The sequence below is a fragment of the Oncorhynchus clarkii genome, chromosome 1 (genome assembly GCF_045791955.1).
Source record: "Oncorhynchus clarkii lewisi isolate Uvic-CL-2024 chromosome 1, UVic_Ocla_1.0, whole genome shotgun sequence".
In the NCBI taxonomy this organism is placed as follows: Eukaryota; Metazoa; Chordata; class Actinopteri; order Salmoniformes; family Salmonidae; genus Oncorhynchus; species Oncorhynchus clarkii.
In genome coordinates this window covers 31979161-32049928 of record NC_092147.1, presented here as the reverse complement: position 1 = coordinate 32049928, position 70768 = coordinate 31979161, and the positions used below count along the sequence as shown (strand labels likewise).

Below are 70768 nucleotides of genomic sequence, written 5' to 3'. Positions count from 1 at the left end.
ATTTAACTATCTGGACTAACTATTTAGCAGTATTATGGCTTGGGGGTAAAAGCTGTTCAGCTGACAGACATTGGGAACAAAGCACAACAAGACAAGAGAGACACCACCGCACTACATGAAGGGAGACCTACGGCAACAACACAACATGGCGCAAGCATTAAGAAGGGCAGACAACAGCACAAGGGACAAAGTAGGAAGAAACAAAGCACATTATGACGAGAAGGTATATCACAACGCTACATAATGGGAGACCCACTGCAACAATGCAAAACATGGCAGACCGCAATAACAGAGACATAGCACTACTGAACAGACAAATCAACGAGGAAGCAACAACAATAGCAGTGCAGACAGACAGAAAACAGACACCACAGTCAGAAGCCTACGTTATTGTTTCACATAACAGCTACAAAATAACTCCTACAAAATAACAGCATCGAATGTCAGTGAAAATGTCCATGACTGAGTCCTTAAAAGCTGAGAGACAGAAAAACTTTCCAGTTTAATTGTTTTTTGTACATTGTTCCAGTCTCTAGCTGCTGCGTGTGTATGTGTGTGTGTGCATCATTATTAGTATCATTAATAATAATGACAACATTATCATTATTCTCTAGCTATTATTCTCTAGCTGTTGCCATTTAGATGACATCTGATACTGCTCAGGCTTAGCAGAGTATAAAGTTGTAATATGATGTTTCTCTGATGTTGGAAATATGTTTGTAACCTCATGATTAGTGCTGTTGCGTGACCGTATTACCGCCACACAGGCGAGTAATGATGGCAGTCAAATTCCACATGACCGTTTAGTCACGGTAATTAGGCTCTGATGCTGCTGCTGGTCATTCGTAGCCTACCAAACGTGCTAACTGCCTGGCACTCAGCACTCTATTGTCCCACTAATCACTCGGACATCAATGCAAATGTATAAGAAAATCTGATCAAACACTTCATGAGAGCCCATGAGCTCGTGTTGCGCAACATTTCTATAGGCTATGTAATTGCGGGAGAAAAAAGAGTGGTGGTCTCTATTAAAAAGAGGAGGATCCCATCAGCTTTCTATTGGCTGGGCCTACTATATATTTTTCTCAACTTTCCTAATATTAAGCACATTGCTTATATTTAAAACTGGAGCATAGTCTACCTGGCTGGCAAGTAAATAAACCACGGGAAAAGCATCCTTCGTTCGCTATTTAAGTGCATAGATGACATGTATTTTTTTCCCGCTGCCTCTGTTTCAATACAGGTGTATGATAATTCTAAATCAAAACAAACGTCACACATATATTATTTAGTATATGTAAAGACAAGATTAAATCAAGAATCGTCTGATGGTTGACAATATTACTTGTGAATTACATATGCTGTTTGGGGTTTTAGGCTGGGTTTCTGTACAGAACTTTGTGACATCAGCTGATGTAAGAAGGGCTTTATAAATACATTCAATTGATTGATTGATATTATCAGCTGTGAATGATGCCCAGCATAAGAACTAAAGCCTTAAAAAAAGTTGCACACCTCATGTAGCCCAGTCCATAGGCCTATATGTTTTAATAAGGTTAGTATCACACCTCATGTAGCCCAGTCCATAGGCCTATATGTTTTAATAAGGTTAGTATCACACCTCATGTAGCCCAGTCCATAGGCCTATATGTTTTAATAAAGTTTGTATCACAACTAAAGTGACCAAATAACTTCTTATAACTGGCATATATAAACAGCGGGTGAGTTTCAAGTTTGGGTAAGGTCATTTTCACCATAAAAATGCACCTTTATAATAAAAGCGTTACATTCATGATTGCATTTGCTGTCAATTTAGATAATGGTGTTTTCCGTTCACATTCGAGCTTATACCCTACTACCATGTCCGCATTGCTGCGTGTCACGTATACTACCACTCCTCCCCTCTGGCGTTCCGGTTCTGGCATTCACCATTACGCGCACCCACGCTTCATCATTGGGCACACCTGGACTCCATCACTTCACTGACTACCTCCCCTATATCTGTCACTCCCTTAGTTCCATTCCCCAGGCAGTATTGACTATGTGTTTCATTTCTGTACGCTTATTATTAAACTAACCACTTGCTTCCCGACTCCCAAAGTCAACGTTACACTGCGCTTAGAATGTGAAGAAATAGCCTATCAACATTTTAAATTAAACGTTACAATCTGTTGCGTCATTTTAATTTAACCTTTATTTAACTAGGTAAGAGCAAATTCTTAGTTACAATGACGGCCTACCTCGGCCAAACCCAGATGACGCTGGGCCAAGTGTGTGCCGCCTCCAGGACTCCCAATCGCAGCCGGATGTGATTCAGTCTGGATTCGAACCAAGGACTGTAGTGACACCTCTTGTGCAGTGCCTTAGACCGCGGTGCCACTCGGGAGCCCCACGTTTTTTTTATGCTAGTGGTTGTATTATTTAGGTATTCTATCGCATCCCACAACTGTCCGAAACTATGTTTGGAATACTTATTTCTCGCACAGAATAGAATAGATGGACTTTTGTGCTAAAAGTCTAGTACTTTTGCTGTTCGTTAGGCCTGCTCATCTTGTTGGCTGACGAAAAGTAAATGTGGACAGTTCTTCCAATATGTTCAATATGCAGCTCAGAATTGGATTAGGGCGCGCTCAATTGAGTCCCGGATGTGTCTGACCCTTCGGACTGCACAGCACATCCAGGAAGAAGAGCACAAAGCAGCACTCCGGACCGCAAAAGGCATGGATTTGTTTTAGTGTGCATTACGGCCACAAAGGGGATGCCGCCGTGGAATTCGAGGCATTATCAAGTGCTTGTAAAATTGTGAATGAGAGACTATTGGAGTGTGTACAGCCTGCGCAAAAAACTAAGTAGAGCCCATGCTTTTCAAACGACTATTTACAAATTATCATTAGACTGTCATCATGCAGCCTTACAATGCATTGAAAATCAAAACATATAGCCCAACATTTGTAGAACAACTAAAGTTACATTACTAACTCTAAAATAAGCATATAGGAGTACCTATTTCTTTCTTAACCGCTCAACACAGATTTGCGGCATGTGCGCACTCCCTCAAATCGTTTGGAGAAAATGATTTATATTTTATTCTGCTTTGTTCAATTGTATTCTTCGTACTATTACATAATATAAAATAACTGAATTATAAACACATCTTATCTGCTAAATGAACTAGTGTAGCCCACAGGCATTTGGCACAGCCACATCAGGACTTAACATACAGCAAGGACAACTCAAGAGTAATGCTCTTATTTTCTACTCAAATAAACGATATTTTCTTCATATCATGCTTTTTTAGACTTGTCTAAAATGAATAATGGATTAATTGTGAAGGTGTAGGCTAAATTACATGGATTTATTATATTTTTTTAAATGGCTTGTAGGCTATGTATGGAAGCCAGGAAATGCCAAATGTGTTTATGATCATTAACGGTCAATTACCGTGAAACCGACAGTTATTTGTTTGACAATCACTGGCTGGCAAGATTTAGTGACCACCACAGCCCTACTCATGACCATTGATGTCATACTCCTCTAATTATAGCCCTTCACACATAGGTATGTTGATTTCATTACACATTATGTGCAGGATAAGTGTAAAGGGCAGGAAATAGGACCGCATCTCAAAAGAGACCAATCACTTGCTTCATAAATTAACCAAGAAAGAGGTCGTTAGAGAACAAGAGTGAGAGAAATGGAGGAGCTTAAGCGGTTGACAGATATTGAGTATCCATCAGCATGTGACAGCTTCTTTGGATGTTTACTTAAGGGACAGACAGAGAGGATCATGGTCCATAGAGGCAGCTGTCCTCCCAAAGGTCTGATGACACTACCTCCCACGCTGCACCTGTTAACTGGCAGAACACAATAGAGCTCTCATTACATACACACACAAATCCTAGAGCCAACTAAGTGAAAAATCTGTTGATGTGCCCTTAAGCAAGACACTTAACCCTACTTGCTCCTATAAATTGCTCTGGATAAGAGTGTCTACTAAATTACTAAAATTAAAGTGTATAATGTTCTAAATCATCATCTGTTGTGGAGGAGGTGAGTGGAATGGCCACCAGATTATTGTCCACATTTGAAATCACTTTGCTGTGAATCCTCTTCTTATCATACTCCTCAGTAGTGATCATTCAGATATCTGCCATTCAGATATCTAACGTTGGCATTCATAGTATACACCCCTTTTCATCCTCCCTCTTCCTCTACCAGCTGTCTGCAATCGATCTCTCATGAATGATCTCCTCCACGGGGGAGTGAGGAGTCTATGTGATTATACTGTAGGCAGTGTTGTTTCCCAACATTCCTTTATTTACCTAGAATCAGGACTCAGGCAAAAGTTGGCAAGGAGGTGGGTTTGGACATATTTCGATATAGGTTATCTGAAGCCTGGAAATATTTGTATATCTTTATATCTTGACATATTTGACTGTTTTCCATTCATGGCCAAACATTTCACTGTTACCCACCTAGCCTGTAACAACGAAGCTCCACTATGCTTCTTCTTAGACAAACACCTAACCCTTAGAAAAATGTCTGGGAGGGTCAGCGATAGTGTGATTGAGTATTGATGTCAGAGGTTTGTTTTACTATGCCATGTCCAGGAGTTCCTCCCAAGGTTTCCACACAGTCCAAATATTTTCACTCATGTTAATGCTGTGTCAATATCTGCCTCTGTTCAGCAACTCTTCCTGCACACACACATAAAAATGTTGAAACGCACAGAGACACGCACACATGCCCACAGACACGCACACATGTACACACACAGACACACACCACAACGCACAGCAGGAGCAGAGAGTATGTAGTGTGAATGGACCATACTCCATGCTCAGAGGTCGGGGAAGGATCAGGGTTGGCCACTACTCTCCTCCAGCAGTGTTCAGAAGCAGAGAGAATAAACTGTTCTACAGAGCCACTAGATACCAGGCCTGTTAACACAGGCGCACATCATATGCCTGCAACATGTCACTCTGCATCCCATTGCTGGCTTGCCTTTAAAGCTAAGCAGAGTTAATCCTGGTCAGTCCCTGGATGAGAGACCCGATGTTGCTGGAAATGGTGTTGGAGGGGCAGTAGGAGGCACTTTTTCTTCTGATCAAAATAATATCCCAATGTCCCAGGGCACTGATTGGGGACATTGCCCTGTGTAGGGTGCCGTCTTTCGGATGGGACGCTAAACTCTCTGTGGTCACTGAAGATCCCATGGCACTTATCGTAAGAGTAGGGGTGTTCTCGCTAAATTCCTAATCTGACCCTCATACCATCATGGCCACCTAATCATCCCCAGCTTCCAATTGGCTCATTCATCACCCTGTAACTATTCCCCAGGTCATTGCTGTAAATGTGAACGTGTTCTCAGTCAACTTCCCGGGTTAACTAAAAAATAAATAAGTAAAATGGCTGGGCACACATGCACTGTGTGATTTCTTAGTATTGCGTTGGTGTCTGTCCATGCAGATGAGCATTTTTAGGATATTACTCAATTCAAATTAGTTTTTTCAATTCCTTGGAGATGGAGGAAGTATAGTATAAATTGTTTTCCTGGTTTTAGAACTTTATTTTGTGTCCAGTTAGTGCAATTTATTTAAATGTGCCTCGCTAAATTCAGTAGCTAGCTAGCTAACGTTACCAGCAAAAGTGTGCAGTTTTCTCTGCCAGAATGGTAGAATGGCCAATGCTGCCGAAAATGTTGTGGACTTTTTGTTGAAGAACCCCTTTCATTCTCTGGGGTACACTGCGAATAACAGTGGGGGTTCACCTCTGCTGAGATCAGTTTAATGAAGAAGGATGAAAATGTGAGGGCGCTCAATACCAACTAGTATCAAAAGTATAGCTGGCTAACAAGGAGCCTTTTATCAAGCCGCCTGTGTTGCTGGCCTTAACTGCTTTTTTGAAAGTCTGAGCTTTGGTCTAAAGGTAGGTACAGTGACCTGAAGAACATTGATCGATCAGCAGGCAGCATATAAATGCCCACATCAGATTCAAGCTTCTGGGAAAAAAATCTGCATCGATCATGACGGAAGTCTGCGACACAAGAAGAAAGTTAGAAGAAACAGAGATGTTCTCAAGCAGTTAGTAAAACCCTTGCGTTTTTGGGCCTGCAAGAAGTTGCTTTTGGAGGACAATACGAGAAGGAAAGTTCCACCGACAAGGGAAACTACAATGAGCAGATAACAATGCTTTACTTACTGAACATATACAACTTGACTCATTTCATACCTTCCATCGCATCATCCATTAAAAAATATTATAGAGAGGTTGACGCAGCACATTTTTCCACATATGCTCAAGTAGACTTTCCACTTTCCTCCGGTATTTATTTAGCGAAAATGAAAACACATAATCACTCCTGACAGACACAAGCAAAAACTCTTGATATAAATGTTGCAGCAGCCTAGCCTACACCTAAACATTAGAGATCTGACATGCTGTACGGGATGAAAACTAGACACTTTTTCAGTCTGATCAACTGTAGGCTACTAATAAGAGCAGATGCATACAGCCTATGTGCACTGTCCATTTGGTCATGGTAACTGATTGGTAACGTTATGTATTTATAGTCCATTTGTGTGTCAGGTGAAAATGTGAATGTGATCAAATTTGGTTTAATTTCAAATTTGGGCTAACAAGGCTGCCAATACGTTTTCAATCCAAAATGATTAACTGGAATTAATCAATCAACATAATAATGATGACAGATGTGAGTTCATTTTTTTATAAAGCCTACAGTTGAATAGATCTGCACGATGCAAACGTTCATAAAGCAAGCTCAGCCCTGTGAGTTCTATTTTCTATCAGTTGTTTTCTCTGCATCTGGGTAGAGGGAATCCCCTTCCTAATCTAGTCTAAATATAACGAATATGAACAAGTATAAGGTTTCTGCAGTTTGACAGGGTTTTCCAGTTTTTTAAAACCACATCACCTGATAAAACCTTTTTACAACTGACTAATCACTGTCATACCTTATAGGGTCCAGAGTTTTCCTGGTTAGGTTAAAAGATAAGGACAAACTCCGGGCCCCAGGGGGTAAAGATTGCCCCCCTGCTCTGGGACCTATGGTGCCACCAGTCTGCTTGCAGTTGTCAGTTATCATCAGGTATGTGCATGATCAGGGCGTTATTCAGGAATGATTATTGGGCTACTTTGATGTGTCAAGTGGGCGAGATGTGAACTCTGTGTTTAACTTCACGAAGAAACTTGTTCAAACCTACGATGGCACAGCTGTAATGGAATGCATCTGCTATTTGTATTCCCAGATAAGTCCCCTCCTGTTCACTGATTAAGAGGCGATGACCAGTCAATCCACTCTACTACCATTGTCAACTCTGTACTGACATGAACTGAAGCCACGTCTCACGTGCCCACTCATCCACTGGCACATTGAATGTTTCCTCTTCAAGCACTGTGAGTAGCTCTATCAATCTTCTCTCATTACTCTATGCAGAGTTAATCACATACACAAACACAATTACATTATTTCACATCAATGATTTGACTCCTTGCTTGGACTAACTCATTCTTAGCTCTTTGGTCTATCTGTGTAGTGTGTTGTGTTATTGTTTTTTGTCTTCTGAACACCTACACTCTTGCCTCATACCCTCATTCAATCACTGCTGTGATCCCTTCCAAACACTGTGTAAGTAGCCCTCTCATTCCCATTCCCTATAATATTGTACTATAAATGTCTTTATTAATGCTTTAGGTTAAAATAATTACTTTTTTGAAGATTTTTGAAAAACACTTTGAGATCTCTGTGCGTTCAATGCCTATACCATGGGTCTCCCATCCGTCTTAATTGTTCAAGTCACCAGGCTCCACTTATATATATATATATATATATATATATATATATATACATTCTTCAACAATTTTTCATCCTAAAAATGTGGAATAAGCTAAAGCTTTAATTTCTGGTCAAACAGATGGAAAATGGGTCTTGGAAAACATATACCAGAAAAAGTATTCAAAAGTATTAGAATTTCATCCAAACACAATAATGTTAAAACCCCCTGCCAACTACAGTAATATCAACACTTTCATTTCGTTTGAGATTTTTTTTCTGCATTCTTTAATTTTAAGAAATATTACCCTGTGCCTTGAAATTCCATAACCAAAAACCCACATATCTTTTAATATTTTCAAATTTCTCTCCCTCATGAGGATGGAGGATAAGGAACGTTCACAGAAGTAACAAGTAAAGGTAGACCTTACCAATTAGTTATAATGTTTTTACTGATAAAATGTATTAAGTGATTAAAATTATTTAATGTATTGTACTGCACTGAACTATACTATTCTGTACTGTACTGAACTGAACTATACTCTACATTACTGTACGGTACGGAACTCTACTGTTCTGTTCTGTATTGTATTGTACTGTACTGAACTCTACTATTTTATTGAGCTCTACTGTGCTGTAATTTGATGTCCAAACTTGTGAAACATAGACGTCTATGATTGTTTCAGATTTGGTACGGCCCGGACCAACCAAATTTGGTCTTGTTTGGGTGTGGAGCTCATTAAAATAATAACCAGTGTGTAGAATAATACCCAAATATGCAAAGGAGGATATTGCATATTTATACATTTGTGTAAGTTTTTAGTATACATCACCAGGAAGAGAATGCCATTCATATCCATAATTATGCATTCATGTGTAATACAGATCCGGGACCCATGATTATATTGCTTTACCACATTTCCGTTACCAGGTGTAAATCTACTTAATTTACTATAGTTCAATAACCATCATTTTTCTTCCAGTCAATGTGTCATGTCATAGGTTCTACCCCATTCTTTCTGCAGACATCGTTGAGTCTTAAAGGGGAACGGCACATGTTGAGTTGGTCCTTGTTTTTTGGCTTGCTCCTCAAAAAATGCTGCCGGCCATGACAGAAGCCAAATGCGAGTTAGTTTGGGGTGTGGTTTGATATGGGTGTTTGTTGGGTGTGTTCATGCCACCACCAAGAGACACACCCATCTGTCAGAACCTTGCCCACAGCTGTTTCCCCCCACTCCTCACAACAAACCAAGGTTGAGTTCAATAACTACAGGCAGATGGTGTCCAGAGGCCAGAGGAAGCTTTAAATAGGTCAGTAGTCTGCAGAGTAATATGATAAGAATGCAATTGCTAAATTTATGTAGATATTCTAAACTAAGTGTTTTTCTAACTTTCAAATGTAGTAACAGGTAGAATAAAGAGCCCATAATATAATACCATAGAAGCAATGTTCTGCTAATATAAAAATGTGCACCTTTGCTTTTTCATTGTCATTCCCAGCCGATACAGATACAGATACTGTGCCTGTTGACCTTCGTGACCGACCGTCTAGATTTGGTCTTATGTAGCAAAATTTCAAATGTTTCTTTTTATATTGGATAAAAAGTAGAGACAAGGAGCTAGAAAATGGTATATCATAAACAGCAGTTGAGGAACAGTGGAAAATAATTCTGCTTTGAAAGTTCATAAACTTGTAACCTCACTCTTTAGAAACTGGCCTTGAATGTTTTGGTACACCTACTGGAGAGCTCTTCTTTGTCTACACCCATTCAGCATCGTTCACACCCTCTTAAGCCTTAGCCCCACCCACCTCTTTAAGGATTCACATGTGAGACCAGGTGGTGAACACGCACTATATCAAGTAAAATTGATTTATTTGTCACATGCTTAGGATACAAAAGGTGTAAACGGTACACTGAAATGGTTACTTGTATAGTAGCAAAAACAAAAACAAAGTGTCCAGATATTTCATAAATGTTTTACAGTTATTAGATGACGCTTACACTTGTCTAAATTGATGGGTCATGTGAAGGAAATGCTATAACCAACCTCCCAACCAACACATTTTCATGAAATACAATAGATGACTGTAATCCCCCCCAGACACACCTGACTAACTTGATGGGTCATGTAATACTCTGGCCGAAGTGGAGTCTTTTGTTTAGCTAGCTAGCTAGCTAGCTCAACTCATACTACTACCAATACAAACATTGTCATAGTTGTAGTATGAATCTGCAGGTAACTAAACCTAACAAACTAGGTTCAATGTTAGCTAGCTAACATTAGTCTATAATTAGCCATGCAAATGAATTTCTGAATCTAATAATATTACTACACAGATCACACAGATCATACACGTAACGTTAGCTAGTGAGCCAGCAAGCTAACGTTCGCTAGCTAACTAACAGTATATCTTGTAACTTGCAATAAAAACGACTGATCTATATGGCAGACCAATCTAAACTCCTCTCCCGGCATGTCCAGCCCATCCATTATCTCAGCCAATCCTGGCTAGCGGGAGGGTTCCTGTCTTTTTCCGTGGCTAAACCAACTAGGCTCGTAATTTAACAATTATATTCGTATTCACGGATGGAATACAACAATGTTCGAAAAGGCATTTCTGCCAAAAAATGCATTTTGAAAAAACATACAGTGGGGAGAACAAGTATTTGATACACTGCCGATTTTGCAGGTTTTCCTACTTACAAAGCATGTAGAGGTCTGTAATTTTTATCATAGGTACACATCAACTGTGAGAGACGGAATCTAAAACAAAAATCCAGAAAATCACATTGTATGATTTTTCATCAAAGCAACTCAAAACTGCCCCCCAGCCATAAGAAGTTTTTAAGGTGTATACCTCCCTAAATCCCACCCCCTTTCCCCTCTTTCTTACCCCTTCCCCCCTTCTCCTCTCTTCCCCCACCACATTTTCAGACATTAGATACAACTTCTCAGCAGCTAACCTGGTCAGACATTAGATAAAGCTATGGAAGCTATGTAGCCAGCATGTTTGCTCAGAGCCTGTCCTGTGCCCGGGCTCCCTGGATAGACAGTTTCCCTGTGTACGGTGCCAGTAATTGGAAAGCCAGGCCCAGTCACAGATAGTTCAGTAGAAGGCTGGGCTAGAATGATCTGTGGATTGGACTGTCAAACCTGTATTATCATCCATCATACTGACCACTCTGACATATATAGATCTGTATGTGTGTGTGTGTGCGTGTGTTTGTGTGTATGTGTGAGACATGTGGAAGTGCCCATCCAGCCTCCTGTGTATTGTCATCCATCATGCTAGGCCTGGTGACGTGTTTTATGGGTGTAAAGATGGTGTGCAGGAGAACAGAAAGGAGGAGTGGATTGAAAAACAATTTGAAAAGCTCTATGACACAGTTGACTTCATGTCTGTGGAGACCACGTCTCTCTCTCTCTCTTTCAGACTTCTGAAATGTGCTTTGGTTGAATTTGTTTATGGAGTGGTCCTGTTCTGGTTTGATTTGTAGTGCTATTATACTGACAAATTCCGCTCATAAGGGTTGGCATGACACCGGTCAATGGCTGTCATTACAACAAGCTTCAACCCCCCCACTCATTTATACGAGTTTATGACATATGACAAGGCATTGTCGTGCAGTGCAGAGTATTTAGCTATCCTCTGGGTTATACAGAGATAACTTATTATCTCTATTAAACTCTAGTGGAACAGAAGAATGTGAAATTGGATCTGAAAGAGAGAAAGAGCTGTATATGAGGGATGTTGTGAATCACTAAGACCTCTGTGGAGAGCTGTGTGTAGGGTTTGTGTGTGAGTGTGTGTGTTTGTGCGTGTGTGTGTGTGTGTGTGTGTGCTAGAATGGTGGTGTATTCAAACCGAATCAGAGAGCTGACACCCTGCTCCAGGACAGGACCACCATGAACAGAGCTACAGGGGAAACAAGGGAAATGTCCTGCCACTTTCTACCAGCCTCCATGTAGCCACAGTTACTCTGAAGTGGCATAGAGGCAATAAGACTATCCCCAAACCACAGGCACACAGTCTGCGATGGACAAGCTCACGCAAGCATACACACACACGTACATTCTAACGCAAGCACACACAAACTCAAAGACACACACACACACACAAACTCAAAGACACACACACACACACACAGTATCCCCTTCAGCAGTGATTTGTGAGTAATTGCATCCAGACGGATCCTGGTTGTGTCTCTGCTACAAATCACAGACATGCTCCCCATCAACGCCTTTTGATCATGTCAACTGGTTCCTGTGTGGAGGAGCGGGAGTTGGGTTAAGTTCCTGTTTAACTCCGTTTAGTCGTCAGCTCCAGAGAATCCTCAGGCTCAGATAAAACCGTGGTCCACCAGGACAAGTGCTTAACCTGTATGAGGTGTTGAAAGAATAGGAGAGGAACGTGAGAGGGTGTCAGAGAGGTGGGAAGCATTACTTCAGTTTAAGCCATGCTGATGTCTGAATCACTCCCAGAAGTTGAGTGTCTGATAGTATATGTTAGGGTCTGGAAATGTTGACCCCGTCCTTTAGAGATAACAGTTAATAATCTACTGTAAGACTGTTTAACAATACCATGTAGACTGCATTGTGGTGCTGTGTGTGTTTTTATTTTATTTAACCTTTATTTAACTTGGCAAGTCAGTGAAGAACAAATTCTTATTTAGTGACTGCCTACACCGTCCAAACTCAGACGACGCTGGGCCAATTGTGCGTCGCCCTATGGGACTCCAAATCATGGCTGGTTGTGATACAGTCTGGATTCAAACCAGGTTGTCTGTAGTGACTCCTCTATCTGAGATGCAGTGCCTTAGACCACTGCACCACTTAGGAGTGTGTGTGTGTGTGTGTGTGTGTGTGTGTGTGTGTGTGTGTGTGTGTGTGTGTGTGTGTGTGTTCGCTGACGCTTCTCATTACCTTGTTAAAAATCTGTGTTCAGTTTACATTTCCTTTAACTCTAATTGATAACTTTTGACCTTTTGACTCACTGCAGCGTGATTGACCTGAGTCACCTCTAAACAGAACCACAGACACCACAAGACACTGGACAGAGATGAATCACACATTGATAACCTTTATAACTCGTGACCTTGCGACTACAGTATAAGGTTATATATGCACAAAGCATAGTTCTGAGTTATTGGGAATCAACGTTTTCACATCCCACATCTCAGAACTGTTTTGTAGTGAATTATTCTTTCATAACCCATTAAGGTCCTCACCTTAAAGTACCTTAAGTGCAGGGTATCAAAATCCGGAGACATTTGTAAATCATATATTTTTAAGGGGGTGCAATCGCAGATAGAACCTTATAGTTCTGAAATGTAATTTGCTCTGCCCTTCCTATAGGCAGGAACTCCAACAGGAAGTACCCGTGCTAAGGGCTATTCAAAGCTGGTCTGACCAATCGGAATCCATGATTCAAGATTGTTTTCATCATGCGGACTGGGATATGTTCCAGGTAGTCTCTGAGAATAACATTGACGTATACACAGACACGGTGACTGAGATCATCAGGAAGTGTATAGGGGATGTTGTTTCCACTGGGACTATTAAAACCTATCCAAACCAGAAACCGTTGATAGATGGCAGCATTCGTGCAAAACTGAATGGGCAAACCACCGCATTTAACCATGGCAACGTGACTAGAAATATGGTTGAATACAAACAGTGTAGTTATTCCCTCCGTAAGGTAATCAAACAGGCAAAACGTCAGTATGGAGACAAAGTGGAGACACAATTCAACGGCTCAGACGTACCTGTACATAGACCTGGAATCACTGGCCACTTTAAAGATGGAACACTAGTCACTTTAATAATGTTTATAAACTGCTTTACTCATCTCGTAGGTATATACTGTATTCTAGTTTACTGTATTTTAGTTAATGCCACTCCAACATTGCTCGTCCTAATATTTATATACTTCTTAATTACATTATTTTACTTTTAGATATGTGTGTATTGTTGTGAATTGTTAGATATTACTGCACTTCTGGAGATAGCATTTCACTACTCCCACAATAATAATATTTGATTTGATTTGAAGAACTTAAGTTATGGCCATTCTTCTTAAAAAGTGGAAAAAATGTCAAAAGAGGACCAGAACCTATTATATGAATAATCAAGGACTTGGGACTTAGAACTTTGAATTATTATTATTTGCATTGTAGATTGAGCAACTCTATGTGAATAACTTATTTTTGACCAAAATGTCAGATAGAACCTTATAGTCCAAATGTCTTGAGCTGCTGGATCTGCTGCAGTTAATGTATTCTACAGGTAATTACTCCTGTATGGACTAACGGGTGCAAGCATCTGTGAGACCTCTAAAATAAGCGGGCCATTTATGCCCACTCGTCTTCATTAGGATTGTTGTTATTTCAAATCAAGTTTGCAGCTAGGTTGAAGACAGACACCATTGTCTGACCAGTTTACAGTAGGGTCTAGCATATCTTTGACTTTGGGACTGTTTGATAGTTTTTTTTTCTTGTGTTTTCTTTAAGTCTGTAAAACTCCAGTCATTGTTTTTCTCTGTGTTTGTCTGGCGACTAGGGCTCTGATCAGTAATTAGTCGACAGGCCGATGCAGAAAACCACTCCAACAATTATATCAAACATCCAATCTGGCTGTGTGAGTAGAGCTCTGAAAAATCATCTGGTTTTCACTCACAATTATAGTAAATGTGCTGTTTATGCCAAGTGGAAAAATATTTGTCAAAATGGAACACATTTTTTGGGGGACATGCATACATTGTACGTTTTTATGTCAGTTTGAGGTTCTGTTCTATATTTGACATACTGTATGTATTTGTGCTTTGCCTCGAAATCACCAGGTAGCCACAATAGAATGTTGTTTCTCTGTCTAGCATAACAACATTTTACAGACAGAATGACTATGCAAGTTAAAAACAAGATGGAGCTCCGTCTCCCTGTGTATTTTCTGCCGTTACTCAAACTGCACAGTGTTCTGTGTACTGTTTTTTTAATGGCTATTTCATTCTAATTCCATTTTAGCACCAGCTTTTAGTTAGCACACCTGTCTCTTTCCTGCTCTTACCCGTCTGGTTGGTAGCAGAACCCAGTTAACTGTTCCAGTAGCAGAGCCCAGTAAACTGTTCCAGTAGCAGAGCCCAGTAAACTGTTCCAGTAGCAGAGCCCAGTAAACTGTTCCAGTAGCAGAGCCCAGTAAACTGTTCCAGTAGCAGAGCCCAGTAAACTGTTCCAGTAGCAGAGCCCAGTAAACTGTTCCAGTAGCAGAGCCCAGTAAACTGTTCCAGTAGCAGAACCCAGTAAACTGTTCCAGTAGCAGAACCCAGTAAACTGTTCCAGTAGCAGAACCCAGAAAACTGTTTCTGTAGCAGAACCCAGTAAACTGTTCCAGTAGCAGAACCCAGTAAACTGTTTCTGTAGCAGAGTCCAGTAAACTGTTCCTGTAGCAGAACCCAGTTAACTGTTTCTGTAGCAGAGCCCAGTAAACTGTTCCAGTAGCAGAGCCCAGTAAACTGTTCCAGTAGCAGAGCCCAGTAAACTGTTCCAGTAGCAGAACCCAGTAAACTGTTACAGGATCAGAGCCCAGTAAACTGTTTCAGTAGCAGAACCCAGTAAACTGTTCCAGTAGCAGAGCCCAGTAAACTGTTCCAGTAGCAGAACCCAGTAAACTGTTCCACTAGCAGAGCCCAGTAAACTGTTCCAGTAGCAGAGCCCTCACTACTTTCTCATTACTTTCTATAGAATGTTGCAGTATACTGTAGAATACAGTATACAGTAAGTACTACAGTATTATCTACAAAAAAAACACTTTACTAAATACTACAGAAATGTCAGCAAAAACACTACATTGTTTATCTATTGTAAATACCAAAGTATTTAAAATGTGTATATACCCTGCACATTCCCCCATATCCCAATTTGTGCCACATGTGAGCAACCTACATGCCATGTGAGAAACCTACAGAAGCTCTGAGCTCTCCATTCAGAACCCATTCATACGTACCTATCTACCTACTTACAGGTTACGGAACATTTTCCCTTTTAGTCTTTTTTTCGTAGGTTTCCTCAAGGAGAAAGACCCCCACGTTTATGTCAAAGATAATAAAACAACAACACATTAGTAATTACTTCAGTAATGTCCCCAAAACACTGTAGTAAATACTATGGTATACAACAGTCCACAAAAAAACTACAGTAAATACTACAGTATACCGTACTGCAGTCTGCAAAAACACTACAGTAAATACTATAGTATTATACAGTTTGCAAAAACACAACAGTGATTATACAGTGCTACTCTTTTTTTACTAAAGCATGTATACTATAGTAAACTTTACATTCTACAGTATACTACAGTGAATTCTACAGTAATGTCCAAATAAAATTATTCCTACCATAGTGTACACTATGTCGGAGGCTGTCTGTCTACCTCCTCTCTTCTCGCTTTCACTTCTATCACTCTCCTCTTATTTCTTCCTACAATCACCCCGCTATCTCTCTCTCTCTCTCACACACACACACACCCCTCTCTCTTAATCTTTGTGTGCTCATAGAAAAGGTCAGACAAATGAAAGTGAGATAGAATAGACAATTTGAAAGTGTGAAATTGGGTAAAGGAGACCAAACCTCATCCGTCATTCTGGCACTCTGTCCAGCCCTAGTGGTTTACTGCCAATGTTATTTTATACTTATACACTGTCACTGCTACTACCAAGGCTAAAACACAACATCACTGCTACTGCCAAGGCTAAAACACAACATCACTGCTACTGCCAAGGATAAAACACCACTGCTACTGCCAAGTCTAAAACACAACATCACTGTTAGTGCTAATACTTAAATAGGCTACTCTCCTCCTCTCTCTTCTACCCGGACTAGTGATGTGCTGACACTCTGAGCACACTGCCAACTCAGGGGGTTCAAAATAACAGACTACGAAGGCCGCCTATTTGGAGAGCATTAGGATTGCTCCAGTCTGAGGCATTACTCTTGAGCAAGTCAATACACTGGTCTGCAGAATTCGATTTTCCAGAAAATCACTTCAGTTCTGTCACTCAATGAGAACAGACAGGGCAGAGATATAACCCTACAAGTCTTTGATGAGCGACAGATCAGACAGAAAGACAGTACCATTGCCACATTTAAGGTCTATGTGAAATAACAACGAAGTGTAGTTTTAGTAATGTGATGAATGTGCTGAGGGGTCCATCCCCAGGTAGATAAATGACAGACATGTTGAGGTTCAGGGGAGGGTGTGTGAGAAAGTAGGCACTACATCCTTTAACTTTTCTAACTTTTGATTGCAAGTAAACCTTATGACTATGCATATGGACTATGCATGGTATCTGAAGTCAACTGCAGCTGGCATCTGCATTTGTAGTGGTCCACCTAAGGGCTTAGGAATATAGATGAAGACCTCTGGGTCAATAGGTAGTCGGTGATCAGGTCAACCACCATTGTGCGCGTCCACACAGTCGTGGGTGAACAGGGAGTACAGGAGGAGACTAAGCACACACCCCTGAGGGGCTCCCGTGTTGAGGGTCAGCATGGTGGATGTGTTGTTGTCTACCCTCACCACCTGGTAGAGGCCTTCAGAAGGTCCAGGATCCAGTTTCAGAGGGAGGTGTTCAGTCCCAGGGTCCTGAGCTTAGTTATGAGCTTGGAGGGCACTATGGTGTTGAATGCTAAGATATAGTCAATGAACAACATTCTCACGAAGGTGTTCCTCTTGTCCAGGTGGGAGAGGGCGGTGTGGAGTACAATAGAGATGGCGTCATCTGTGGATCTGTAGGGGCGGTATGCAAATTGGAGTGGGTCCTGGGTGTCTGGGAGGATGGTGTTGATGTGTGCAATGACCAGCCTTTCATGGCTACTGATGAGTTGCTACGGGAAAATAGTCATTTAGACAGGTTACCTTTGCATTCTTGGGCACAGGGACTATGGTGGCTTTCAATGACAGCTAACAGAAGTTGAGTGATGCAACAGGATAACAACCCCAAAACAAAGAAGTAAATCAACAACAGAAAACATGCATTCTGGAGTGGCCCAGTCAGAGTCCTGACCTCAACCCGATTTAAAATACTGTGGCATGACCTCGAGAGCGGTTCACACCAGACATCTTAAGAATAAGGTTGAACTGAAACAGTTTTGATAAGATGAATGGTCCAAAATTCCTCCTGACCGTTATGCAGGTCTGATCCGCAACTACAGAAAACATTTGGTTGAGTTTATTGCTGCCAAAGGAGGGTTAACCAGTTATTAAATGCAAGGGTTCACATACCTTTTCCCACCCTACACTGTGAATGTGTACATGGTATATTCAATAAAAACATGAAAACGTGGAATTGTTTGTGTGTTATTAGTTTAAGCAGACTGTGTTTGTCTATTGTTGTGACTTAGATGAAGATCAGATCAAGTTTTATGACCCATTTATGCAGACATCCAGGTAGTTTCAAAAGGGTTCACATACTTTTTCTTGCAGACTGGGTTAGGGAGAGGTTGAAAATGTCAGTGAAGACACTTGCCAGCTGTGTGTACCTGTGTGTCTATGTGTGTTTGTGTGTGTGTGTGTGATTCATGCCCTTCAGTAGAACCCTATTCCCCTGAGTGAGAAAAAACCCAGTGTCTTCCCAAGGTAGCATGTGATAAATGACTGTATCTCTGTACCATTTCGCCTCCGCCACTCAGTCGCTGTAAAGGAGAGGAAGGAGAGAGAGGAGGAGGACTGTATTGGATAGGTCATAGTGACATGAGTATTTTCAATTTCTATTATTTTTGTTATATTTGGACGTTGGGAATTGATTTAGCGATTTCTTACTAAAGTGACTTTCTTAAGGAGAGGCATGTTTCATTGTGAAAGGGGAAGTGTATCTCTCTCATTTTGTCCCTCGTGTAAGGTCCTTTGGATATAGCAGTGCTTTGTGAGAGTTGTGGTGGACCCTGGTGGTGAGGGACATGAGGATAGTTGTAACTGATCCATGATGACAAATGTCTGCTCTGCCAGAGGGGGGCAGTCACGTACCACAAAACAGACAGTGATGTTTTAAAGCAAAGGCATGTCAGCTGTCAAACCATAATATCATTAACCTGCAGAGATTTCTGTTTGTTTTTTTGTTTTTATCATAGGACGAGATGATGAATCATCGAGCATGAATTATAATTTCAGTGCCTGTAATTTATAATACTTATTAAATACTGGTGGTAATTGGGCTGTGTGCTGTTAGCTAGGTCTATCTTTCGTGTATGGAATATCATTGTGTGTTTTTTACAATTTAAAATACTGCAATTGTATTACAACTATTGGCTCATGCTAACAAAAGAGAAAAACTGTAACAACAACCAAATGTCTCATCTCAATGTGTTGATATTCGAAATAGATGATTATGACCAAGCCCACTGTGGAGGTTAGTTTCTAAAGGGGACATCTGCAGTTCAAACAACAACGAAGCGGTAATCCCACCACAGTTTTAATATAAATCTGAGGGCTGCGGGTGGAGACATTCACATTCATAGACAGCTATGGATGCAAGGACTGAACAAGCGTGAGATTAATGTTATAGCTTTAACCATGGCCGATATTCAATTAGATTGGGGAATTGGAAAATGAGCTATTTAAAGGTAATTTCCTATTGAGCTGACATTTACAACATTTACGGTGAATGTTGTCACCGCGAACACAGGAACCTTGACTTTAAAACGTGTATTGCAGACAAAGCCAATCAGATTGAATCCCAGTCCAAGTTTTGAGGCAATACAGTATTTGTTCACAATTACATTATTAACAAACGATTGAGTAAAACAAGTTTATTTTGAGTTATGATGTGGTACAACAGTTGAACTAAGCTCATTAGGCATTTAGAAGTTATATTATTCTAGAATCAATGGGTATATACTGTATCATTAATTTAAAGTGCAACTATTTATGTACCAATTGCAGAGTGCCCATGACTTAGTAGCATTGTGGTAGAGTAACAGTCTGAGATATAACAAATAGCAAGACAGGGTCAGTAAAACCAGGCTTTAGGAATAGATTTTTATTAGAACAGTAGACTACATCATCATCATCATCATCATCATGCCAAACACAGTCAATACAGCAGCATCAGTTTACTTCCTCATTTACACTCAGCAGTCCTGCTAGTGGTTGAAGTTGGCTGGAGATGACCGGTACAGAGAACCAGCACCTTTTATACTGAAGAATACCGGTTCTAAAATAGGAACTCTGGTTTGGTAAAATTAAAGTCTGAGTACTTCAGTTATGCACTACTTAAGTGTTCTTCAAAGTATGTCAGTACTTCCAGTAATCGATTGTGTGCCTTATATTTCCTACTGCAAATAGAGTATTTACACCTCAGTAACAGGTTAACATGTACTGCCTCTAAGCTAAGAGCATACCATCAGAAACAACATGAAACATTACACAGTTATATAAACAAAGGTACACTAGAATGGCGTTCACATGCAATTAGCACAGTGTCATGCTGTTGGACCATAGGATTTACTCTTCAATGTGTATGTTATGTTCACAACTACATTCCAGGTTCACTGTGTCTGTCTCTGTTGAGATATTCCAAAATAAAACACATCCTGAAGTACATAGAAAACACATTTAAGGTACATAATGTAGTGATTCTGCTGAAAATACATAGACAAACAGATACACTATGCTCCTGGAAAAGAACACAATACCTGTATTTTGCTGGAAGAGTATGGTACGCTATGTAGTACATTTGCAGTCTGACATGGACATATACGGTACATTAGTGGTATGCTAACTATTGTAAGAGAAGCCTGCATGTCCCAAAAAACACCAGTGGTCTTTTTTTAATGAGTGGAAAGTATTTGCTCTGTTAGTTGGTCCTGTTTGCCAGCATGTACATGTTACATTGCATTCGGAAAGTATTCAGATCCCTTGACTTTTTCCACATTTTAGTACGCCTTATTCTAAAATGTATTAATTCGTTTTTTTCCCTCATCAATCTACACACAGTGCCCCATAATGACAAAGCTAAAACAAGGCATGAAGTCAAAGGAATTCTCCGTAGAGCTCCAAGACATGATTGTGTCGAGGCACAGATCTCAGGATGGGTACCAAAACATGTCTGCAGCATTGAAGGTCCCTAAAAACACAGTGGTCTCCATCAATCTTAAATGGAAGAAGTTTGGAACCAGCAAGACTACCTAGAGCTGGCCGTCCGGCCAAACTGAGTAATCGGGAGAGAAGAGCCTTGATCAGGGAGGTGACCATGAACCCGATGGTCACTCTGACAGAGTTCCAGAGATCCTCTGTAGAGATGGGAGAACCTTTCAGAAGGACAACCATCTCTGCAGCACTCCACCAATCAGGCCTTTATGGTAGAGTGGCCAGACGGAAGCCACTCCTCAGTAAAAGGCACATGACAGCCCGCTTCGAGCTTGTCAAAAGGCACCTAAAGAATCTCTGACCATGAGAAACAAGATTCTCTGGTCTGAAAAAAAACAAGATTGAACTATTTGGCCTAAATGTCAAGCGTCACATCTGGAGGAAACCTGGCACCATCATCCCAATGGTGAAGCATGGTGGTGGCAGCATCATGTGGGATGTGTGGGATGTTTGTCAGCAGCAGAGACTGGGAGACTAGTCAGGATCGAGGAAAAGATGAACGGAGCAAAGTACAGAGAGATCCTTAGTGAAAACCTGCTCCAGAGCGCTCAGACTGGGGCGAAGGTTCACATTCCAACAAGACAATGGCCCTAAGCACACAGCCAAGACAACGTAGGAGTGGCTTTGGGACAAGTCTCTGAATGTCCTTGAGTGGCCCAGCCAGAGCCCGGACTAACATCTCTGGAGAGAGCTGAAAATAGCTGTGCAGCGACGCTCCCCATCCAACCTGACAGAGCTTGAGAGGATCTGCAGAGAAGAATGGGAGAAACTCCCCTAAAACAGGTGTGCCAAGCTTGTAGCAGCATACCCAAGAAGACTCAAGGCTGTGATCGCTGTCAAAGGTGCTTCAACAAAGTACCAAGTAATACCAGTATTTGTTATATTTCAGTTTTTGCTATGTGATTATGGGGTATTGTGTGTAGATTGATGAGGAAAAAACACAATTGAAACAATTTTAGAATATGGCTGTAAAGTAACAGAATGTGGAAGAAGTCAAGGGGTCTGAATACTTTCCGAATGCACCCTAGATGTAGGTGTTATCATAAAGTAACAACAACAGGGTTATAATGATAGAAAACAATAAAAATAGATGTTACAAAATGTTTTCTGAAATAGATCAACTTATATAAAATATTTTTTTCACAATGTACATATATCTATGAATATGTGTGTGTTGGAAAACAAGTTTTGTATGCACATTGAGTAATTGATTCATTTGAACAACATGTGACAGAGTCGATGCAGAGACGTCAAAGTTTTAGGGTTCTATTCTATCCGAATCGAGGACGTTCAGTGTTACAGCATGATTGAAATTGAAAGCCAATGTTCCCACGTTGGCGGAGACTGCATTCACGGTAAACGCTGCATGCGTCATCTCAATCAGGAATGACTTTACATTTCTATCACGCAAACTTTAACGCTTCAGCGAAACAGATTTAATAGTTTAGCTGGGATGCAGTGGTTTGACTGAAACATAAACTGAAGAAAACATTTCATATAAAGTCAACTTCAACTGTGTAACATATTTTATTACAGGGCTCTGAACAAATCAAAAAGATAAACATGAAAACAAAACATGAAAACATTTGTGTCTTGGAAGGGAGAGATTATATTTACACTGAACACAATCACTTTCATAATCTCGTTGGATACTTGTTTAACCTACTGCTAAATTCAATTGTTTATGGTGAAACAGCATCATGTAACAAGAAACCCGCAAACCATTCCCTTTAGTACAAGAATGTGTCAAAGCATATTTACATGTCTGATTTAAGTTAGAATAACATCTTTAGTTATAAATCCATGGCTACTGAATTTTCAGTAGCCATGAATTTATTTTCTTGCAGTGCTCGGGCATCCTCCTCTCTCCTCAGAACTCTTCATATCTCATAGAATCTTCTCAACATCAAACCGTTGTGCTTTACATGACCTGTATTTTATAATTGTCCTTGTGATACACACATAAGGTACATCCCCTGCTCAATCATGTATGTCATAAAACACTGTCATCCCTTGTTCTAAGATAGTGGTTGTTAATTGAAGATACCCACTAAATCTGGGTGGACAACAACGATGAGCTATACAAAGCCGTGCTACTGCGGAGACAGAGCCATGTTTTCATTAGGTTATTCGATAGTAGAGAGAGCATGTAATTACATGAAGTCCAGTCCTCGTGTTGGCTAACACTGTCCCGCCATGGTGCTGGGGCCACAGAGGCCAGCTGAGATAATAGAATATAATAGTACTGTATCATCCTGTGTCTCTGTGCCGTGTCACTGTAAACATGGGTGCCCACGCAGCCTACACATCGACCAGGGCGGGATATTATTGCCTTTGTTTCCAGTTGAGATTCTCTGTACAAAGTCAGTGTGGAATGAGTCTTTATCTCTGTATGGGGCAGAGGAGGCAGGGGAGGAGGTTCGGAGGGTGTTCGTGAACGAGGAAAGGGTATGTGGGTTGGGGGTTGGAGGGTCATGGGATTCAGTGGGTGAGAGGTCAGACGCTGCGGGGGGCTCTCTCCAGTTCGTGGGTCCGGCGGTTGCGGCCCTTCTGCCTCTCCTGCAGGTGTTTCCATTTGGCCGCCAGGCTGTGGGCGTGCACGTGGGTGTGAGCATGCACGAGGCCCTGCTGCTGCTGCTGCTGGTGTAGCTGGTGTAGCTGGACCTGTTGGGATAGGTTTGCTTTCTGCCTCCTCTGCTTCCTCTCCCTCTTCCACACCTGCTCACAGAACTCATCCACGCTGTTCAGGGTTGGGTGGTTCACTAACGACAGGAAGTCACGGTACCAAAGCTTCTGATTGGGTGATTCCCGGGCTGTGGACGTGTCCCGGGCGGTGGTGTGTGTGGTAGCGGTGTGTGCGGCGTCTTCGTCATCACGATGAATGAGATCGTCGAGGCGTTCAGTGTCGATGACCTCCAGGGTGACCTTTAGGAGCGTCTGCATGAAGCCGTGTTCTACTGCCTGGCACACATACATCCCAGAATCCTTCTTGTCCAACGTGCGGATCAGCAAGCCCTGCTCCGTACATACAAAACGATCCTCTGTTTTGATCTGCACAGAAAGGAATAATACAATGATTACTTCACTCGACTTGATTTTACTTTACATACTAAGATAAACAGTACTACATTTGACATCCATTATTTTGAGTATTTGTTTACATAGTCACAGCACAGGATATAGTATCTATAGTAATACAGAAATCTGTATGATATGCTGGAATCAGTATTTCATTAATTTATGGACATCATGATTGAAATGCTATCTGGAGTTCTACAGTATGTCTAAGATTTCGTGAAAGCAGGTTTCATACGTCTCGTCTTCGGTCGTCGTTGGCTTGTTGGTACTGCCAGTAGGTGAGTGCTTTCTGGGACTTGGCGCTACACTCTAGGAACGTACTGCTGTTTTCCACTCCATACACTGTCTTATCCAGCACCGTGGGCTGCCCATTCAGGTTATCTACAGACACACACACACAACAAATAATAGTGTGAACACTACATGAACTCAGCACCATTATAATGTGAATAGAGGAATACTGCATGATGAGGTTTGTTTGTAAATACATACCTTGATGCTGCAGATCTGAACACTGGGTTAAAGGGTCTCCGTTCCTGATGTCCTGTCTCCTTGTCCTCCTGCAAAAACACATGTCAACAGTGAGTTGGTGAATGTACATGTGTGTGGTTCTGGATGTGCTGTGCTGGTGGTTGTGAGCCAGGCTGATAAACTAACACCAGTGAGCTTCATACCACTGTAGACCACAGGCGTAGTTATAATTACAGGGTAGCTGAGACTGAGGAATTCAGACCTAATTAATCAATCACTCACTCTAACTGCTACACAGCCTGAATCACACAGTCACACTCAGTCAAAGACACAGAGGGGTTGGATTCCAAACACACACACACACACACACACACACACACACACACACACACACACACACACACACACACACACACACACACACACACACACACACACACACACACACACACACACACACACACACACACACACACACACACACGTATTGTAAATAATGACGGAACAAACAACGGAATATCCAGAGTGAAAAACAAAACAGATATTTATTAATTGAGAAATAACTAGTCTCTTCTCTCACATATAATCTCTTCCCTACAGGGCAGTTTTCTCAGAGAGTATGAGAGTCTAAAAGATGTAGAAATATGAGACCTTCAGGCTAAATCTCAAATCAATAACCCAATGGAGACTTTATGAGTGGGTGAAAGGTTACAGTGCACACACACACACACACACACACACACACACACACACACACACACACACACACACACACACCTCCTATACACAGAACTGTTAACACTTTATTTCACCCTGCGTTCACCCAGACATTCTGCCTGCAGGTACGACTGACACTGGTTCTCATTGCCAGTAAACACAGTTCAGGTTATTCTTCTGTGTCTCAGTGAGAAATGAGACCTGGCTACCTTCAGGGCTTTCTGGCTCCAACACAAGGCCTGCTCTATTCATCATCAGACCCACCTCTACAGAAACACAGCTAGCTGACATACTGTATATCCTTAATCTGTGGATATGAATAATCCCTCCGATCTGATTTTCTCTTCTTCATAGTGTACCCACTATGTGCAGACTTTGAATGACAATAACAGTGCTTGAAAGTTAACTGTGCAATGAGTGTGTGTGTGTGTGTGTGAGCATACCTCTTGGCCATGGGAAAGTATCGTGAGCACTCGGTCCCGTCCCAGGCACAGTAAGGGTCTCTAGCCAGACAGCACTCAGCACAGGCCTTCCCGTACACCTCACAGCGATGCAAAGGCATCTGGGATACACCCAGCTCTGAGCCGAGGTACAACTGTTGCTGTGGAAACAGAGAGAAAATATTCAAAATACCTGATCAAATTGATGCATTATTCATGTATTACGCATAATGGTTTAGACATTTTCTCAGAGCCACGTAGTGTTTTTACAGTAACAGAAAGGCCACATCATATTATTATTGGTGTTCGGCAACTTCTATAGCACACCAGTACAGTTTCTTCCTTCCTACGTATGAGAAACCAGGTCATTGACATCCTAACAATGGACTTCTGTCTTAGTCAGCATCATGTGAACATCTTACAATGAGTGTCGCTTTTCACCCTATAAAGCCCTCAGTCTAGGTGTGTCACCCATGACCTCGACAGGACACATCAAGTCTATATTAGAAATACAATGCAATTCTATGAATAGCATAGCTTTCATTCAGTTAAATTCTTCTTCTATGGTAGTGTCCCTCTCCTCTGCAGCTCACTGTGTGAGTTGGCGTGTTGAACACTAGTTGGCGTGGATGAAAGCTGACTACCAGTGAGAAACACTACTCCTGCATTACATATGAATGTATCTAACTCTGTATGTCAGAAAGATGATGTATCCCTTATTTAGAGGCTGGATCCGTACACCTGTCGTTTACGAAGCAATAGCATCTGATTTGTAGCTTCACTAAGGCCATGGTTCTGTAACGTAGGACTGCCTCGTCTGTTTTCCCGTATAAATGTTTATTGTGACATCCATTCCTTGTCTGTCCTGCTCATGTCATGAAGGATATGATCAGCGTTAGTTACCTGCTTTGTAGAGAGTTTCATCACTGTAATAGCAGCTTGTTCCTGGGAGACAATACATGAACAATTGTACAAACACAGAAGCCAATTGTGATACGTTTTGGGTTATCATCGTACCTTAGCTGTATGCGTAATAAGTATGTACTAATGTGGTGTACATGTCCTTTTATCTGTATACTATATCAGTGGGTGTAAGCTACCCTGAACACAGTCATCTCCTCCAGTAGAATCTCCTCCAGGTCATGCCAGGACCCTCTGGGGATGGACACCACCTTCAGCACTGTCCCCATATCTACAACACACACAACATACACACATTACATTACTCAGTGTGTGTTTGTGTGTGAGTGCACACAATTGTGTGTATGTGTGTGTGTGTACCTGTGCCTATGAACATGACGTCGTACTGTCCGTCCTCAGCCTCCACTCTGTCCACCACTATCTGTGTGAACTGGTAGTCTGTGTCCGTCTTGACTATGATTGGTCGGTTGTTGATGGGGTAGACGGGGTTAAACATCGCCGGGTGACCTCTGGCAAATGTTATGACATCATCGGGCAAGTCCTTTGTCGAATCAAATCCACCGAACGTCTTGCTGGGGCACTGTGGATTCAAATACACAGATTACAATGTGAATCCTTACTCTCATGTCCCATTTAATCCACTAGTTTACAATACTGTATATGGTAACACTTCTAAAAGTGCTGTAAATGCTTTATGTATAGCCCCTTCAAGTAAAGTGTTCCCCTCCCCCACCCAAAGACCCCGTCATGCCCTTACCGTTCCGGGCCGTGGGTATGGTACCCGTCCCTGGAAGGGAACCCACTGGTAGTTAGGGCCGTCTCTGTGGGCATATGGACCTAGAAACACCCTTCTGATGTCTGCCATGCTGTACAGACACACTGCTGAACCCTTGAAGATGTTACTGAGGTAGAGAGAGAGAGAGAGAGAGAGAGAGAGAGAGAGAGAGAGAGAGAGAGAGAGAGAGAGAGAGAGAGAGAGAGAGAGAGAGAGAGAGAGAGAGAGAGAGAGAAGAGAGAGAGAAAGAGAGAAAGAGAGATAGAGAGAGAGAGAGAGAGAGAGAGAGAGAGAGAGAGAGAGAGAGAGAGAGAGAGGTAGAGGTAGGTAGAGGTAGAGGTAGAGAGGTAGAGAGAGAGAGGATAGATTCACACGTCTCCAGCAAAAATCTTTAACAGGATCCATACACCTCCAATGGGAGTTTAAACAGGTGACTGGCAGGTGTACGTACCTGGATGTAGTGAACACTGCATAGATAATGGGATTTTTGGGATCCTTAGAGCTCATCAGAAACACATCCTCTGAGAACAAAATAACCTTGAAGTGTTAGCCTCGAGAACAAATCACAATACAGTAGCAGAAATATACTGTAGATGATTTTGTTTCCCCATAACATATCCAAACACACTACAGGCCCTCTTCATACCCACACAGGCACACACACCTGACATAGAATACAACACATGCACAGTGGTAGTTAAACACTCACGTAGTTCGTCAAAGTGAGTGTCTATGCCGTTGAGTCCAGGTACAGAACAGACCAGTCTGGCCTTCAGGAACGTGGTCCACTTGTTCACTAGACTCCTGTGGCCTCCAAAGTCATTCTGATAGAGGGAAACACACCAGAATGAACCTCTCAAACATTTACTACATCCCGCCTACAAAACAACACTACAATGCTGCATTTTAGAACTATGATTGACACCCGAACAGGCAACAGAATCTTACAGATTCTTATATTACTTTATCAAAACAGTCTGTGTTTGCGTGTTTGTTTTTCTGCACACGTCGACACAATGCAGGCTCCCGGTGTGAGAAAACAAACACATCCACACCCAGATCCACAGTGATTTATTGCGCTCTATTAACACTGACACGCTGTATAATGAATGGATTGTGTTGAGTGGAGAAGAGCAGATTCCTCACATACTGAGAGATCAGGCTGGGAGGTTGTGCACGCTACTCGGTGGCTGAGGAGACACTAGTCTGTGCCAATACTAGCCATTATCCGAACAGTACCACCATTGTTACGTAGTCTCTCTGCCGTGTCTCTGGCTCCAGTGTCATGTATTAGCCACCTCTCCCTCTCAGGTTTCCCTCAGTAAGAGGAGAGCCACACCAAACACAACACACCTCGCAGCTAAATATAACCGGAGAGGAGAGAGATACCTGGTTATGAAAGCATCCGTTGAGGAAAACACGGCGTCACTCATTTCCTCTGTTAGAGATAGAGGAAGCTGTTTTAGTCTGAGGTGTCTGAGTGTGTTTGTGTGTGTACCTTGCAGAGCTGTCCGATGCGTGCTTGAGTAGCCTTCCCTGCGTGTTCCCCATCCATAGCGTTCTCTCTGAAGAACAGGTAGATCTTGTCATCCTCTTGGTTGTCACTCTCTGGGATCAGATGGACACTCACAAACCTGGGGTCTACACAAAAAAAATTACAAAATTAACAAATAATGAAATAGGGAATCCATGACTTCTTCCCCAGTAAAAACCTTTACATACTGTGTCTGCTACCACACCCTCTCTGCAGTCATGTCAATAACACCGAGGATTTAACACTCGCTCTCCACTCTCTTCTCTGTTATCTTGCTCTGAGAACAACTTTCTGTCTCAGCTTCTGTCTGTTTGTCTTTTTAGTTTCTGTCTTTGAGACACTTTCTGTCTCAAATTAAGATGGTTTTAATCCGGCTCGTCTGCATGCCAACAGACAACAGACTTTTAGCAAGCCTAGGCATCCGCTTGGGGAGCTAACACAAGTCTTCAAGAATCAAGCAAGGTTACTCATCATGCAAGCATAGTTCAATGAACTGAGAACATCAGAACTGAGAATGTTCTTTATCGCCATCTCACCGTTCAGCCAGCGAGAGTCGTGTTGCTCTGTTCTGATTGGGTGATGCTGTCCCAGCGTACGGAAAATTGCAAAGTCTCTCCCCATGAAGTCAGCTGACGTCCCAGAATACAGTTCGCCATCTGAAGGACAGAGGAGGAGGACATTATCAGGTGTGTGTATGAGTGTGTCTCATGACCTTTCATGTACAGGTGTCAAGTGTCTGTATTAGTCTAGTAGGTACATTATGGTGCCTGCAGCCTTAACAATACAGGTAGAATGTGTTGTCACAAGGAACACAAGGAGAGAGCGACAGAGGGGTCATGGGCTGGAAAATGACCATCTTTTGGTTGGGGTGATGTGATGTCATATAGTGGTTCTGGTGATGAACATGTTGAAGAAATGAAGCTGACACACACAGGTTTGCACACACACATCTACCTCTCTTACAGGCTTGGAAATTAGAGTGTGTCCACTGTAGAGCACTACACATGATGAACACTTTATTGCAGGGCTGCCCAACCCTCTTCCTGCAGATCTACTGTCCTGTAGGTTTTCAGTCCAACCCTAATTTAGCATATCTAATTCAACTAGTTAAGGTCTTGTTGAGCAGCTAATTAGTAGAATCAGGTGTGTTAAATTAGGGTTGGACTGAAAAACCACAGGACAGTAGATCTCCAGGAAGAGGGTTGGGCAGCCCTGCTATACTGCATATACCCAGCCCTGTCATTTATCCACTTCCTCTTAACTGTAAATATGCATAATGAATGAGTGGCGATGAGAGAAGAGGTTTAACTTCCTCTTTATGTGTGTGAAAAGTTCTGGGGTAAATTAGTGCCTTGATAAAGAAAGTTGAGTGTGTGAGTTTGTTTTGGGTCACTCACCAATGAGCATGGATGCTGTGAGCAGCTTGGGGTCGTAAGGGCTCTTCCCTCGACCGTTCTCTATCTGGGGCTCCAGCCTGAACACACTGTCCTGTTTACATAAGAAATAGGTCAAAAGAAAGAGCATTTAGAACTCAGATTTTACCGCAAGTCCGATTGACATCAATGCATGATGTTGGCGTCTTGGAAAAAAACATTGTATCTCTATTTTTGCAGATTTTGATATTTTACATTCTCATAGAGCCGGGCTCTCCAACTCTGTTCCTGGGGAGCTACCATCCTGTAGGTTTTCACTCCAACCCTAATCTAGCACACCTGGTTCTAATAATTATCTGGTTGATAAGCTGAACCAGGTTAGTTACAACTGGGGTGGGAGCGAAAACCTACAGGAAGTTAACTCCCCAGGAACAGGGTTGGACACCCCTTTCATAGAGTCACTTTAACATGTGGGCCCAGCAGGGCAGTTAAGAGCGGGGACGACTATTCTCAGTGACATTCTCCCTCTCTAATTCTCTGCAGTCTAATGAATAGGAAAAGCCTGACTCACTGACATTACGAAGAGGAGGTATAGAACACACGCAAACACACAGCTTTTCATTTGTAAAGTAATGAATTGAGGATGTTTTGGACGATGGAATTTTCCACCTCATTTACTGAACGAATAAAAACATTTTTCTTCAAGCCATCAGTGAATCATTACAATTCAGAGAATACCGCCACGGTTTATAGTTATAAATCGAAAGCCAAAACCATAATCACACATTATAGTGTAGAGTTTTTGTTAATACTGTAATCTGGCTGCAGCTCATATAAGGCTTGAATCAGACAGCAAAAACCATGACATTCCCTCTTCCATGGCTTATGATGTCATATTGGTCAGTAAATAGCAGAACACTAGAGCTAGATTACTAGAGTAAGCAGACTGATGGGTGGACAGAAAGATGAATACATGTGTGAATAGTTACAATGCAGGTGGGTGTACCTCTAGTTTCTTCCCCACCTCCAGGTAGGCACAGACAGGGTGGAAGGCTCCGGTTCCACATACATACAGATGGGTCTGGTTAAATGGCTGTAACACCTTGATGAAATTAGAGCATTCACTCTGGAGATAGAAAAAGAGAGAGATTTTGTATATATTTTTTAACCTTAATTTAACTAGGCAAATCAGTTAGGAGAAAATTCTTATTTACAATGACGGCCTACACCGGCCAGACGCTGGGCCAATTGTGCGCCGCCCTATGGGACTCCCAATCACGGCCGGATGTGATTCAGCCTGGGTTCAAACAAGGGACTTTAGTGACGCCTCTTGCACTGAGATGCAGTGCCTTAGACCGCTGCACCACTGCATATCATGGGTACGCAGGAGATAAACAGACTATTAAAACAACTAACGTACACAGAGAATAAAGCTTTCTGAAGCTGTTGGGGCAAAATCATGTCCTGTTGACTTGGGTCAAAACCCAGTCCTGCCCATTTGGGTCAAAACCCAGTCCTGCCCATTTGGGTCAAAACCCAGTCCTGCCCATTTGGGTCAAAACCCAGTCCTGCCCATTTGGATAAAAACCCAGTCCTGCCCATTTGGGTCAAAACCCAGTCCTGCCCATTTGGGTCAAAACCCAGTCCTGCCCATTTGGGTCAAAACCCAGTCCTGCCCATTTGGATAAAAACCCAGTCCTGCCCATTTGGGTCAAAACCCAGTCCTGCCCATTTGGGTCAAAACCCAGTCCTGCCTATTTGGATCAAAACCTAGGACTGCCCATTTGGATCAAAACCCAGTCCTGCCCATTTGGGTCAAAACCCAGTCCTGCCCATTTGAATCAAAACCCAGTCCTGTCCATTTGGATCAAAACCCAGTCCTGCCCATTTGGGTCAAAACCCAGTCCTGTCCATTTGGATCAAAACCCAGTCCTGCCCATTTGGGTCAAAACCCAGTCCTGTCCATTTGGATCAAAACCCAGTCCTGCCCATTTGGGTCAAAACCCAGTCCTGCCCATTTGGGTCAAAACCCAGTTTGTCCATCAGAAGTAAGCACTCCTATCCAACCCACTCTGGACTTAACACAACATCACATACAGTAGAGCTATGCGGGAAAACAAATGTTTAGGTTGAGGGAGTAAAGGGCATCTGAAATCAGAATAAAATAATAATCATCTATGAATAATATTCCAAGAATATGCAGGGAACTACTTCAACTACATGTGAATAACAATGTTGGGGAAAGGAACAGCCCTGATTGGTTATACTGTACCAATGCTGTTGTGCTGTTTCTGCTGTTTCAGAGATAATCCAGACTGTTGTGCTGTTTCTGCCGTTTCAGAGATAATCCAGACTGTTGTGCTGTGTAATGACTCAACAACTCGCTGTTCAGATTGAGGCCAGTAATCTGTAATTCTCAGTATTTCTCTCTTTATTTAATGATCTCTATATCTCTCTCCTATATTTCTCTCTCCATCTCCCCCTCCCCATATACACTGAATGACCTCTCTCCTATCCTGACTCCTGATCAGAAAGGCTCAGGGATTTTATGATGGACATCAACAGTGAGACTTTTTAATGCAGAAAAATCCCTGCAACTTGCCTGCAACGCACCAGCAACCTTCCCACAACAATAAAATGTTACGAGCATTACATACTGTAACCACATCTGAGTTTACTGTTTAGTGTAATGAGTGTAGTGTAGTGTGTCTGTCTCCATGCTGTAAAGCCTGTTTCCCGTGATCTGTCAGCTCGTGCCTGAGCAGGCAACAGGCCTGACCTCACATGAAAATTAATGTCATCACACTGATGGGAAAAAGAGAAAACAGAACCACAAATAATGCATGACTAAATTGATCTGACTTTATCAACAGGAAGCAGCTCTGTTGATTGGGTATGCCTTTGTTGTCCTCCAAAGAGCTGTCTGACATTTCAGGGTGGTTTAGCTGGTTGTGCAGATGTGCAGATTTAATTAATTTTTCCCTGGCTCTGTGTATCACCCTCCTTTCTTCATAGATGTAGAGTAAATTAGAAATGTCTGCTTCTATTATTTTCTCTCTCTCATCTCTCTTTCACGGTCTTCCCTGCGGCATGTTCACAAGTGTCTTTGCTCAAGTTCATTTGTTCAAGGGCATCTGTAGTCCTGCTACCTCTCTCTCTCTCTCCTTCTCCCCTCTGCCCTCTTTTTCTTCCTCTCCTCCCTGTTTCCTCTGCCCTTCACACACAAAGACCATCCTTCAGGGCTCCCCGCTCATCCCTTCCAGAATGTTTACAGAAAACACACACACAAAAGACCTGATGGCCCTTCATATCAACCCCATAGAAACTCAGCATAGCTTGACCTTGTGCCTGTGAACTCAGTGAGAGACGCAGCGGAGCTATGATTTTATATTGCAGTCAACACATGGCCCCAGGCTGTGTCTGAGAGGGAAGTCAGAAGGGGAGAGATGGAACTGTCTCTCTGTCTTTACACAATGTACTGCTTGCATTCAGACAGGTATACAGGACAAATATACACGACTGAGCTAGTCATGCAAGAAGGACATGTGTAGCATAGAGGTGCTGCTGGTATCGACATCACTCTTCTTAGACTGAGGAAAACACACACCTAAATGATCTTGGTATAGCAGTGGGAATTTCTAATGCCATATGACTGTGTAGACAGAAACCATGCTCTATTTAACAAATCAAATCAAATCAAATCAAATGTATTTATATAGCCCTTCGTACATCAGCTGATATCTCAAAGTGCTATACAGAGACCCAGCCTAAAACCCCAAACAGCAAGCAATGCAGGTGTAGAACGGTGGCTAGGAAAAACTCCCTAGAAAGGCCAAAACCCTGGAAGAAACATAGAGAGGAACCAGGCTATGTGGGGTGGCCAGTCCTCTTCTGGCTTATACCAAAATAACCGTCTCTACACAGCCATAGCTGATGTTACAGTAGGACACTGCTCCTGTGTTGAAAGTAGTGACTGTAAGCCCATTGGCTGTCCACTGTTAGCCCCGTATCCCAGTGGTTAGGTCAACTGTTCTATTGTTAGACCAGGGGAGAACGACTGTCCCCTCGCATTGTGAATTTCAAGTTGAAGGCCGACTGCAGTACTGCAGGCATTGTTTCCAGAAACAGGATACCCCATTATAGTGAATGGGAAAATGACAATCTTTGTGGTCAATATTGGTGGCTATATATACAGTATATAAAATAAAAATCAAATCAATCATGGTACCAACAATTGTTTCTATTTCACCAGATGTATGTCCTTGAACTGATTACTTTAAAATCACACACAGACAAAGGATAATTTAGTTGCTATTGGTAGTCTGCAGTACCCAGCCTTCAACTTAAGATACACTGAGCTAGCCTGCAACGTCACTTCCTAGAGTAGCTCAAACTGCGCATGCAACATTTCCAAAAACATGTAGCAAGATGGTGACATGTTGATATGGCACTTCCTGATCATCAAATGTGCCACTGAGCATTCTCATCGGAAACAATGGGGTGACTTCATCAATGGATTTTTTTTACAGTCTAGTTGGACTCTAGTTGATTAAGTTCATGTAATCTTGGCAAGGGGATTGTGATCAGATTCCGAGCTTCCTGTCCATGTGTCAACACACAGATGACATAAACCCACTGTAGTGTAAAAAGTAGTACTTCGGGAGGGAGAGATGGTGTAAGATGAGGTAGCTACTCACCATTAGGTCCTTTCCTGCCCATTTACACTCGTCTCTTCTGGAGGTGGAGGCAGGCCACGGGATCTACACAGACACAGAGAGATAAGGATACTTCACTACACAATACACATAGATATAATAACCTTAATCAGCCACTAGCAATCCTAACTTCAACCAGTCCCTAACCCTAAACCCTCGACCAAGCAGCTGTTCAGCTAACAAGCCTTAAATTAGCTGAGGTGGTTCTGCCAGCAACGTTACTACAAAATGCACTTTTGTAGGAGGAAGCTCATATTTTATGAGATTTCATTGATGTGTATGTGTCTTCTTGCGGACCTGTGTATGTTCACATGTGTATATGTGTGTGGTGGGTGTAGTGGAGTCACAATGCGATTTGTTCTCCACTTTGTTTTTGATTACGCATTATTCATCCAGGTGTGCGTGGAGTGGCTAACATGCCAGTGTGAGATCCTGCACGACAGCTCAGATCTGAATGAATCATCAGCCGCTTCTCTGTAGAAACCATGGACAATGATAGAGGCCTCTAGGTGCCAAAAGGCTGTATTAACATAGGCAGCGCCATTGAGTGCTTCCACCATTTTAATGTAGTCACCTTGGTGGGACTTCCAACTTTATTGGCTTATCCCTCCAGGTGACCCTGTTAGAGTCATGTTCAACCGGGTCATCAGGAGGGATCAGCCAATAGTAAAGAAGAAAATGTAATTCTTAAAAATGGAAATTGCCTCAATAGCACTGCCTACGCTGTCACAGATGTTATAATGGCACAGATTCAAAGATGAGTCCTCTATCTATCTCTATGGTAGAAACAGAGTCCCCGGCTGAAACTGGCTAAGACTGACAGGGGTGAGATAGCTACAGACGTAAGATCTTAATTTGATCACCCTGTTGCAGGATCATTTTCCTGAAATGCAGGAAATGTTAAATGTATAGGCTATTTGAGGTTTAAAAAGGTTTCCAAAGTTTGTAATTTCCACCCAAAAATTTCAGACATGAGTTTCCCTTACGAAAAGTGTATCCACCCCTAAAAACTTGTTCATTAACTATAATCCACATAATAACTCACATTTCCTTTAGCTGCAGGATTATTTTCCTTCTGTAGCAAACTGGCTCGAATTAAGATCCTACATCTGTATAGTCAGACAGACTACAAGCAGACAGACTATGGTGTATATATGCAAGTGTATTGATTATTATGCGTTATAAGTGTATTGTAACTGTTACCTGTGCCATATCTCTGCTGATGTTGACTAGGTTGAAGGAGAAGATGTGGTCCTTGGCTCCCACCACCAGACGACCCTTCTCCTCGTCCAATAGGAACGTGTGGTAGGCAGAGCTATTCACCTGGCCCTCAAACGTCACCAAGTTATTAGACTCCAACATCTCTGGAGAGGAGAACAGAGAGAGAGAGAGAGAGAGAGAGAGACAGAGAGAGACAGAGAGTTTGAGGGATATATGTCTGAAATTGTCCAGGTCATTGGAACGTAAAAAGAGAGAGAGAGAGAGCATTAACAATTGGTAACCATATACTTCCTATAGTTTGAAAAGGGGAATTAGTGAAGTCTTAGCATAGAGCATCTAATAGAACAGCATCTAATAGAACAGCATGTTGACCTGTCCCCTCAGTATATCATAATGTCAGAGGGGAAACATCCCATCCCCACATGAAGACACATCCTACACTCTCCCCATAGCAGAACCCTTTGAAGAAACCTTTTTGGTTCCTGTAAAAAAAATAATTGTTCCATGGCAACAAAAAAGGTATCTAATTGGAACCAAAAAGGGTTATCCTATGGAGACAGCCGAATAACCCTTTTGGAACCATTTTTCCTAATAGCGTAGCAGCAGGGACACGATCTCAACTCCAATAGCCTGGTGAGGTACCAGAAAGAGATTTAATTTAAAAAATGTTAGTGTGATCTCTCTTGCCCAATCACACATTCTCCCTCACACCCTCTTCCCCACACTAGTTTGTGTCCAGCAAATATGTATTCTATGAATCAGATGCAATGACCAAATGGTGGCAATGACCAAATGGTGGCAATGACCAAATGGTCTGGCTGGGGGAACTGACCTTGACTGGCCAGCCAAGCAGATCTGGACCACAGAACAAACTCACAGCGGAAAACTGAGACAATTCTCCATACAGAATGACCAGCCTGTCTCAGAGTAGACACTGGCGAAATCACTGCAATCCACAACAACCATGAGGTCATTTAAATTGGTGTATTAAAATGTGCACAAGATCTGTAACAACCACCATTGAACATTCCCCAAAAGTTCTCATTCGGTTTCCAGCTAATCTAATAACACAATGTACATGTACCCGTAATGTTTTCCCAGCAAACCATCATTGGTTCAGTGAACGTTCCCAGAACATTCGTTAGGTCGCTGCAAATTTTCTCATAACACAAGAACTGTCCATTTGTGGTGATGATTATAGAATGTTTGTATAAAACAATCGCCGGAGGTTGCAAGACCTTTCCTACAAAATAAAACATTTAGGGAAGCTCAGCGTTACACCGTGAATGAAATTTAAAAGCAATGTTCCTGCTTCAGCAGAGAATGCATTCACGGTAAACGCTACATATGTCGGCTCGATCGGATATTAGCTTTATATTTATGTTGCGGAATCTGTAAAGCTGAATCATTACAGATTGCATAGAGTCCTTAATCTATTATTTAAGGTTCACAGAATATTTCATTAGGTTGTGGGAACAGTCTGGTGAGAACATTGTGGGGACATCACAAAAGATATGCTCCCAAAACACAAAACTGTCCAGTTGTACAGATGAGTCTACAATTTTTTTTTTAGGATGCAAAAAATATTCACCTGATGTTACAAAAACATTCCACACAAAAACATTCCACACAAAAACATTCCACACAAAAATGTCCACACAATAATATTTCTCTCTGGTATGTATCTTGTCATATCCCCACAATGTTCCCATAATGTAAATAAATGTGTTAGGACATTTTTAAGAAAATAAAACGTGTTCTGGGAATTTTCTTGCAACATCAGGCAACAGTTTTTTGCAACCTAATAGAACAATTGCAATAATTAGCACAACTGGACAGTTTTTGTGTTTGGAAACTCTTTTGGGAATCACATACAACGTTCCCACAACCTAATGAAATATTCTGGGATTTTTTAAAGAACAGATTAAATGTGTTCTGGGAACCTTCTTGCAATATCAGGTGAATGTTACCTACAAACGTTCTATAATCATCACCACGACTGGACAGTTTTTGTTTTATGAGAAAATTTGCAGTGACCTAATGAATGATCTGGGAAACAATTTTAGTTTTAGTCTTCCTGTAGGCTCTGGTGAACCACTTCAAACCACAACAACCATTAGGGCAGTGTCAAAAAACAGCCCAGTATTGTACAATACAATGTTTGCAACCTGAGGGGTGTTATTTTGACCGCCTTTCAAGATGAAACTGTAACCTTTACCTGCTGCCAAAATTGTTTTCTCACACCTAAATCTCTCTCACACTCCATATCTAACACCACACACACACACACACACACACACACACACACACACACACACACACACACACACACACACACACACACATACACGTACCCACCCACATATGCACACACCATTCCTTCTCACACTCTCTCCTCACCCAATGAACCCACCAACACCCATCGCCCACACCAGCTGACCACCCGTACATTTGTGTGTGGGAGGGAGAGAGGGAAAGAGAGGAGGGAGGAAAAATATAAGGAAAAATATCAAATGATGAAGAGGTATTGTGAATCTTGTGAATAAGTGAAAGTCAGGAGGAGGGAGGGACAGGGAGAGAGGGGAAGAGACAGGGAGAGAGTGCAGGACAGGGAGAGAGTGAGGGACAGGGAGAGAGGGGAAGAGACAGGGAGAGAGTGAGGGACAGAGAGAGAGTGAGGGACAGGGAGAGAGTGAGGGACAGGGAGAGAGAGGGAGGGACATGGAGAGAGTGAGGGACTGAGAGAGAGGGGAAGAGACAGGGAGAGAGTGAGGGACAGGGAGACAGGGGAAAGACAGGGAGAGAGTGAGGGACAGGGAGAGAGGGGAAGAGACAGGGAGAGAGTGAGGGACAGGGAGAGAGTGAGGGACAGGGAGAGAGGGGAAGAGACAGGGAGAGAGTGAGGGACAGGGAGAGAGGGGAAGAGACAGGGAGAGAGTGAGGGACAGGGAGAGAGGGGAAGAGACAGGGAGAGAGTGAGGGACAGGGAGAGAGTGAGGGACAGGGAGAGAGAGGGAGGGACAGGGAGAGAGTGAGGGACAGGGAGAGAGGGGAAGAGACAGGGAGAGAGTGAGGGACAGGGAGAGAGAGGAATAGACAGGGAGAGAGTGAGGGACAGGGAGAGAGGGGAAGAGACAGGGAGAGAGTGAGGGACAGGGAGAGAGGGGAAGAGACAGGGAGAGACAGGAAGAGACAGGGAGAGAGGGGAAGAGACAGGGAGAGAATGAGGGACAGGGAGAGAGAGGAAGAGACAGGGAGAGAGTGAGGGACAGGGAGAGAGGGGAGGAGACAGGGAGAGAGTGAGGGACAGGGAGAGAGTGAGGGACAGAGAGAGAGAGGAAGAGACAGGGAGAGAGTGAGGGACAGGGAGAGAGGGGAAGAGACAGGGAGAAAGTGAGGGAGAGAGTGAGGGACAGGGAGAGAGAGGAATAGACAGGGAGAGAGTGGGGGACAGGGAGAGAGGGGAAGAGACAGGGAGAGAGTGAGGGACAGGGAGAGAGGGGAGGAGACAGGGAGAGAGCGAGGGACAGGGAGAGAGGGGAAGAGACAAGGAGAGAGGGGAAGAGACAGGGAGAGAGTGAGGGACAGGGAGAGAGAGGAAGAGACAGGGAGAGAGTGAGGGACAAGGAGAGAGGGGAAGAGACAGGGAGAAAGTGAGGGAGAGAGTGAGGGACAGGGAGAGAGAGGAATAGACAGGGAGAGAGTGGGGGACAGGGAGAGAGGGGAAGAGACAGGGAGAGAGTGAGGGACAGGGAGAGAGGGGAGGAGACAGGGAGAGAGGGGAAGAGACAAGGAGAGAGGGGAAGAGACAGGGAGAGAGTGAGGGACAGGGAGAGAGAGGAAGAGACAGGGAGAGAGTGAGGGACAAGGAGAGAGGGGAAGAGACAGGGAGAGAGTGAGGGACAGGGAGAGAGTGAGGGACAGGGAGAGAGAGGAAGAGACAGGGAGAGAGTGAGGGACAGGGAGAGAGAGGAAGAGACAGGGAGAGAGTGAGGGACAGGGAGAGAGGGGAAGAGACAGGGAGAGAGTGAGGGACAGGGAGAGAGGGGAAGAGACAAGGAGAGAGTGAGGGACAGGGAGAGAGTGAGGGACAGGGAGAAAGTGAGGGACAGGGAGAGAGTCAGGGACAGGGAGAGAGAGGAAGAGACAGGGAGAGAGTGAGGGACAGGGAGAGAGGGGAAGAGACAGGGAGAGAGTGAGGGACAGGGAGAGAGGGGAAAGACAGGGAGAGAGTGAGGGACAGGGAGAGAGGGGAAGAGACAGGGAGAGAGGTGAAGAGACAGGGAGAAAGTGAGGGAGAGAGTGAGGGACAGGGAGAGAGGGGAAGAGACAGGGAGAGAGTGAGGGACAGGGAGAGAGGGGAAGAGACAGGGAGAGAGTGAGGGCAGGGAGAGAGGGGAAGAGACAGGGAGAAAGTGAGGGAGAGAGTGAGGGACAGGGAGAGAGGGGAAGAGACAGGGAGAGAGTGAGGGACAGGGAGAGGGGGGAAGAGACAGGGAGAGAGTGAGGGACAGGGAGAGAGGGGAAGAGACAGGGAGAGAGTGGGGGGCAGGGAGAGAGGGGAAGAGACAGGGAGAGAGTTTGGGACAGGGTGAGTGTGTGTGTGTGAGATAAGTGGCAATAATGAAGTAACCACAGCGTAAAATCTCTGAGGAACTGTTAAGATGAGTGTCTGTAACACCCTGTAATTCTGGGCGCCTTAGTCCCTACACTCTTCCATTTATATTTCTCTTCTCTCTCTCTCTCTCTCTCCCTCTCTCTCTCTCTCTCTCTCTCTCTCCCCACAGACCAATGTGGTTTGACGTAGGCAGTAGTGGCATACTCCCTTCTCACTTATGGCTTGAAAGCTAGGTGGAATATCTGTTTGTTCAAGATCTGTGTCTGATCTTAGAAGCACATTTCTTCACACAGGTGAACTACAAAAACCTAGCTACCATGTATTACCATTGGTCTCATCTATCAGAATACATAAGATGGTTGGACAGCTCTCCAGAGGGTTGGACTCCTGAGCTTGGTAGAACAAGAGTATTTTCCCTGAAAAGTTTTCGTCAAGTAGTGTTTTTCCTGAAATAGTGACAGCCATTTGTGAGTGTTCTCTGGAGAAACATTAGTAATGTTCATTATGGCCATGTGTTTAATATCACTGTGTGTGGGTAGATGTATAGCTCGCTAGACTAATGGGAATGTTCTGTTGACGTAGTCCAGGTCAAACCACAGTCATACATTACACTGTGTATGTTTTCAGCTTCTGTTACACCAATCAATAATCTATAACCAACACGAAACCTCTCTACAACCAATATATAACCCACCTGAAAGCTCTCTACAATCACTCTACAGCCAGTTGCTAGATTATATTCTAAATGTGGGATTGGTAGTAGATGTATGGTAGTAGATGTATTACTATGTGTGATAACGAAACCTTTAGCTGATGATAGGTTTCAGAGTGCTATATGCTGAATCAACACCTTGTTGTGCAGTTGGTTGTTAGCTGAGGGTGTATTGCTTGTTTATTAGTGACTCGGTTCTGTTTGTCACAGGATGTATTTTGTTTTGTTACATATTTGAATACGTACATCAGGAAGTGGAATTCTCAGAAACTATTGAAACTTCAACTATTGGCAGTGCAGTATCTGTATCGTTATCTCTCTCTGTCTCTCTGTCTCTCTTTTATGTCTCTCTCTCTCTGGGAATAAATACATGTGTGCATCATGAATGTTTCAGCAGGGAGAATGCCCCCCTATCTGAAGTGTGTTTATATGTCAGAACCCCTGGGAGGGAGGAGCGAGAGAGGAGAAGGGAAAGAACATGGGGGAGGAAAAGAGGAGAGAAGTGGACAAAGTAAAAGAAGAGAGAGATGGATATGCATGCAGTTTAAGAAAAAGGCAATGTAAGGGAAAATGTGCAAAGGAAGTAGAAAGACAAGAGTGACAGAATAAGAGACGGAGGGGGAGAGATAAAGAGAGAGGGGAGAGAGAGAGACTGCCTGCTTCTAGTTAGAAACATATTCCCTCAAGTGCCCTTCATCTGCTCTGTCATAAACACACCCCACTTTTCATTGAAAGCACTCCTCTCCTACACACGCCCCAGCATTACCCCCCACCCCCCCACCCCACCCCAAGCACACACACACACACACACACACACACACACACACATACACACACACCTGAACAAACAAAGATACAGAGGTGTGCGTTACTGTAATCCTACTGTATATGCTATCCACCGTGTGAAAAGTAAGCAGCTAATTGCATAGTTCCCAGCCTGCTTGTCGTATAAACAATGGCGTGTCAGACATGTCGAGAGCCAGTCCGGGAATCACCATTTTAACACACACCACACACAGCTCAGGTGAGTGGGTGTGTTTGTGTGGGACTAGTATCCATGAAAACCATTCACCAGAGTATAGTGAGATTATAAAAAAATAAACAGGGACAACTGCTGACATACAGACACACACATGCATGATTAAGCATATGTGGATCCACACAGCAACTCTTATCTGTATCCTCCTGGTCAGAATCAACTCCTAGACCCACTACTCATTCGCATTCTGCATAGGGGCTCATTTGGAAAGAGAGACGGACAGGTGGACAACAGGTGGCCAGACAGACAGACAGACAGACAGACAGACAGACAGACAGACAGACAGACAGACAGACAGACAGACAGACAGACAGACAGACATATGGGAAGTGGGGTCACAAGATGTCAGCTGTTAACCTTTCCCTATCCCCACTATTCATGTTTCTTCCTTTCCCACACTCTCCATTCAACTTCCCCCCTCTCTCAGATGCAATATGCTCCACCCTCCCCACTCTATTTTATTTCAATGCGCTCTCCATGTCACCCCTCACCCAAACGATCTATTTTTGCCTCTTTCTCTTTTCTCTCTTTCCATCTCTGCCTTTCCGTTCTCCAGTCACTTCATCCTCCACCTTCCTCCCTCTCTGTCTCACACTCTCAGTTAAGACACAGCTTTATTTTATGTGAGGCCTTTATAAATTAATTATTTGATCCTACATTCTCTCTCTCTCTCTCTCTCTCTCTCTCTCTCTCTCTCTCTCTCTCTCTCTCTCTGTCTCTGTCTCTGTCTCTCTGTCTCTCTGTCTCTCTCTGTCTCTCTCTTTCTTTGTTTGTCTCTGGGCTGGAGGGCATAGGGAGACTTAAGTGCTGCGATAGAAAATATCAGAAGCACATCTAAGCAATAAAACATATGAGCCAGTATTGTATGGTATGGTGCCCTATATCTCAAGGCCTTGTTGTTATAGATCAGCTGACATCCACATGGCTGGCTGTGTGTGTTTGCTCGGTAACAGCAGATAAAGCTTCTCCTGATCATATCAACACAGAGACTCCAGGTTCTATCTGTCTGAGGGGTGGAGTATAGACAATGAACAGTGAAGTGTTCTACATTTTTATATTTGACCTTTATTTAACTACGCAAGTCAGTTAGGAACAAATTATTATTTACAATGATGGCTTACACCGGCCAAAGCCTAACCCGGACAACGCTGGGCCAATTGTGCACAGCCAGATGGGACTCCCAATCACGGCCGGATGTGACACAGCCTGGAATCGAACCAGGGTCTGTAGTGATGCCTCTAGCACTGAGATGCAGTGCCTTAGTGCCTTAAAAATTGTAATATCTTACGTTTCACTGAGTCGTGGCTGAACGATGACACAGATAATATAGAGCTGGCAGGATTTTCCATGCACCGGCAGAACAGAGAAGAAGCTATTTGCCAATGTCATGAGATATTGCTCACCTGAGGCACCTTATGATAAGCTGTAGACCACACTACCTACCAAGAGAGTTCTCATCTATATTATTCGTAGCAGTCCATTCACCATCACAGACAAATGCTGGCACTAAGACCGCACTCAACCAACTCTATAAGGCCATTAAACAAACAAGAAAATGCTCATCCAGAACCAGCACTCCTAGTGGCCGGGGACTTTAATGCAGGCAAACTTAAATCAGTTATACCATAATTTTTACCAGCATGTCACATGTGCAACCAGAGGGAAAAAATCTCTGGAACACCTTTACTCCACACACAGAGATGCATACAAAGCTCTCCCCCGCTGTCCATTTGGCAAATCTGACCACAATTCTATCCTCCTGATTCCTGCTTACAAGCAAAAACTAAAGCAGGAAGTACCAGTGATTTGCTCAATACGGAAGTGGTCAGTAGACGGGGATGCTATGCTACAGGACTGTTTTGCTAGCACTGAGTGGACTATGTTTCGTGATTCATCCAATGGCATTGAGGACTATACCATATCAGTCATCGGCTTCATCAATAAGTGCATTGACGTCGTCGTCCACACAGTAACCATACGTACATATCCCAACCAGAAGCCATGGGTTACAGGCACCATCTGCGTTGAGCTAAAGGCTAGAGCTGCCGTTTTCAAGGAGGGAGACACTAATCCGGACACTGATTAGAAATCCCGCTATGCCCTCAGACGAACCATCAAACAAGCGTCAACACAGGATTAAGATTGAATCCTACTACACTGGCTTTGACCCTCGCCGGATGTGGCAAGGCTGTGAGCAAGAACTTTTCAAAAACTTTAAACAGGTCAACATTCACAAACCAGGATGTGTACAAAAAGCTTGCATGGAACAACTGGCAAGTTTCTTCACTGACATTTTCAACTTCTCCTTGGCCGAGTCTGTAATACCTACATGTTTCAAGCAGACCACCATACTGTAGTCCCTGTGGCCAAGGAAGCAAAGGTAACCTGTGCTTTGAAAGGCAGGTCATGGCTCACATCAACAGCATCCTCCCAGACACCCTTGACCCACTCTAATTTGCATGCCGCCCCAACAGATCCACAGATTACACAATCTCAATCGCACACCACACCGCCCTTTCCCACCTGGACAAAAGGAACACCTATGTGAGAATGCTGTTCATCGACTACAGCTCAGCATTCAAAAATCATAGTGCCCATGAAGCTCATCATTAAGCTCAGGACCACGGGACTAAACACCTTCCTCTGCAACTAGATCCTGGACTACTGGTGGGCCGCCCCCAGGTGGTAAGGATAGGCAGCAACATGTCTGCCACGCTGATCTTCAACACGGTGGCCCCTCAGGGTTGTGTACTTACTGCCCTCCTGTACTCCCTGTTCACCCACGACTGCGTGGCCAAACACGACTCCAACACCATCATTAATTTTGCTGATGAGACAACAGTTGTAGGCCTGATCACCGACAACGATGAGACAGCCTATAGGGAGGAGGTCCGAGAACTGGCCGTGTGGTGCCAGGACAACAACCTCTCCCACAATGTGAGCAAGACAAAGGAGCTGATCGTGGACTACAGGAAAAGGCAGGCCGAACAGGCCCCATTAACTTCAACAGGACTGTAGTTGAGCGGGTCGAGAGTTTCAAGTTCCTTGGTCTCCACATCACCAACAAATTATTATGGTTTAAACACACCAAGACAGTAATGAGGAGGGCACGACAAAACCTTTTCCCTCTCAGGAGACTGAAAAGATTTGGCATGGGTCCCCAGATCAAAAGTTCTACAGCTGCACAATCGAGAGCATCCTGATCGGTTGCATCACCGCTTGGTATGGAAACTGCTCGGCATCTGACCATAAGGCGCTACAGAGGGTAGTGCGTACGGCCCAGTACATCACTGATGCCAAGCTTCCTGGCATCCTGGACCTATATAATTGGCTGTGTCACAGGAATGTCCATCAAATTCTCAGAGACTCCAGTCACCCAAGTCATAGACTGTTTTCTCTGCTACCACACAGCAAACGGTACCGGAGTGCCACGTCTAGGACCAAAAGGCTCCGTAACAGCTTCTACCCCCAAGCCATTAATCAAATTGCCACCAGAATAGTAACAATGACCTGCCCCCATTTGTTTTGTAAACTGCTGCTACTCACTGTTTATTATCTATGCATAGTCACTTCACCCCTACCTACATGTACAAATTACCTCAACTAACCTGTACCTTTGCACACTGACTTGGTACCGGTACCCCCTGTATATAGCCTTGTTATTATTACTTTTTATTATTGTTTTACTTTAGTTTATTTGGTCAATATTTTCTGTTGGTTAAGGGCTTGTAAGTAGGCATTTCACGGTAAGGTTTACACTTATTGTATGTGACAAATAAAGTTTGATTTGATTCGATTTTTTAATAATAAGTTTATAATAGCATTAAGGCACCTCAAAGTTTTGTGGTATATGGCCAATATGCCTTGACTAACGGCCGTACAAAAGTACACCGCGTTGTGTCATGCATAAGAACAGCCCTTAGCTGTGGTGTTTAGGCCATATACCACACCCCCTCATGCCCTTTACTTAAATATATAACAGGGGATGGCAACTAGTTTTGGCCTCCAGCCAATTTGTTCCTGAGTTTGTAGCTAGTCGGTGCGCCAGAACATAATTAACCTATTAACAAATAGCCTACTAGCTACCCAATTCAAAGCACTACACTACACATTTAACACGTGGTTAGTGGGCTAATCAATTCATTGACAATAACATGTTAATTTTGATCTGATTACATTGTTAAAACCACCTATGTATTCATGAATAGGCCTACTTACTCTATTAAAATACATTAATCTTACCTTATTTTTCAACTGCCAAACCAGTTTGTCTTGTTTGCAAATCAACTGTCGCTGTGTTCAAATAATTACATCTGAGATGTCATTATGAATCTAAGCATCGGAATTTTACCACCCCAGACATGTGGCCCGAGTCCGACGCAGAAAGGAGGTAGGCCTCTTTAAGGAGTGCATGGTAACAGTATTGGAAGAAATAGCTGTGTCAACATATATATGGATAACATAATTGCATAATAATCTGTCAAACAGCTAAACCTATACCTCTTATTTCTTAGTGATCCAACAAAACCCTCTTGCTAATTTGTCTACTCAACTTTCAGCACCGGGCGCTGTCCATATTGATTTTAGAAATAGCAACCCACAGTCAAGTGGTGGCTGCATCTCAAATCATATATTTTTTAATTTATCTAATTATATCCTACTGTCTTTATCATGGACATATTCCCACTAATATTTTACACTTTTTAAAATGTTTGGTGCTTATTTATATTTATGTGTTACGTTCGTTGGATGAATTAGACCAAGGTGCAGCGTAATAGGCGAACATCTTACTTTATTTAAATACCGAAAAACAAAACAAACAAAAAAACGAACGCAAAGTTCTGCAGGCTACACAGCACCTATACAAAATCAATATCCCACAAACTAAAGGGGGAAAAAAGGCTGCCTAAGTATGATCCCCAATCAGAGACAACGATAGACAGCTGCTTCTGATTGGGAACCATACCAGGCCAAACAAAGAAATAGGAAAACTAGAATGCCCACCCAAATCACACCTCAACCTAACCAAATAGAGAAATAAAAAGGCTCTCTAAGGTCAGGGCGTGACATAATGCCAAATCATTTGACCGCTGTAGGTTGAGATTCTTATTTCCTAACTTTAAAGACCATATACCCATCACATCCCACATTATGATAATGAAGTCACTCAAATGTGTGTTTGGGTCTGAATTGGGAAGGTGTAAAACATATCAACGAGAGCAGGAAGGCAATCAATCTTATGGCATAGGCCTAAATTCTCTTCAGTTCATGAGCTATCACTCCTCATGCCATGAAGGAGAAAATAATTCCAGCATTAAACTTTGATTCATTGATTGAATAAAACTATATCAATGCATTTGCATCATGACGTTCATGTGATGGAAAAGTAAAACCAATTCCGATTCAGATTCACTTTTGTCCTACAAGAGGAAATCATACCACTTCTAACACATCACATAGGCCTAAACAACGTATATAGGAAACACAACAGGAAACAAACAATAGGAAAAGTCAGGCAGATACCTTTCCTACCCTCCTACCCCACCCCACACCTGCCCACATGGGGAATTGTTTATAATAGTGATAGCCCCTGGGATGAATGTCCTCCATTTAATTGTCTGTTTTCTCTGACCTGGTGGTCTGGGGTGGAGATCATGTTGCGTGCTCTGCTCTGTATAGTACGTTCGTTCAGTAGGTGAGGGGGATCCAATCAGTTCGTTTAGATGTTTTTTATAGTAGGCCTATAGGCTCCTCCACTGATATGTAATAGCCTATACACTTTACTTTAATGCAAACTTTCAGAACATACATTGCGAAACTTGAAAGAACGTGTGATTCTCGCGGTCAAGCAAAACGAGTAACACCTAGCTATTTTAAGATGAATGTACTAACTGTAAGTCGCTCTGGTTAAAGGTGTCTGCTAAATGGGGCGGCAGGGTAGCCTAGTGGTTAGAGCGTTGGACTAGTAACCGGAAGGTTGCAAGTTCGAACCCCCGAGCTGACAAGGTACAAATCTGTCGTTCTGTCCCTGAACAGGCAATATTGTAACTCTTCCCATAACAGTCACGTCAAGCATAGGGTTGCTATACAATTAAAATGTCAAAATAATATACCCTTGACAAAACTATAAAATAGCTCCCGACTACCATGAGATGTATAGATTTCATGTATTACATGAATGGTGACCATTGAAATCATGTTTTAATGCTCCATGTATTCAATGTATTCCATTTCAAATTTGGCTCTCAATGCTGCTTTACTTCCAGGCTATTATGACTCATCTGGCAGTTCCTTCTCTGTATGTTCCCTAGTCACTGTCCACAACACCAGGCTTCACACAAGCATATTTCAGCATGTCATCTGTCTCTGTGGGATACTGATGGGTAAAGCATAGACAAATAAACATACTTATATATTAAACATTTGAAATTAACCTCCCTCATTCCATGCTCTGATTAAAAGTCTATTCAGACTCAGACAAACCAGTGGATAACATTACTACTAAGATGTACATGACCTCAGGAGGAGAGAGAGAAGGGTAGAGAAACATGGGAGAAAGGGGGCAGGAGAGAGTTTTAGTGTGTGTGTGTGTGTGTGTGTGTGTGTGTGTGTGTGTGTGTGTGTGTGTGTGTGTGTGTGTGTGTGTGTGTGTGTGTGTGTGTGTGTGTGTTTGTGTGTGTGTGTGTGTGTGTGTATCTGCGTGTGTCTTGGCTGTGGGTGTCAAAGGGGTGGATAGGTCTGACAGAGACAGAGCTCCTGGAAGTCCCCTCACTGGCCATGAAACTAAAGTACCCTCTCTTTCACTCTCCTTCCCTCGCATTTCTTCTCCTTCAAACTCTCCTTTTGTCTTCCTCTATTTCCCAGACACTTAACAATATGCCCTCCACTTTTCCTGGCTAGGACACATGTATGACATACTGTACAGCTAAGCTTAAGTTCCTATGTCCCTGCCACTGTACAGAAATCCATTAAAATCTCGCCTCAGGCGACCAGTGATATATCTTTCTCTACCCTGTCCCTCTGCTGCCCTGCAGTCTTATAGTCCTGCTGGCCTGCTGTTGTTACAGTTGGACCATGTTAAGGTAAGGAGGCTATTGCCATACTTCCACCATGCTTCTCACCCCTTCACTGACCCCCTGTCCTATTGCCCTCTGCAGTTAGAGTTAAGGTTGGGTGTGTGTGTGTGTGTGTGTGTGTGTGTGTGTGTGTGTGTGTGTGTGTGTGTGTGTGTGTGTGTGTGTGTGTGTGTGTGTGTGTGTGTGTGTGTGTGTGTGTGTGTTTGTGCTGAGTGCCACCTGTAGGGGTCAGGTTGGTTTTCTACACGCCCCACAAATGTTTAGCAATATAAAGTCATTTAGCTTTTATCCACAGCAGCGTTTAAGCCTATAATCATAATTAAACAGTCAGTATGATCGGATCCATATCAGAGACTGACATTCTACCCTGAGCTCTGTGCAGTTCTGTGCTTCTGTGCCTATGTGGCTCTGCAAAATTTCGCCATGTTGTGTTTCTGTAGTTCTGTGCAGTGCCGTGGTATAATAGAGAAAGCCCAGAAGGCTAGTGATTTAGAGATGACTGATACATACACACACAGGTATCATTACCTACAGATGGCCAAAGTGCATGTGATCGTGCATGCATGTGTGTTTGTACATGTGTGCTTGTGAGAGAGAGAGAGAGAGAGAGAGAGAGAGAGAGAGAGAGAGAGAAAGAGAGAGAGAGAGAGAGAATGTGTGTGTGTGTGTGTGTGTGTGTGTGTGTGTGTGTGTGTGTGTGTGTGAGTGTGTGTGTGTGTGTGTGTGTGTGTGTGTGAGTGAGTGAGTGTATGCGTAATTATGAGTGTGATGGTGCTGAGAGAGAAACGTCTCTGTTTGGGAGAGCCATCTGTTGAGACAGACTTACACCGTTCATCCTCACCATAATTACCATGCAGGGAACGACAGAGCGGAAAAACGACAGCCACGAAAACAAGAGGGAGAGAAGGATAGATAGATGAGTGATACTTCACTTAACCACTGGCAAGTCAGACTATATCATCTCTGATTACTAGACAACAATAGAGAAAAGATAGTACTGTACACTCATACGCATAGCTGATTATGTGGATGCTCTGATAAAGTATTCTATGAAATAAGAGATCGTTCAGTTCCACCTGACTTATACCACACAGAGGAAAAGGTGGATATCTCCCAGAGCTGGGAGATACATAGATACATACAAACATATGGTGCAGAGTGCATAGGCTATACATTAAATGTTTTATTCAATAACGATCATACCAAACATGCATCTCTCATTTTTAGGAAAAAATAAAGTTATTGCAACTAGATTATGGTTGTGCTCAAAATGTGCTTTATAAAGCCACTACTATACACTATCTAAAAGCAACCAAACAACATCACTGAAATAAGGGTGGCACTTTATCTTGACACACATATTAGACATGAGTCCTGCTATATTTCAACCTATAGCCTATATAGGTCTCAAATAGAAACAACAACATCATATCAATTCTGCTTCTGCTCTTTCTCAATACAAACAGCCACAGAAACCGTTGTCCCTGCCAGACATGCATACAGACAAGTAAACATAGAGAGCAGTTGGTGAGAAGACAGTAAGCATGGAGGATTCTTCTTGTAGAGTAATAGGAGAAATAGGAAAGGAACATGGTATAGTAAATGTCAGAGTAAGGTGGACTGACCTTTGTAAGAGAGTTTTAGCCGGGGAACATTGCTCTTTTTCTGTTGGGCTCCAGAGAGAGCCACCACCCCACACAGCAGCACCACCGTGCCCCAGAGAGAGGCCATGATCCAAGGGAGAAGAGGCCAGACAGGTCCCTGAAGCACCAGTCCTCCAGAAGACAGTAATTCGCAAAGCCTTACCAGAATCTGTCCTAGGTTCAGGGGTTAGGGGTCAGGGGTTCCAGAGACACAGAACCTGCAAATGCAGCAGGGGTATGGGTCAGTGTCATAAAGGGCCAGCCTAAGGAAGTCAAACAGAACTGAGCCAAACGTAACTAACTGGGACTGAACTGAGCTAAACAGGAACCACACAGCAGACTCACATCACCCCAGTGTTGGAGGTCAGAGGCAGGAGGAGTCCCACCATACCGATCCCAGGGTGAGTGAGGGGCTAGAGATCAGCCTTGACGTGGGTCTCTGCTCCAGCAGTTCTCCAGTGTTGACTTTCTGTATGGTTTTCTATTTTCTCTCTTCGAGCCTCCCCTTGCTTAGAGCTCTGTCTTAAGTTAGTGTAGAAAAACTGGTCCAGTATGTTCCAGTTCCTAATCCAATTAGTTTGGGAAACAGAGTCTTTACTGAGACACTCCTTCTGTAGTTCTCACAAATTCACTATACAGATCCACTATATGTCTTCAACACAGCCCAGCTCAGCCTAGCCCTGTCCACACTGCACACTGCACACAGGGCAAATGAAAGCAGCTGAGGGAGCCAGCACAGCCAGAGGGGGGGAGGTGGGTAGAGCACGGGAAAGTGTGAGAGAGCGAGAGAGCTGCAAGAGTGAAAGAGAGAGGAGGGAGAGAGAAAGAGAGAGGGAAAGAAGGAGGGCAGAGTGAGTAAGAGAGGAGCAGTAAAGCATAGAGAATAGTAGAGCGGAGTGCTTAAATTGAATGCTGTGCTGTAATTGAACGCTGTAACGGAGAGGTTGTGACTGTTTATTTTCTACAATGAGCTCTACTGTTTTACCTCAGATTGCTCTATTCCTCTACGCTTGACCTCTGCTACTCTCCTTCTCCCAATGCTCGGTTCTACCTGGGGAGACCTACCCTATCTTGATATATCATTGACAGCAGGACTCTATCAGTACCACTACCAGGACATTAGGTCACTGGTATAATGAATAGTAGACATGTCCTTTCCAGATCAGTCAACAGTCTCAATGCTCCACAATAACCATCTGAATGAGTCCCATACAGCCTCTACAGGCCTGGCTAGCTGGACACACCACTGTTACTGTTTCGCAGCCAAACACACAATTTACTGGTCAGCCTTGCAAAACAGGGCCAAGGACTTCACTGTCCTTGAAAGAGCGAGAGAGGTAGCTAGTGCTATTGTAATAAGGACAGATTGCTACGGTAGTTGCAGTGGGCTGTAGGCCAGAAGCTTGGAGAATGGACTCAGCATTAGATTACTGTCCTGTGAAAACATTACCATTAGAATGAAGCTCAGGTCTTATCTGGCTTTAATCAACCATTTATCCCTTAAAACATGTTTCAGATTAGGGGATACAAATGTTTCTACTTATTTACGTTTTACTCTTTGTTGTGTATAGGATTTGTTTATTGACATTACAAAGCAGTAGTGTCAGTGGATAACATCATGGCATTATGGTGAAATACAGCTCCTTCGGAAAGTATTCAGACCCCTTCTCTTTTTCCACATTTTGTTACGTTACAGCTTTATTCTAAAATGGATTAACCTATTTTTCCCCCTAATCAATCTACACACAATACTCCATAACTACAAAGTGAAAATATATATTTTTTTTATAAAAACATTTTCAGACCCTTTGCTATGAGATTCTAAATTGAGCTCAGGTGCAGCCTGTTTCCATTAATCATCCTTGAGATGTTTCTACATCTTGATTGGAGTCCACCTGTGGTAATTAAATTGATTGGACATGATTTGGAATGGCACACACCTGGCATGGCACCATCATCCCTACAGTGAAGCATGGTGGTGGCAGCATCATGTTGTGGAGATGTTTTTCAGCGGCATGCACTGTGAGACTTGTCAGGATCAAGGGATAGATGAACAGAGCAAAGTACAGAGAGATCCTTGATGAAAACGTGCTCCAGAGCGCTCAGGACCTCAGACTGGGGGCGAAGGTTCACCTTCCAACAAGACAACAATCCTAAGCACACAGCCAAGACAACGCAGGAGTGGCTTCGGGACAATTCTCTGATTGTCCTTGAGTGGCCCAGCCGAGTCCGGAATTCAAAAATCTCTGGAGAGTCCTGAAAATAGCTGTGCAGCGACTCTCCCCATACAACCTGGCAGAGCTTTGGAGGATCGGCAGAGAAGAATGGTGGAAAGTCCACAAATACAGGTGGAAGGAAACCTCAATAAGCTACCAACATGTCAGTGCTCAAACTTTATTTGTCTGACAATACAACAGAACAAATTAAGCGGAATGACATTTACTCTCACGGGTAGCAAAAAAATAACTAGCTGAAAGCCACGCCCTTACTAAGCCACACCTCCAGTCTTCTAATCTGACCTGGTTGATCATAGCCAGTGGTGGAAAAATTACCCAATGATCATACTTGAGTAAATGTAAAGATACCTTAATAGAAAATGACTCAAGTAAAAGTGAAAGTCACCCAGTAAAACACTAGGTGAGTAAACATTGAAAGTATTTGGCTTTAAATATACTTAGGTATCAAAAGTAAATGTAATTGCTAAAATATACTTATGTATCAAAAGTAAAAGTATATATTATTTCACATTCCTTACATTAAGCAAACCAGACAACACAATTTTCTTGTTTTTTTAATTTACGGATACCCAGGGGCACACTCCAACACTAATTTACAATCAAAGCATTTGTGTTTAGTCAGCCCACCAGATCAGAGGCAGTAGGGATGATCAGGGATGTTCTTTGAAAAGTGTATGAATAGGAACATTTTCCCGCACTGATAAGCATTCGAAATGTAACGAGTATTTTTGGGTGTCAGGGAAAATGTATAGATTTAAAAATAACATTATTTTCTTTAGGAATGTAGTGAAGTAAAAGTAAAATGAATCAAAAATATAAATAGTAAAGTACAGATACCCAAAACAACTACTTAAGTAGTACTTTGAAGTATTTTTTCTTGAGTACATTACACCACTGATCATTGCTCAATATCCCAACTGACATGTGATCTATCCACTATTTACCCAGCGCTGGGTTGTTTTTAACCCAGCATTTTTTTATGTACAGTATATCTTCTAAATCTATGTACAATAATTGTAAACACAGAGACACTAGAAAGAAGACAAAATCAAATAATGTTAAGCTAAATAATGTCACTCTATAGTGTCAGCGGGTCCTGACATGTCTAATGTGTTCACATCTGTTCTGACCTGTCTCACACCTCTACTTCCCTTTCCATCTCTAAACCCCTCACCTGTCATTCCTCTATCTCTCCCTCCCTCTATCTCATCCTCCCTCCTTCCTTTCTCCCTCCTCCCTTCCCTCCATCAGCGGTTGTCAGTCTTTTCTCTTCCACCTCTCGATCCCTATCCCCCCTCTTCCCCCTTTTCACATTTCTCCCTGCAACAGTTCTAAATCTGTTTCTCTCTCTCCATCTCTGCGAGGTCCCTCTCCCTACAGTCAGACATTATAATTTATATTAATCCTACTGAGATCACTTGGCAGGGCTTGCTATAATCTGCTGCCAATGCTTACTGTACTGTACCTAGAGTCAATCTGTAATGGTTAGTTAAAACTTTATTTTGACACAAAAATGAAATATTAAGGTAAAGGTTCAAACTATTATAAATGTACAAGTACTGGCATATCATTGTAGAGTTGCGTTGAGATGGTGATAAATTACTAAACACTGTAATCCACTGCTGTGAAGGTTTTGTATTTGTGGTACCTAGAACCTAGAGTGTCTTGACAAATAATACTTTTTCATAAATGCAGCATTGAACTCTAAATTACCCTGATATTACTTAAATTAAGGACCTTCAAGCCTACCAGGAAATTGTGTGGTTGACTGCTTTGAAGCACCAGACATTTCTTTGTAGATTACTCAGTTTCTCTTATGAGTTCAGCGTAGGTCAAACGGTCTGGCTAGAGCAACAAAATGTTTACTTTGCATTCAAGCAGTCATGGATATCTAATAACCTATCTTTCATCAAGACTTGGTGGTGATAGTGGTTACACAATCTCATCGGTGCCCAAAGCGGTCAGCTGACGGTGTGACAACAAAACTTACCCTCTGTGTTTTTCTGAGAACTCAGTGTTGAAGGACTCTCCTATCCAGGTTTCATAGGAGACTTTATATCCAGCAAGTCATCAATGCGCAATGTCCCACTCCTCAACTGTGCTCTTCGTGTGTTTCATTGTGCTTATCAGGACATCAAAGATCACAGGTTTAAACAACATTATGAAATTGATTAATCGTGGTTCATGCTAAGACAGACAAATACTGTATGTGTATATTGTGTGAGTGATTGGCTCCATCCATCACAATGAAAAATGTAATAGATGTATACAGTACATATGAAATTAATTTAAGTTTCCACTACAGTAGGGTATACTTCTCAGACACTTGGTGCCTGATCACATAGAGAAATATACCATGCTCCCCATATCTCTCTCTGTCTGACATATATTCCCACACCCACAGTCACACAAGGAAGTTCGAAGAAGTCATCTAGAACACTGTTGTTGTTATAAGAGCTCACTGAGCTGATCACATGACCTTTTGAACTCAGGTCAAATGGACAGGACCACTGTTTGGTCCATGTACACTGCTATAACAGTTACATGAGACATACATATTCCATACCAAAAGTTACCAGACACAATCAATTTCATATTATCACAATTCAAAGATTAAAGCCTTAACTATCACATACGGTTTTGTTATTTCCCACAACCGTTATTGCCCAGTTTTCACAAACAAGTGAGGTTAAAACAGGGAAGTTAGAATTAACACTATCAATCAACACACGTAAAAGCCATAAACAGAGTCATCAATCATAGACTCATCAAGAGGACTATTCGATCAATCAATCAAATTTATTTATAAAGCCCTTCTTACATCAGCTGATGTCACAAAGTGCTGTACAGAAACCCAGCCTAAAATCCCAAACAGCAAGCAATGCAGGTGTAGAAGCATGGTGGCTAGGAAAAACTCCCTAGAAAGACCAGAACCTAGGAAGAAACCTAGAGAGGAACCAGGCTATGAGGGGTGGCCAGTCCTCTTCTGGCTGTGCCGGGTGGAGATTATAACAGAACTTGGCCAATTGTCTTTCCTCTTAAAGTGTGTAAAGTGGGATGTCACTCGCTGACAAACATCTGACAGTTAGTAAGCCGTCTCCCTTCTCTACTGAATGATAATGAGTTCTAGTGTGGATGCTCTGGCCATGACTCAGGACTGGTAGAACAGACAGAACCCTGAAATCCAAATCATTTCACACCCAATATTAGAATTATTGACTCTTTTAAACAATGAGCAAGACACTGAATTATGTAGTGGCACAGAATTCTGAATTTAACCAACTCAACATTTGAAATTGCACATCTGGCCATCAGTGGTCTATCCACCACAGAGTGTAACTTTGAATGGAGATGTGTGTTTTAGTCATTGTAGTTCTATGTGTCTGGTCTAGACCCAGGGCTGATGGTAGTGACCACTAACATAGCAAAGTGTATAATGACCCATTTAGAAACACTGAGAACAGCAGAACTAATCCCCTACTGAAGTGGGTGGAAACATGGTTATGGTGATGTAGATTTGGAGACTGTTCACACACGCACACACACACGCTCACGCACGCATGCACGCACGCACACACACACATACCCACCTAGATATAATTTGTAACCTATCATAGGCTTTGCACGTTTGTAACATATAGTACATTTTGGAAATTCGTAACAGTGCACATTTTACAAATGTATAACATATAATACAAATTGTAATTCAAAACATATCACATGAAATTGGTGATGGACTTCCACAAATTAATACATACCACACAAAAAGTAGCATATCATACTAAATGGAGGGTTGCTAATTTACTTACATAATAATATGAAATGCTCTGAGACCAGGTTATGAAGCCAGACAGGACTATTGTTGAGGTAGATGACTGGTGAGTGGCCCACTTGAGATTGATAAAAAACACTGTCTTCTTTCCCATCTCTTGACAACTCTGATTGAAATGTAATTCTATCTAATGGAAGGATATCAGTTTGTTAGAAAAGTAGTGATGGGCGACAGCATAATAAACAAGCTTCAGAAAGCTACAGAGGAAACAAATGGTTGTGTTTGAAATTCTTCACTGCTAGCATTGACCATTCCATCCTGTTAGGGAATGTATTTAGGACAACTTAAGAGTCCTCCACTCCTCACTCTCCTACTCCCGTCACCTCTTCAACTCTTCTCCATCTCTCAAACCATATCTCCACTCATCTCATTTCATCCCTTTTCTACACCTCTCCTCCGCATGTCTTAACTCTCCCCCTCTTATCTTTCCACCTCTCTCTACTCCTCACCCACCCATCACCCCTCCACTCCTCTCGATCTCTCTCTCTCTCTCTATCCTGTTCCATTACCCCTCTCTTCACTTTTCTCTCCATTCCTCTCCTCATTTCTCCACTCCTCTCTCCGGTGCTATCAAATCCCCTGAATCTGACACAAACTTTCTCTCTCTCTCCTTCGCTCTCTCCTTCACTCGGTCACAGTGTCTGATTTCATCTTCACAGCCTTTGTAAAACCCAGAATATTAGCCTCCTCTGCCTTTCTTTTCAGCTCCTCTACTGTTCAGAAACACACTGCATTACATTAGTCCAGTTTGTCTTTCAGTCTTCAGACAGTCTCCTGTGGGTTTATGGGTTATCAGAGAGCTACTAAATATAAACGGTCACATCCACTAAATAATGGTGTTAATACAAAGAGGACTTGAAGTGGTCTGACGACCTCAAAGGACTGGAGAGCTTAAAACTCATATATTTCTGGAGTGAGAGGGGGAAGGGTTTGAGTTTATTATGCAGTGGGGTGCTTGTGGTATTGTTAGGGATTGGGTGTTAGTGGAGAGGTTCTGTTGATACCCACTGGGAGTCCGGATAACCCCATCAGAGCTCACTCAGGCCTTTTCAAACAATACCACCTCCATCGCCCCACCCCATGTCCACACATGCACTCCTAACTCTCAGATCTCTCTTCCCCCACCCCACTTAAGACCTGACCCCCATCCAGACCAGCTCTGTTACCCCATCTGACTCAGAATAGCCATCTCTTCTTTTTCCTCCACTCCACTCTCTCCCCTCCCCTCTGTTCTGTCTCCACTCCACTCTCTCCCCTCCCCTCTGTTCTCTCTCCACTCCACTCTCTCCCCTCCCCTCTGTTCTGTCTCCACTCCACTCTCTCCCCTCCCCTCTGTTCTCTCTCCACTCCACTCTCTCCCCTCCCCTCTGTTCTCTCTCCACTCCACTCTCTCCCCTCCCCTCTGTTCTGTCTCCACTCCACTCTCTCCCCTCCCCTCTGTTCTCTCTCCACTCCACTCTCTCCCCTCCCCTCTGTTCTGTCTCCACTCCACTCTCTCCCCTCCCCTCTGTTCTCTCTCCACTCCACTCTCTCCCCTCCCCTCTGTTCTCTCTCCACTTCACTCTCTCCCCTCCCCTCTGTTCTCTCTCCACTCCACTCTCTCCCCTCCCCTCTGTTCTCTCTCCATTCCACTCTCTCCCCTCCCCTCTGTTCTGTCTCCACTCCACTCTCTCCCCTCCCCTCTGTTCTGTCTCCACTCCACTCTCTCCCCTCCCCTCTGTTCTCTCTCCACTCCACTCCACTCTCTCCCCTCCCCTCTGTTCTCTCTCCACTCCACTCCACTCTCTCCCCTCCCCTCTGTTCTCTCTCCACTCCACTCTCTCCCCTCCCCTCTGTTCTCTCTCCATTCCACTCTCTCCCCTCCCCTCTGTTCTGTCTCCACTCCACTCTCTCCCCTCCCCTCTGTTCTCTCTCCACTCCACTCTCTCCCCTCCCCTCTGTTCTCTCTCCACTCCACTCCACTCTCTCCCCTCCCCTCTGTTCTGTCTCCACTCCACTCTCTCCCCTCCCCTCTGTTCTGTCTCCACTCCACTCTCTCCCCTTCCCTCTGTTCTGTCTCCACTCCACTCTCTCCCCTCCCCTCTGTTCTCTCTCCACTCCACTCTCTCCCCTCCCCTCTGTTCTGTCTCCACTCCACTCTCTCCCCTCCCCTCTGTTCTGTCTCCACTCCACTCTCTCCCCTCCCCTCTGTTCTCTCTCCACTCCACAGGGCTGGCAACAAGATCTCATGGCCTGACACGGTCTGACTTCAATATACACGTTTGTCCAGGGTGGATAAACATTGCGTCTTGACGGTTAATTACAGTTTAGGCGTTCATTCCGATTTGGTTAACTTAAGGGTTAAGGTTTGGGATAGAGTTAAAACAGAAACAACTCAAAGGTTAAGTTTAGGCCAAGGATGTCATTCCCCCCCGCATTCGGTTTTCATCGAGGTCCAGTGGGGTGCACTTAAAATGTATTACATTTCGTTGCCGTCCAAATTTTTAATAAAATAGTCCCATATCCATCACTTTTGGAATTTTCGATGCTCCCTGACTGTCTAGCATTAATTTGTATCACTGTTAGCAAGCTGGACAGAGTGAAGAGACTATAAATATACTGTAGGTCATTTTTACACAGTTTCAATTTGGTTTTAGTCATTTCAATGTCAAATGTCAGTTTTTACCAAAAATAAATACCCCATTAATTCCAATTGGTTAACGTTGTGGGATAGGGTCAAAACCAAAATAATAAAAACGAGTGCCTAGCTATGAATAATATGATTGGAGATGAGTTTGTGTGTGTGTGTGTATATATTTGTGTGTGTGATATACCTGAGAAGAAACATATTATCAGGTATGAAGGTAAGGTAACAATGTTTTAATAATTCAACAGGGGCAGGCAATAGACAAGTCAAGGCAGGCAGGGGTCAGTAAACCAGAGGTGGGGCAATTGTACTGGACGGCAGGCAGGCTCAGGGTAGGGGGAGGTCAATAATCCAGAGGTGGGCAAAGGTACAGGTCGGCAGGCAGGCTCAGGGTCAGGGGCAGGCAGAGTGGTCAGGCAGGCAGGCTCAGAGTCAGGACAGGCAAGGGTCAAAACCTGGAGGGTGAGAAAAAAAAGAGAGACTGGGAAAGCAGGAGCTGAGACACAAAACACTGGTTGACTTGACAAACAAGACGAATTGGCAACAGACAAACAGAGAACACAGGTAGAAATACACAGGGGATAATGGGGAAGATTGGCGACACCTGGAGGGGGGTGGAGACAATCACAAAGACAGGTGAAACTGATCAGGGTGAGGAACAGGCAGTGGTTGGAGAAGACCAGCCAGAGCTTGCCGAGGAGTCTTGTTCTGTGCGCAGACTGTGCATGTGGCGACAAACATGGCAACATCCGGAAACAAAGTAGGCCACCAAAAGTGTTGTCACACGAAGGCCAGGGTCCGACGAGAGCCCGGTGATTGTTGATGGAATTTATATGTTTAAATGAATGATTAGAATGTTCTACCCTGCAACTATATAATTGTATGTAATTGATTAGAATCATCAATGAAATACTTTGGAATCATCAAATTATTATTAATGATGTGTGTAGTCTGTCAGTAAAATTATAATAAATGATGTGTGTAGTTTTAGTCAGAATTAGGGTAAAACAATATATCTGTACAATATGTCTCTGTAGTATCTTAAACACAGACTGTCTGATCAAGATTCACTGCCGACCTTGTCTAGGGGCCACAGAGATTTGGGAAAGGACAGGGAGTGCTTCTCACGGTCCCTAATCTTTGTCAGCTGGGTATTGATACAGTATGTGCGTAGGATACCTACTGTTTGTGTAATGTATGTGTGTATGAATTCTGTTTTTGTGCAAACGTATGTGCGTAAGGAGCTAGTATAAAAGGAAAGGTTTTGTACAACGAACTTGCGTGGCCGTGAATAAACATCACCGCGAGAAGCACTTGATTCCCAACATCGTAGTTCCTCTCCGTGGTGCTGAGGCGGTGGGAGAAGAAGGCGCAGGGATGCAGCTTAACCGTGAACGTAGCCTGAGGCCAATCCACCACCGCTCTCATCTTCTCGGGATCAATCTGGACACTCCCAGCAGAGATGATGTGGCCCAGAAAGGGAATGGTGGAGCGATGGAACTCACACTTTTCCGCCTTAACAAACAACTTGTTATCCAGAAGGCATTGCAAAACCTGACGTGGACCACGTGTTCATTGGGGGAGCTGGAGAAGACGAGGATGTCATCAATGTAGACGAAGACAAACGGTTCAGCATGTCGTGGAGAATTTCATTCACCAGAGTCTGGAACATGGCATGGGCATTGTTGAGGCCAAAGGGCATGACCAGATATTCGTAGTGGCCGCTGGCCGTGTTGAAGGCGGTCTTTCACTCGTCCACTTCTCATATCCGCACCAGGTGGTAGGCGTTTCGTAGATCCAGCTTGGAGAAAACAGTGGCCCCATGGAGTGACTCGAAGGCCGAGGAAATTAGTTGTAGCGGATAACGGTTCTTCACAGTAATGTCATTGAGTCCCCGGTAGTCAATACATGGGTGCAGGGTCTTGTCCTTTTTCTCCACAAAGAAGAAACCTGCGCCAGCGAGAGGGACCGATAAATCCTGTAGCTAGGGAGTCACCAATGTAGGTCTCCATAGCCTTGGTTTCTGGTCCGGACAGAGAGTACAGATGTCCCCAGGGCAGCGTGGTGCTAGGGAGAAAGGCAATCCCGCAGTCATAGGGGTGGTGCGGAGGAAGGGAAGTGGCCGGGGACTTGCTGAACACCTCCCAGAGGTCCTGGTACTCTGCGTGAATGGCAGAGAGGTCCGGGGCAACTTCCAAGCCCCCATAAAGACGTCCCGGGACAGGTTGCGCCGACTTCAGACAATGGGCATGGCAGAATGGACTCCAACCCATGATAGCACCCGTAGACCAGTTGTTGAGGGGACTGTGTCGCTGGAGCCAGGAGAATCCCAAAACCATGGGAATCTGGGAGGGCTTGATGAGCAGAATAGTCTCGCTGTGATTCCCTGACACACGTAGGTTGATGGGAGTGGTGTTATGGGTGGCCTGACCTATAGAGCGCCCATCCAGCACGCGAATATCCATGTGAATGGAGAGGTGCTGAGTGGGGTTGTTCAGCTCGGAAGCCAGTGTGGCGTCCAAAAAGCTCTCATCAACCCTTGAGTCAATGAGGACCCGAAGAGATTTGGACTTGTTTCCCCACAGCAGAATAACATGAAAAGGTGTATGAGCAAGGGAAGCAGAGAACTTCTTCATATGGCCCACCAGAGTACTCGCTCCTACCGGTGAGCCTGGTCTTTTACTGGGCAAGAGGACACAAAATGACCAAAAGAACAGTGCTTCCTGGTTCCACAAACTCTCCGCTGCCAACGTGCAGAAATACACCATATAGCCACTCTGCTGTCGTCCTGCTGGAGCTGGATTAGCTTTCGGGCAGCTTCTCTCCCAAAGAGCGTGGCATCAAAACCTTCCTCACCTCTCCCACGAACCTCTCCAGATTCACGCACAGGGCCGGCTGTTGTTCCAATACGGTGGTAGCCCAGGTGAGAGCCCTCCCAGACATCAGCGTGATGAGGTAGGCTATCTTGGAGCGATCTGAGGGGAAGGAGGAGGGCTGAAACTCTAAAATGATGGCATAATGCCCGACATGTGTTCGGCTCTCCATTAAAGCGTTCCGGGGGTGGTAAACAGGGCTCCCGGGAAGGTGGGGTGGCCAGTGGGGCAGCGCTGCTAGCCGCCAAGTTGCTGAGGAGTGATGGGGTTACCACCCTGGCAGGCTGTCCCCCAGACAACCCACAAAATAGCTCCAGCAGCATGTCCAACGCCCGGTCTTGGCACTCAGCCAACGTTTGTGCCCCCTCCGTAAGACGACAAATAAGTTCCTCGTGCCTACCAATGGAGGCTCCTTGGGAAGAGATGATGTTGCGCAGCTGGCCTTGGTCTGCTGGGTAAGTCATGGCCAGTTTGTACTATCAGGTATGAAGGTAAGACCCAGATGCAGACAACGTCGAATTAATAATGGTTTAATAATCCAACAGGGGCAGGCAATAGACAGGTCAAGGCAGGCAGGGGTCAGTAAACCAGAGGTGGGGCAACGGTACTGGACAGCAGGCAGGCTCAGGGTCAGGGTAGGCAGAGGTCAATGATCCAGAGGTGGGGCAAAGGTACAGGTTGGCAGGCAGGCTCAGGGTCAGGCAGAGTGTTCATGCAGGTAGGCTCAGAGTCAGGACAGGCAAGGGTCAAAGCCTGGAGGGCGACTGGGAAAAGCAGGAGCTGAGACACAAAAACGCTGGTTGACTTGACAAACAAGACGAACTGGCAACAGACAAACAGTGAACACAGGTATAAATACACAGGGGATAATGGGAAAGATGGGCGACACCTGAAGGGGGTGGAGACAATCACAAAGACAGGTGAAACAGATCAGGGCGTGACACATATGAAACAGAGACACAGTCTCTCCTGTTTCCACGGATATTGAGTTGCCTATCATGATGAAACGGAAGCTTTGGGGGTGGTGAATGGGCATAAATCCCATGGCTCAGGATCTGAAAGTCGTGTATTAAATAGACAGATTAGTCCATGTACTATTTATAAAACAAAAACTGGGGACAGTGTTCTGTCCTCGACATCCATGCAGCCCACCCTATCCACCCTATCTGTCCATGCAGCCTCACTCTATCCACCCTATCCACCCTATCTGTCCATGCAGCCAGGGATGTAATGGAGCATAAAACACATACATGCTGTTTATGAACCTGTTACAAACGTTTAAGCTAAATTAGCATTGGTAGGATTAGAGTTTACATTACTCGCTGCCAGTCATCTAAACCAGCGTTTAACATTCTAGCCACTAAATCCCTGGTGGAAGTCCCACCCTTACCTTACAGGATTAGTAAACTAAAACACATAGACCTTCACTCTATGATTCAATACATTCCAGTAAAGTGATATACTGTACAGTAATCTTACCCGTCAGTAGGGAATAGCCTATAGGATTCCTGTTCTCTAACTGGCAGGTTTAGCAGAGCTCTGAGGGTCACTGTTCTCAGCCTGTTCTTTCATCACATGAATTTATCATCTGCCATGAATATTTCACTGTGAGTCTACCTGAGTTACACAACCACAAGGATTCACATTGTTCCATGTCTGTCTACACAGAGATGACATGAACTGGGATAGGGAAATTTACATTTCACCACCGCAGGCTCTGCTGTTGAAGGTTAAGCTCAGGTTTGTTCAATATGATTTGCTGTAACACCCTTATCTATCCCCAGAACCACACAGAAATCTAAATATATGTTTTTTAATCAATAAACATGGATTTTTGGATGATGTTTTTAGGCCTGCTCCTATATGTATAACACACAGGTCTGATTGGGCATCGTTGATGTATGTGTGTGTGTTCTGTGGCATTATGTAAGACCAAGAGAAATAGGAACTGAGACTGCCACTTGGTCAGCAGTCTTGTTGTGTACTGAGCCTTGTAAGCTCTTGGCACTCTGTCCTCCATAGTGAACCAGAGTCCTGCTAACAGTCAGTCAGATAGATGTACTTTCCAGGCAGGGCTTTTCTCTATCACTGTGAATATGCAGCTGTTGTAAACTATCCAGATCCTTAGAAGGTTTCCATGCTATCATGAGACACACCAGACTGACAGTACAGCTTTAGACCTACACCATTATACCGTCTCTGTCCAAGTAACTTCTTAATGCATTCACTTCACTCGAATGTTAGGGTGATCGATCATGAATTGTACAGTTATGTTATTGTTATCAACCAAAACATTCGTGTTATCTTTTCCCTCCAAAGGGAATTGTCCTGCCTCACACCTGTTAGTGTGTGATCATGATGAAGTCTATCCCAGACTGCAGACAGTCCTTTCAGCCAGGCCTGATAACCTCTGTTTAGACTTAATACAGTAAAACCTCTGTATGATGCTTATCAACATTGATTCATTGTTCATTCCTAATGGTTAAGACATGAACAATCTGATTATAATTCTGTCCCAGCAGAGAAGCCAGGAGCATTGCAGTTGTTCTCTAAATGTATTCACCATTCCTGGAAATTCACAGAGCACTGTTTTATTTTCTCCACACACAGAAACCTAAGCCTACACCCTACCAATAGTACTAAAACATTTGACACTAAAGAGGGACTTTATGTTACATATAGTTTATCAGTCCCTCAATGATTTGTTGTGATATTTGTGGGCAAACAGAAAAGTACTTAACTAAAAACAGTACTACTTAAGTAGGTTTTGGGGGGCATCTGTACTTAACTATTTATAGTTTGACAAATGTTTGTTTTGCTTCACTACATTCCTAAAGACAACAATGTACTTTTTAATCCATACATTTCCCTGACACCCAAAACAACTTGTTACATTTTGATTGCTTAGCAGGACAGGAAATGGTCCAATTCACCCACATATCAAGACAAAATCAGTGGTCAGCCCTACTGCCTCTGATCTGGCGGACTCACTAAACACACATGCTTAATTTGCAAATTATGCCTGAGTATTGGAGATGTCTATCCTTAAATGTAAAAAAAAAACAAGAAAATGGTGCTGTCTCATTGACTTAATATAAGGAATTTGAAATTATTTACACTTTTACTTTTGACACTTAAGAATATTTAAAACCTAATACTTTCACTCAAGCAATATTTTACAGGGTGACTTTCTATTAAGGTATCTTTACTTTGTCACGGACCGGCTCGAAGTTCGTAACAAAAGGGAGGCAACGTGGAGACAAGGAATAACAAAATATATTTATTAAATAAAGTAAACTAAATACAATTAACAATGGTGTGTGTAATCAGTAGTGTAAGTGAGTGTTTTGCATGCATAAATGTGATAATGCAGGGTGTAAAGGTGCCAAAGCAAACAACCAAAAGGCCACAAAAATACCACAAAGAAATTCTATAAAGGTGTCTGCATGGAGAGTCTCCCCAATGAATGGGGAAGAGGTGCATTTATCCTGGGACACACCCGGGCTGACGACCCTCCCGGCTACACCCACCGACATCCTATTAAGGAAAACAAGAGCAAACAGAAAGAATTCGGCAGACAGAGTGGGAGGATCGTCACAACTTTTACTCAAGTATGACAATTGGTTACTTTTTCTACCACAGTAATATGCAGTAAATGTGTGGCGATTGGTTGAAATTGCGAGCCCTCTTTTTGTACTGCTGTGATGTCAGTTTCATGCAATAATATTGCAATTATTTGACTCTTTTATGCAGAAATAGTGCAGTGATTGGTCAATTTTGCAAGCCCTCACATCCTGCTTGTTGTATACATTGGTAGTGTGTGTGTGTATATATGTATATATATATATATATATATATATATATATATATATATATATATATATATATATATATATATATATATTAACAGTTGAAGTCCGAAGTTTACATACATTTCAACCACTCCACAAATGTCTTGTAAACAAACCATAGTTTTGGCAAGTCGGTTAGGACATCTAGTTTGTGCATGACACAAGTAATTTCTCCAACAATTGTTTACAGACATATTATTTCACTTATCATTTGAGTCAATTGCAGGTGTACCTGCAGATGCCTTTCAAGGCCTACCTTCAAACTCAATGCCTCTTTGCTTGACATCATGGGAAAATCAAAAGAAATCAGCCAAGACCTCAGAAAAAAATTGGAGACCTCCATATGTCTGCTTCATCCTTGGGAAAATTTTCCAAACGCCTGAAGGTACCACGTTCATCTGCACAAACAAAGGTACGCAAGTATAAACACCATGGGACCACGTAGCCGTCATACCGCTCAGGAAGGAGATGCGTTATGTCTCCTAGAAATGAACGTACTTTGGTGTGAAAAGTGCAAATCAATCCCAGAACAACAGCAAAGGACGTTGAGAAGATGCTGGAGGAAACAGGTACAAAAGTATCTATATCCACAGTAAAACGAGTCCTATAACGACATAACCTGAAAGGCCGCTCAGCAAGGAAGAAACCACTGCTCCCAAACTGCCATAAAAAAAACTGACTACGGTTTGCAACTGCAAATGGGGACAAAGATCGTCATTTTTTGAGAAATGTCCTCTGGTCTGATGAAACAAAAATAGAAATGTTTAGCCATAATGAACATTGTATGTTTGGAGGAAAAAGGGGGAGGCTTGCAAGCCGAAGAACACCATCCCAACCGTGAAGCACGGGGGTGGCAGCATCATGTTGTGGGGGTGCTTTGCTGCAGGAGGGACTGGTGCACTTCACAAAATAGCTGGCTTCATGAGGAAGGAAAATTATGTGGATAAATTAAAGCAACATCTCAAGACATCGGTCAGCTTGGTCGCAAATGGGTCTTCCAAATGCTAAATGACCCCAAACACACTTCTAAAGTTGTGGCAAATGGCTTAAGGACAATAAAGTCAAGGTATTGGAGTGGCCATCACCTGACCTCAATCCTATAAAAAATGTGTGGGCAGAACTGAAAAAGCGTGTGTGAGTAAGGAGGCCTACAAACCTGACTCAGTTACACCAGCTCTGTCAGGAGGAATGGACCAAAATTCACCCAACTTATTGTGGGAAGCTTGTGGAAGGCTACCCGAAATGTTTGACCAAGATAAACAATTTAAAGGCAACGCTACCAAATACTAATTGAGTGTATGTAAACTTCTGACCCACTGGGAATGTGATGAAAGAAATAAAAGCTGAAATAAATCTTTCTCTCTACTATTATTCTGACATTTAACATTCTTAAAATTAAGTGGTGATCGTAACTGACCTAAAACAGGGAATATTAACTAGGTTTAAATGTCAGGAATTGCGAAAAACTGAGTTTAAAAGTATTTGGCTAAGGTGTATGTAAACTTCAACTGTGTATATACAGTGGGGAGAACAAATATTTGATACACTGCCGATTTTGCAGTTTTTCCTACTTACAAAGTATGTAGAGGTCTGTCATTTTTATCATAGGTACAATACAACTGTGAGAGACGGAATCTAAGGAAGGAAATAGGTAATAGAAAATGTAATAGTTTCATATTTGCATCATATTTGTTCTGTGCACTTGAGCAAGTTTCCTCAAAAGTGACTTCACCTCGGTAATTTAGAATTTCGTGGGTTGTATGTCTATTTTGTGGGTTTTAGGAAAAAGGTGAGATTTTAACATTTCTTGGAGAATGCAGCATTACTAGTTATTTTCTATGGTCCTCTTATGATAAATAATTACTTTTGGAGACTAGGTAGATTACATTTTAGATTACATGTAGTCACGTTTTAAGAGGAGATAAAGATACAAATGTTGTAATTAGAAACAACAAGGTGATTAATCACAATTGTAAAAGTTTATATGAAAATGGAAATAAACAAAATTAAAGAACAGTTCTACTCAACAACCCTGAAGCAAGTATCAGCAGACAAAAGTCACTAAAAACAGAGATCATCCAAAAATAAATATGAGATACTGTTGAAACATTCACATGGAGAAAAGCACTGGGAATGGAAGGCTTTCCCATAGAATTATATTCAACATTTTGGGACAAAGTAGCGCCCCTATTTACATACTGTAAATGTCAACATGCATGTCACTCAATTCAGTACTTTCTAGTTCCATGTATCACATAGTTATTTCAGTTATATTGAAAGTCCTTTTTAATAAATTGTAACAATAAAATAACAAACTTTATAAGCAATAGAGTGGAAAAGCCTTACCAGACATGATATTTTCAAACAGGGTTTACTAACAAAAATCCAAGAACATGTTTCAGTTTCATACAATATGTAAAAAAAAAAATAGATACAATTATCAATGATGGTTGTTTCGACCGTCTTGAATGGCCTTTTCTATTCACTTTGGAAGCTTTCAACTTTCCAGCTGAAATAATACATGTAATAAAAATATTATATAAATGTCCTAAAGTAAAGAAAAAAATATATATATATTTGCATTATCTGATGAAATTGCTTTAGAAAGGGGCACAAGACAGGGATGTCCCCTCTCCCCCTCCTGTTTGCACTAGAAATTGAACCGTTTGCAGATAGAATTAGACAGGACCCAAACGTAACAGGTATCAGTTGACATGAATGTAAACTAAGCTTATTTGCAGTTGATCTTTCACGTTCGTTGTATTGATGAGACCAAGGCGCAGCGTGATAAGCTTACATACTTCTATCACTAAACAAAATGACCGTGACACTATATAGAACAAATGGTGACATGCAACTACACATAGACATACAACCCACAAAATACCCAAGGAATATGGCTACCTAAATATGGTCCCCAATCAGAGACAACGATAAACAGCTGCCTCTGATTGAGAACCAATCTAGGCAACCATAGACATATAAACACCTAGACTAGATAAACCCATAGACAAGAGAAACCCCTAGACATACAAAAACCTCTAGACAATACAAAAACGAAACAAACCACCCTTATCACACCCTGACCTAACCAAAATAATCAAGAAAACAAAGATAACTAAGGTCAGGGCATGACATGATCTCTTGATATACCTGACCAATATTGAAAACTCAATGCCACCAATGCTAAAAATATTTCTTGAATAGTCAAAAATCTCTGGTTATAAAATAACAAATCTGGAAAAATGAAAAAATATTATAAAAACTCATGATCTACAGCAATCCTTTAAGTTGACCACAATACTTAGGATTCTTAGTAAGTGACAACAAATATATAAAGATCACGTTATTCCATTACTACAAAATATGAAAGCAGACCTAATTAAATGGAATATACTTCCCATAAATCTTACAGGTAGAATAAAACTCTTCAGAATGGCATGGCTCCCTAAGTTTTTGTATTTATTTTCAGTAATACCAATTACCCCACTGAAGATATTATTTTAAAAAGTATACTCAGTCATAACAGACCTTGTATGGGCAAAAAACATTCATAGAATAAAAAGGAAAGTTAAAATGTACCTAAGTCTGAGGGTGTTTTTATCCTTCCAAACTTGGAAATGTATCAACTTGCTACCCAAGGCTTTTACTTGTGACATGTAGTTAAATGCACCAAAGAGGAACAATGGGTACATATTGAATGTAACGGTTTCCGTCCTCCTCTTCTGAGGAGGAGTAGGAAGGATCGGACCAATGCGCAGCGTGGTAAGTGTCCATAATATAATTTTAATGAAATACAACTGAACACAGAAAACAAAATAATAAGAGAATAAATGGAAACCGACACAGTCCCGTATGGAGCAAACACTGACGGAAAATAATAACCCACAACCAACATGGGGAAAACAGGCTACCTAAGTATGATTCTCAATCAGAGACAACGATTGACAGCTGCCTCTGATTGAACCATACCAGGAACCATACACAGAAATACAACACAGAAAAAAATAACATAGACTACCCACCCCAACTCACGCCCTGACCAAACTAACACAAAGACATAATAAAGGAACTAAGGTCAGAA

General features: G+C 42.9%; 1 protein-coding gene across 2 annotated transcripts; it reads right to left on the bottom strand.

Moving 5' to 3' along the window:
- Nucleotides 1–22443: 22443 nt before the first annotated feature.
- LOC139405875 (semaphorin-3ab-like) lies at nt 22444–51974 on the bottom strand. 2 transcript variants are annotated; one of them, XM_071148316.1, is made up of 18 exons: nt 51611–51974; nt 51248–51483; nt 36160–36320; nt 34939–35001; nt 31248–31367; nt 30266–30356; nt 29405–29524; nt 28833–28975; nt 28044–28158; nt 27786–27855; nt 27317–27461; nt 26920–27139; nt 26739–26830; nt 26542–26583; nt 25642–25799; nt 24503–24570; nt 24246–24391; nt 22444–23983 (listed from the first exon to the last, which is right to left on the bottom strand). In XM_071148316.1, exons 2-18 carry the CDS (start codon nt 51351–51353, stop codon nt 23429–23431), a joined length of 2415 nt encoding a protein of 804 aa, XP_071004417.1. In that variant the 5' UTR covers nt 51354–51483; nt 51611–51974; the 3' UTR covers nt 22444–23428. The 2 variants fall into 2 exon arrangements, with proteins under 2 accessions (XP_071004417.1, XP_071004424.1); XM_071148323.1 differs by having other exon boundaries at nt 51248–51963.
- Nucleotides 51975–70768: the final 18794 nt, after the last annotated feature.

Coding starts and splice junctions, on each gene's coding strand:
- LOC139405875 (XM_071148316.1), bottom strand. CDS start 51,353: ATGGCCTCTCTCTGGGGCACGGTGGTGCTGCTGTGTGGGGTGGTGGCT. Junction 25,800..26,541: donor TGAAACTCTCTACAAAGCAG/GTAACTAACGCT, acceptor CTGTTTCCACAG/CAACAGTTGTACCTCGGCTC. Junction 24,571..25,641: donor TACTTTCCCATGGCCAAGAG/GTATGCTCACAC, acceptor GTGTTTTTGCAG/GAGGACAAGGAGACAGGACA.